Source organism: Chrysemys picta, chromosome 12 (assembly GCF_011386835.1).
Source record: "Chrysemys picta bellii isolate R12L10 chromosome 12, ASM1138683v2, whole genome shotgun sequence".
In the NCBI taxonomy this organism is placed as follows: Eukaryota; Metazoa; Chordata; order Testudines; family Emydidae; genus Chrysemys; species Chrysemys picta.
The window spans coordinates 13,889,773-13,958,901 of NC_088802.1; the positions used below are offsets into that span (position 1 = coordinate 13,889,773).

Below are 69,129 nucleotides of genomic sequence, written 5' to 3' on the forward strand. Positions count from 1 at the left end.
GTCTGTATGAGCATGGTCACTACAAACCAGGCAGCAAATCTGGGGGACACATGACCCCATCTGCCCCCCCTCCTCCCGCTGCTGTGAGATGGGGAAGGGCTGTTTCCCCAATTTTAGAAGAGGGGAAATTCAGGCCCAGACAGAATAAGTGACTTGCCTGACTTCACACAGAGCAGGGAAATGAACCTGGGTCTGCTCAGGGTAACTTAGCGCCTTCGCTGCTGGGCAAACCTTTCTCTCTGCAGCCGGAACCTGGGAGAAGAGGATGAGGAGATGGATGGACATGCCCAGACACAGAGTTTGTCTGATAATCATCTCACTGACCCTCCCCACAGGCACTAGGCCAGGCTGTGCAGAGTCAGGTGACAATGGTGATGTCAGCAGTCCTTGATGTGATCTTTCAGGGGGTCTCTACTTTCTTTGGTTAGCCCCTGATCAAGATAGGTCTTGGCCCCTGACACCTAGTTAGGCCTAGCAGTCTGTATCAGTGCCTTTCCACTGTGTTTCTAGAAAAAAGAACAAGAGTACTTGTGGCACCTTAGAGACTAACAAATTTATTTGAGCATAAGCTTTTGTGGGCTACAGCCCACTTCATTGGATGCATATAATAAGAGTATATATATATATATATATATACAGAGAAGATGCCATACCAGCTCTAAGAGGCTAATTAATTAAGATGACCTATTATCACCAGGAAAAAAAGTTTGTAGTGATAATCAAGATGGTCAATTACAGACAGTTTGACAAGAGGTGTAAGGATAGTTATCATAAGGAAATAGAAGAAGGGCAAGGGCTCCGCCCCAAAGGCGAAACCTCCCATGGCAGTGGTCCCTTCTCTTGCTGCAGCCCTGCCGATGGCTGCGGCCCCGCTTTTTCCAGGACCAGTTGTTCCCTTTACCATCCCTGGAGGTGCTGCTCCCTCGGCTCCCACGGTGTACGCCCAGGTAGCTGCTACCCCTCCATTCGCCGCCTTGCCGTCTGTTCCAGCTGCCTCCCTGACTACCATTCCCAGCAGCCGGGGCCCCTTTCCCACTCTCACCAGGGAGCACAGGGTGCATTGCCTCCTGGTGTCGGCCTCGCCCCATGTGGAAACCTACATGCGGGTGATGGCGTGGGTGGTGGGACCCATGGCCGTGGTGGTGGCCTCTAAGATGTTTGGGAAGGTGGTGTTCTTCCTGACATCAGAGGCCACTGCCCAGGAGGTGGTGAAGAGGGGATTGGTGGTGGGGGGTGTTCATGTCCCCCCTGGGCCTTTGGAAGACCTGGGCGTACAGGTGGTGTTTTCCTCTGTTCCTCCCTTCATCCCCAATGCCATCCTTTTGCCATTCCTCTCCACCATGGGGAAGCCCCTCTCCGTCCTCAGCTCCCTTCCATTGAGCTGCAAGGACCCTGCCCTCCGCCATGTTTTATCATTCCGCCAGCAGATGCAGGTTCAAGTACCGCCGGCGGCGCATGAGGGGGAGGCTCTGGAGAGGTCCTTCTGGAGACACCCAGTACCAGGTCTACTCTTCTTCAGGGCAGGCCCGGTGCTTTCTCTGCCGAGTGGTGGGGCATGTCTGGAGGTACTTGGAGGGGCATCTGGGACCCCTGATACCTGGAAGGGCGTCGGCCCTATCATTGCCGGCGGTGCAGGCCCCACTGCTGTGGTGGGCAGTAGACCAGGGCCCGCAGAAGAGAGGGTGGTAGGATCGGTGGCCGGAATCGAGTGGGACTTGCCTCAGGGGAAATCTGTCCCTTTCACTCCTGCCCTGCCCTCGTCTTCCCTTACCCTCCAATCAGTGCCCTCACTCCCTGGCTCTGACTGGGCTGGCCAGCCCCACTCCTTGGGGAGCTGGGTGCTTGTGTGAAGGAGGCACCGTAAGCAGGGAGCGTGAGCCCAGCAGCCCCCCTCGTTGGTGAGGGGGAAGGGACCCCCTGTAAGACTATGAAGGGGGTTGCTGGTGCCGGGTTTTCCGCCGCCTCCCCTGCTGATGTTCATCGGCAGGAGTCGGCCGAGGTCACTGCAGCCACGGTGGAGGGTAGTACCACCCCTGTCCTGGAGTCCCCCCTGCCCCTTTGCCTACTGTGCCCCCTGTAGGTGCTGAGGTATTCCTGCCCTGGCTTTCAGGCCCTGGTCGAGGGGGACCCTATAGAGGTAGGTGGGGACTTTGCCTCTATTTTTGCTGAGATCCAGGCCCTGGGCCTGACCTCTACCACCCAGGGGGTTGACATCCCCTATAAGAGGGCCTCGGTCAGGGAATTTGTACCATGTTGCTCCCCCTTCTCTCCTGTCTCAGGCTGTTGCCCTGTTATTGCTTCTGAGGCACCCCAGGACCTGACCATCTGCCTGGCCATGATTAGTGCTCCGGCTGAGGCCGCCATGCCCAGTGTGGCAACGGATGATGCCGAGTGGCTGGAGTCCGAGCCCAAGGGTGTCTTTCCCCCCCAGTCCTGTAATCTTGGGTGCTTCATTATCAAGGCACCTGGGCCTAGTGCTGTGGGGGTGCCCCAATCTCTTCCTGCCCTTTTAACCACCGTGCCCTGTCGAGAGGTGTTGTGTCCCGGTGGCTTTGCCACTCAGGGCCCTGATTTTGTCCCTCTCCTTGGCCTTGTCATTGGTCCATATCCTGCCCCTGTCCCTAACCCCTCTACGGCCCCTGATACTGTCCTTAACCGTTTTTCCTTCCCCCTTCCTGTTGTTGCCGCTCCCAGGGTTGCCTTCTTTTCTTTTTATGAGGGCTCCTGGGAGGTGGTTTTGGTTTTTCCCTCTCCTGACCCATCCGGAGCTGCAGTTCTCCCTTTGCCATTGTCCCTAGTGCTGCATGATGACTTAGGTGGTGCAGTGCCGGTGGGACGGGCACCGTGGCGGGGATCTGATCCCTGCTTGCCTGTCTTGATAGGCCATGGAGCTGGCAGGGGGTCGAATTAGGAGATGCTCCAGGGTCCGTCGTGCAGAGGGATGAGCTGCGCCGTTTATTGGAGGACACCTATGGCTCCTTGAACAGAATGGATCTTCCTCTTCAGTGCTGGGGTGATTTCCATCTTGTTCTCCAGACCGTGAGGGTCATTTTGGGGGAGGGCAAAGGGACCAGGAAGCAAGATGCTGATGCTTACTAGTGGACTCACTGCTTCTGTGATGCCCTGATGGCTTTGGTCACAGTTTGCTGCGGGGTCCAATGGGCACCGCTAGCATCCCTGACCATGAGGATTATCCCCCGCCCTCCTTATGTTGCCATCCATCTTTGCCACTTTGAACACTCAGGGCTGTAGGGTGGGTCTCCACAGGTGCCAGGTGCTCTCCTTCCTTCGGGGGGGGGGTACTCGGTTATTTTCTTGCAGGAGACCCACACGGATCCAGCCGCCGAAGCTAGCTGGCAACTGGAGTGTTGGGACAGGGTCTACTTTAGCCACCTTTCAGCTCATCAGGCGACCCTGTTCTCCCCGCATCTATAGCCCAAGGTTCTGGGGACTATCAAGGTCATGCTGGGTGGCCTACTGCACCTCCAGGCTCGGGTGGAAGGGCTGATGTTGCATCTTGTCAACGTCTATGCCCCGAGATCTGGCCCGGAATGAGTGCATTTCTTCCAGCAGGCGTCCGCCTTCTTTGGTTCTTTAGATCCTCACGAGTGTCTGATCCTGGGTGGAGATTTCAACTGCACCCTCAAGAAGTGAGACTGCACTAGGACCGAGCTGAGCCTGGCCTCCCTGCAGCAGGTTCAGTTCCGGAGTGTGTCCAGGGACCAACTGTACACGCTTATGCTCCACACACTGCATTTCCTCACCCTCATGTCCTGCCCCGACACCAAATAGCGGGACTACCTTCCACCTGTAGAGGATGAGGAGCCCCGGTGGGCCAACCTTTATTCCACCTTGGTCCCATGGCCCGCCCGGGACATTTGGTTGGCGGCTTCTTCATGGAGCCGTGAGCATGGGCATATATCTGGCGCGGTTCACCCTCATACCCGAGGCCTGCTCCTTCTGCGGCGTGAGGGAGAACCTGACACATGCCTATCTTGAATGTGCCAGGTTGCAGCTCCTATTCCGGCTCCTTCAGAACCTCGTGTTGAGGTTCTGGCTGCACTTTTCCCCACACCTGTTCCTTTTCGCACACCCTACCCATGGCCCCACGAAGTCGCGAGACCTCCTCATCAACTTCCTCCTGGCCTTGGCCAAAGTTTCCATCTATAATACCAGGATGAGGATGCTGGATGAGGGGGTGCTCTGTGACTTTGGGGGCCTATTTCTGTTCCTCCCAGGTTTCACGCATCTGGGCACAGTTCCACTGGGCAGCGTCCACTGACTCCTTTGACAGCTTTGAGGAGCAGTGGGCACTGTCTGTGGTTCTCTGCTCAGTGTCCCCATCCAGTTCCCTTCTTTTGACCCTGTGACCTTCACTCCCATCCCCGTTTTTCATTAGTTGTCCCCTGTATTCATTTGGATCCTGGGTCCAGTGGTCTCTCCCACTAGGCTGGGGGAGGGGCATTTAGAAGTGGATGAGCTTGTGCCCGCCCACCTCCAAGGTTTTTCCAATAGGTCCTTTATAGCAGAGGTTCTCAAACTGTGGTCCATGGACCCCAGTGGTCCACGAGCTCCATTCAGGTGGTCCACGGATAGTTCCCTCTAAAGTGTGCGCCCGGGCAGCCAGACACGAGAGAATGAAGGGCCACCCACCTACTTAGTGGATCCGTGTAGGCATGGCTTCACTAATTAGGTGCCTGAACCCTGGAGAAGAAACACATGTAAGGTGAGGTGGTGGCCTTGGGGGGGGGGGCAATGGGGTGAGAATAGAGGGTGGGGCAAATTTGGGATGTGCAGGGCAGCGGCAGCCAGAGAAAGAACCAACTTTCCCCAGCTCCAGAGCTGCGGCTGCTGGGGAGAGACAGCCCTCCTTCCCAGCCCCAGCTCTTTGGCTGCCATGGTGGGAGAGAGAGGGAGAGACCCCCTCTCCTTCCCAGCCCCAGCGCGGGGGCTGCCGCAGCAGGGGAAAGAGGACACATACATTGCATTAGAAAGGTAAGACCACTGATATTAAAATATGAGTTGTGTGCTTTTATTTGTAGAACAAAAAACATTTATTATTAAGGGTTTTTTTTATGTAGTGCTTTTATCCAAAGCGCTTTTACAATAGTTAGCTAACGGTACAAACAACATTTGGAAAGATCATTAAGTGGTCCATTGAGACCCTTAGCAATTTTCAAGTGGTCCGCAAAAAAAAAAAAAGTTTGAGAACCAGTGCTTTATAGTGCAGGTGGCTCGACGTGGGGCATATTGGCACACACCTTCCTCCGCCACCTGTGCAGGCTCCGATACGACCAGCAGCTCTTTTTGCTCCATCTGAGAGGTCTTCCGTGAGGCCTCTCTGAGCTGCCCAATGTACTCCAGGGTGGTTGTTGCTCATAGTTTTATGTTTATTAATCCAGCTTGCAGCATTTTCCCAAATGAATGCCGTGTGATTTCCCTCCTTTCATTAAAAGTTTCATTTTTACACTCAGACTCTGTGCTTGCGAGCGGGGAAGTATTGCCTCCCAGAGGTGCCCAGGGGGTTGTAATTTTCCCAGGTTACTGGGTGGGGGCTGGAGCAGCTTCTGTGTTGTACTGTTGAAGAGGAATCCCTAGATATTGAACCCAGCCCTGGTTGCTGCTGACTCCAACTGGCAGAAGGGTTATATTAATACACAATGAGGGTGTCCACAGCCACACACAGACTTGCACTGAAACAGCTATAGGGGGGAACTAAACAAGCGTGAGTGATTTCAGTGACAATGTGTGTGCAGAGGAGCCTTGGCTTGGCTGTGTCTTGCTGAACATCTAACCCCCCGCCTGGGACCCCCCGGGCTACAGGGGCTCCCTGGGTTAAGGTCAGAGGCAGCCGGTGTGTGCTAGTGACAACGCATGAAAATGGCAACAACTCATTAATCCAGAGCAACCCTTGAGCTGAAGGTTGATTTTATGGTAAATCTTCTAAGATTTATGTCATCACAGTCTAAAGGTTACAGCCCGGCCCATTCAAAACACGAGCTAAGAGCTGGAAAGAAGATTTTAGGTTTTAATTTTGTAAAACTCCAAATACAAAAGGGAAAGTAACAATCCCACCCGTTCCCCACCCCAATCCTCCACCCTGTTCCAGCTGCCCCAGTCTCTTCCTGTCATTTTTTCTCCTTGGGCCAATACCGAGTTCATTATCACTGCATTGACTGGTTCTGCTGGGGGGAATACGAGCCAGGGATCCATGTTTTGGTGTGTCTGACTCTGGGCAGAGGAGTGTCAGGCCGGAGACACGGGACAATGGGGACTGCTCGGCCCACAAAGCTGGACATGCTCAAGTCCACAGTTAGCAGCAATCTGCTCCTCTGCACAGGCTCTTTGCTGCTGGAGCTCCCGCAAATGTTTCCCACCAACGCATTTGCCTCCACAGGTCTAGATTCTGACTCGGGTTGTACCATTGCTCCTTTGACCTCAGCAGTTAGCCAGTGTTTGGGGCCTTGCTAGGTTCTTCCATTGGCAGGAGAAATTGATGATAGGAGTCAGGTATTTCTTTGGTGCAATCTTTATTATTTACGAACAACGTCCACACATTCCTGTGCCCTGAACACCATACAAACAAACAGCAGCCGGCAGTTTTCTTACTCAGAAATCTATGTTTGGGAACCCTGGGCCTGAAGGAAGTTCTGTCACTCAGTTTCCTGCCGAGATCACAGTCAGGTCTGATTCTCTTGGCTTTCTGCATCTCACACACACCAAGCTGCCAGCCAATCCCTCAGCCCCTGTGTTTTCAGCCAGCTGCAGGGAAACCCCTCTTAGGCCTGCTCTACACTTAACACTTAGGTCAATCTGGTGACATTATTCAGGGCTGGGAAACATAGATTCATAGACTCTAGGACTGGAAGGGACCTCGAGAGGTCATCGAGTCCAGTCCCCTGCCCGCATGGCAGGACCAAATACCATCTAGACCATCCCTGATAGACATTTATCTAACCTACTCTTAAATATCTCAAGAGATGGAGATTCCACAACATTGTGTGCTCTGAGTGCCACAGCTAGATTGACCTAACCCCCAGTGCAGACAATGGAATTCCTCTGATGACCTGGCTACAGCCTCTCAGAAAGAGGGATTAACTAGAGCGAGGGAAAAAACACTTCCGTCAATGCAGGGTGCATCTACACTATGGCACTTCAGTGACCCAGCTGTAGTGCGGTAGCTCTGCTGTAGTAGCGACTGTAGTGTAGATATACCATTATTCTTTCTGAGACCTGATCCACCCCTAAACCTTAGGTCAGCCTAGCTATATTGCTTAGAGCTGTGAAAACTTTCACACCCTGTGTGATGTAGTTAGTTCAATCAAACCCCTGATGTAGACACAGATAGATCAAGGGAATTCTTTGTTGCCCTAGCTCCTGCCTCTCCTAGAGGTGGATTTACTGCATTGATTGTAAATCCCCTTCTACCGATGTAGGAAGTGTCTATGCTAGTCACTCATTTCTACTGGATATTGGGATGAATGCACACTCCCCAGTCTCTGGGTCTCCCTCTCCCAGGCTCCCGGCTGGTGCAGAGCTTCCAGCTTCTTCCCAAAACACCAAATACCAATTAACTAATTCTGTGCCCTGCCACCCCACATATGCCTGTCCCCAGCTCCACATTAATTCTACCCCCAGCCCCTCAACCAGTTGTGACTCTGCAGCTCCCACATCTGCCCCTCAGGGCCCCTTTTCCCCTTGTGCACCCCAAAAGTTCTTCCCGCTCCCCCTCCCATGCCTAGTACTACAGGGAGGGGGGGGGGGAGCTTCCAGAGGCCATAGAGCTAAGAGGCTGGGTTGGGTAGACAGGAGTCCTCCAGGCCATAGGGGCTAGGATTACTTGGCTAGAGAAACCCATTTTTCCATTCCCAGTGGGCTGTTCCCCCCATGACTCAGTGGCACTGTCTGACCCAGGATCCCCAGAATCCTCCTGGCTCATAGAGGACAGTGACAAACAGGCTGCACAATGCCTGGGGCAGTGATGAGATCGGCTTTACTACCTCGCTCACTCAATGCTCTCTATGGTGGTCACAGAGACTAGGGTGTGTGAGGATAGAGAAGCTGATCTCAGGGTCCCCAGTGGAATATTGTGCCCCCCTCCCCCTCCCCGGTGTCTCAGGGACACAGTCTGAGCTGGGATCTCCACACCCAGAGCCAGGGTCGGATTCTTCCCCCAGGGATGGAGCCCGGTGGGAAAGTGAAAATCAGGGCCTCGTCACCAGCATCGATAAACGTTACCTGCCCCCGGTCACAGTCCAGACAGACCCGGATCCTGCTGGGAGCCTGGCTCAGGGGCAGGGGGGTCACAGGGGAGGTGAGAGCCTGGAACTGACACCACCACCGCTCCACAGCCCAGATTCCTCCCTCAGGGCTACGGCTGATCCGTCCCTTCCTCCCCACAGATTCTCTGGCCACCCCCAGAGCCCAGCCTCCCCTATTTCCCACCTCTACCTCCCAGCAATGTCTCCCCAAGGTGAATCCCTCACAGACCAGCACACAGCGGTCAGTGTCAAATCTCTCAGGATTGTCGGGCAGATCCTGCTGTGTGTCTCCCCATCTCACACTTTTCCCATCCTCAGACAGGACGAGTTGGGGATGAGCCGTGTCTGGATCCAGAGTCACATTCACTGGGGAGAGAGAGAATCAGAGCGTTAGGAGCAGAGCTGAGCTCTGTGGGAGGCTAGGGACATTTCTCACACTCCCCAGCAGCCCAGTTCTGGTTGGGTCAGTCCTGGATCCCAGGGACCTGCCTCTGTTCTGGGCACCTGAGACTGAGCAGAGATGTCACTGCAATTCCTCAGGGTACGTCTACACAAGACGCAATAAATCAATCCCCGAGAGCTCTCCCCATCAACTCCTGTACTCCACCGCCATGAGAGGTGGAAGCGGAGTCGATGGGGAAGCGGCAGCAGTGGACTCGCCGCCGTGAGGACGACGAGGTAAGTCGACCTAAGATACGTCGACTTCAGCTACGCTGTTCCCGAGACTGAAGTTGCGTATCTTAGGACGACGCCCCCACCCTCTTAGTGTATACCAGGGCCTAGTGTGTTTCTCATTTGCTTCCAGAAGCTTCAGCTCCCTGCTCCCTCTGCTGGGGCTGCTCCATTCCCAGTGGCAGAGACACAGCCAGGAAGGTGTCAGAAGCTTTTATTGAGGAGGGAGCAGAGGAGGCCGTTACCAGCTCTATACCCCAGAGGGAAGCTCCATCCCCTGTGCAGCCTCATTCCCACACTGGGGAATAAAGAGGATGATGTAGCATTGGGGAAGAGCTGCTGAAGACCAGAGAGTAGGAGGTGGCATTGGGTGGGGTAGCAACATCCCCAGCCCAGAGAGAAGGGAGGAGCTGCCAGCATGACAGGGAGAGCATCTCCCCAGTCCGTGAATCAGTGAGCAGCTCCAATGGGAGAGCCCAGTCCTGCCCAAAGGAAAGGCAGGATGTTGGAGAAGAGTGATGGGGAGACACCCTGCACCGGGGTAAAGCAGAGGGATGTTTCAGCCCTCAGGACAGAGAGCTCTGTTCAGGTGCTGCTTAGTGAGTGTTTCTGTTCATGAGCGTGGGCATGAACTCAGCACTAAGGTTGGTGTCAGGATTGTTTGTGTGACATCAGCTTTGGATCTTCCCAGGAGTTCCGGACCCTTGGTAAAAGTTGGGGGTGTTGCACAAGGTCCCACCACTGGTGGCCCTGCACACTTCGTGGCCCTGCCCCATTACTCCTCTTCCCGCCAAGCCCCTGACCCCTGGCCAGGCTGGGAGCCTTATCTGCTGGGGAGAGCCCTTGACCCTCCATCTGCCCTGGCTGGGTTTCTGTGGGGCCTGAGAGCAGTCCCCACCCCATGTCCCCACTCCCCGGAGTGCGCCACCGAGGGCAGGTGGAGGGTTCAGGGCTCCCCAGTGCCGCTCGGGCTCCCTGGGTGGGAGCCTGGCTCTGCTTCTGGCCTGGCCAGGGGGCAGTGCCTCGGGGGAGGTGGAGCAGGGGTGGGCCACTGAGAGGGGCCAACGCAGGTAAGAGGCTGCAATCTCACCCTGTCTGTGTGCTCGGAGTGGTTCACCTCTTTTTCTCTCCAGTGCAGATGGCAGAGTTTCTGGAGGGGGAAAGGATAAGACAGGTGAGATTTCAGACTTCATATTTATAACAGCATCACCACTCTGAACTCCTAGAACTGTGTTTTCATCATGACACAGAAACAAGGTTAAAATGTCCAGGTTTTTTTTCTCCTTCGCCTCCCTCCCTCCCTTCCATGCAGAGTGCAGCTGCTGATTGGGCGGCTGGGCCGATTGACCCATTCCCATTGGCCTCCAGCAGCCAGAGCCCTCCCCTGCTTCCCCCTCCCTCTGTCTGCAGCCCTGTGTAACACACAAACCGACCCACCGGACAGCATGTTTTACAAACACGTGGAGCCAGAATGGTAAGGGGAGTCCGGGGGGGGGGGGCAGTCAGGGAGCGGGAGAGTGTTGGATGGGTCCCTGGCCTCCACCTGCCACCCCGCCTCCTCGCGTCCCCCTGCTGTGAGGCCTCCCCGCCTGCCTCTCCCTTGTCTGCTGCCCCCGGGTCCTAGTGTCCCCCATCTACTAATGGGAAGACAGGCTGCCCTTACTCTGCCCTTCCACCCTAGCCCTGAGCCTCTCCAACTCTCCAAACCCCTCAGCCACAGCCCTCATCCCTCCACACTCTAATCCTCCGCTCCATCCCTGAGCCCCCTCCTGCATCATGAACCCCTCATCCTCAGACCCACAGCCCTCACCCCTGCATCCCCTTCTATCCCCAAACTCCCTCCCAAACCCCCTCCCCCTTCCCACACACCCTCTCCTGCCCTCAAACTCCCTCCCAAAGCCTGCACCTCCTCCCTTTGCACCGCCCCCCACTCCCAAACTCCATCCAAGAGCCTGCACCCCTCACCCCCTCCTGCACACCCACCCCCTGCCCCAGCCCGGAGCCTGCACCCAGCACTCAAACTCTATCCCAGAACCTGCACCCTGCACCCCTCCTGCACCCTAATCCCCAACCCAGGACCTGCACCCCAGACCTCCTCCCCCCACCCAACCCCCCTCCCACAGCCTTAGGCAGGTGGTGGGGAGTGGGTTCTGGGCACCACCAAAATTTCTACAACCCTGCCACCCATGCGAGTGAGAGCAGTCCCCACCCCATATCCCCACTCCCCGGAGCGTGCCACCCAGGGCAGGTGGAGGGTGCAGGGCTCCCCAGTTCCGCTTGGGCTCCCTGGGTGGGAGCCTGGCTCTGCTTCTGGCCTGGCCAGGGAGCAGGGTCTCAGAGGAAGTGGAGCACGGGGGGGGCCACAGAGAGGGGCCAGCGCTGGGAAGAGGCTGCAATCTCACCCTGTCTGTGTGCTGCGAGTGGTTCCCCTCTTTTTCTCTCCAGTGCAGACAGCAGAGTGTCTGGAGGGGGAAAGGATAAGAGAGGTGAGATTTCAGGCTTCATATTTATAACAGCATCACCACTCTGAACTCCTAGAATTGTGTTTTCATCATGACACAGAAACAGACAGACACATTCAGGTATTTAATGTAAAAAGGTCTGAAATCTCTTTCCGCTCTCATTCAGGCATCTCCCAGCAATGGAACCAATGTCCTTTTGAACTCCCAACTTGTCAAATGGCATGAAATTGTATAAAAGATCCTTGGGTCCTGATTCTGTCATCTCAGAGCTGCTTAGGCTTCATCAGGGGAAGTTTGAGTGTCAAGACTGAGGTCGCAGTTATGCTGGTACGCCCTGAAGGTGATATTGGACAGTGGACTATGAACTATTTCTGAAAGAACTCTTTACAACTAGAAAGCTCACCATCTCTGCTATGAATCTGGACCTCAATTAATCAAACTCATGTCTGTATGTATATTGATCTTTTAACCCATACTCTCTCTCTTTTGTTTTTTAATAAAGTTTAGTTTAGTTAATAAGAAATGGCTGTAGCATATATTTGGGTAAGATCTGAAACATTTGTTAACCTGGGAGGTAATGTGTCCGATCATTTGGGATTGGTAGAACCTTTTCTTTTATGCAATGAAATAAGATTTTCAGAAATCATCGTATTTGACATAAGGGAAATGTTGCCTTTAGTGACCGTGTTATTAAGTGATGTGTTCATAAGTTGCTATGTAGGACAAAGAGATGTTTTGACCTCAATGTGCTTAAAGACAGCAGACACGCAAAATGTACTGCCCAGGAGCAGTTAGCAAAGTCCAAAAAATCCCATGTGGAGAAAAGGGTCAAAGTGACCCATGAACATCAGTGTGTAATGACTGGTAATGAACGAATCAGAAACGAGAATAACTTGAAAATAGCTTGGACAGCAAAAGTCCTGCCAGTTAGAAGATACTTACAATGAATAACACACAAAGGTGATTGGAAAAGAACTAATAAATATATAATCTGGATGTGTATAATATGTCAGACATTGTAAGGGGTAGTCGGAGCATAATAGGAGGAATGCGTCATGACCTGCCTATGCCCCAGGAGAAGGTAAGTGGGCAGTATTTATTTCAGTATGTCTGTCATTTCTTACTTTAACAGTAATTGTAATGGCAAGGCATGCTTTTGGAATAAATAAGGGGTTGAATTAATCAGTCTGAGTGTCTTGAACCCTAAGTGTGTGGCATTCTCATCCAACAATTAAATAGCAGCATAATCTAATTATGAACCAATACACCAGCGCCATTCTCTACCCACAGTTAGATACTGATCCCAGTTTCCCCTCCCAGATCCCTCCAAGGTACCTTTGAACTTCCTCAGAGTCTCCAATAGCGCAATCATTTTCCAGGAGAAACCACTGACTTGCTTTTCCAGTTCAGGAGAAATCTCCTCTGGCTGCTGGAACTTCCCCTTTTCACACCTAGAGAGAAACAATTTCACGTGATTACATTTCTTTGTGTGACTCATTATAACTGGTTGCTAGGGCGTCGCTGCTTTAATGGGACTGGAGTTAGAATTCCTCTGCTTCTCCCAGCTGTAGAAATCAGTCCCCTAGGAACTAGACCAGGGGTCTCAAACTCAAATGACCACAAGGGCCGCATGAGGACTAGTGCATTGGCCCGAGGGCAGCATCACTGACACCCACCCCTTGCTGTCCCTGTCCCTGCCCCCTTGCCACCCCTTCCATGAGGCCCCTTCCCTGCCCCGCCTCTTCTGCCCCTTCCCTGCCCCCATTCCAACCCCTTCCCTGAAGTCCTCACCCCAACTTTGCTCCCTCCCTGCCCTGAGGGGGTGCAGGACGGGTGTGGGGTGTCATGGGGGCTCAGGGCAGGGAGTTGAGGTGCAGGAGGGTTTGGGATGTGGCAGGGGGCTCCGGACAGGGGGTTGGGGTGCAGGAGGAGTGCAGGCTGTGATGGGGGCTCAGGGCAGGGAGTTGAGGTGCAGGAAGTGTGCAGGGTACGGCAGGGGCTCAGGGCAGGGAGTTGGGGTGTGGGAGGATGTGGGATGTGGCAGGGGGTTCCTTACAGGGGGTTGGGGTGCGAGGTGTGGGCTCCGGCCCAGAACCACTTTACTAGAGTGGCTGCGGGGTGGCAGCACCGCGTACCGTGGCCAGGGAAGGCTCCCTGCCTGCCTGCCCTGGACCCGCTCCACTCTGTTCCACTCCGCTCCAGGAAGCAGCCGGAGTCCCGGGAGGGATGGGGGAACGGCGCCATGTGCTGCTCTTGCTCCTCCAGGTACCTTCCCCAAAGCTCCCATTGGCCGCAGTTCCCCGTTCCCGGCCAATGGGAGCTGCGGGGGGCAGTGCCTGGAAGCGAGAGCATGGAGCCCTCTACTCCCCAGCCTCCACCCCCTGCCCGGGGCTGCAGGGACATAGTTCCAGCTGCTTCAGAGAGTGGTGCGGGGCTTGTGGCGCCGCAGGGCTCGCAGCGCCACGGGGTAGGCAGAGGGGAAGGGGGGGCGGGTGTGGGAGCTTGGCGGGCCACATGAAAGAACCCCCGGGCCGCGTGTTTGAGACCCCTGAACTAGACTGAGGCAACAACTCCCCACTCCCCAGTTCATTCCACACAGGTTTCCAAACAGTCCTCAGGTGGGAAAGACTCTTGACCACTGCTGCCCTGGGCTGAATGGTAACCAGGGCCCCAGCAGTGACAGGCCCATATTCCATCTCCACTATCCTGAGGCAGCCAGTCCCCCAGGGAGGTGACATCTCTAGGAAATACTTTAGGTCAGTCGTTCCCACTGAATGGATAATTCCAGAGTCTTCTGTGCAAGGTTGAGAAACTCAGGATGAAGTTGATCAGAGAGATTCGTATCCAACATGTAATATTCCCCACACATTCTACTGTAGAGCCCTGGGGAGATGCAGTGCTAACATCACCATCAAGCTCTTTCCCAGTATTGTGAAGTGTGAGGGGGAGTGAGAGAGAGCCATGTACCTGCTCAAGGTGCTTCTGACATCCTAGAGGGGAGGGAGAGGGAGAGAGAGAGAGAGAGAGGAAAGAATCTCAGTTCCATTTGATGCACACAGGGGATCCCAGGGAAGGGATTTTTCAAATATGGGGAAAAGAGGCCCTGCCCCTGCCCCAGGGCCATGGATTCCCTGAGCTAATGTGGCTTTTCCATCTCTAATATCTCTGTGTTTGTGACTCTCCAAAGAACAATAATCATTCACATGTCAGCAATGCACACGCCGAGTTACACTGAGATCGCTGACTGCTGGCCCCAGTGCTTATGACTGAGGAACCCTCTCTTCCCTGTGTGGGGATCTGGGATGTTTCTAACCACAGGCACTGGCTTCTAATTGTCCCTGGAGGTGCTCAACCCCAAACCCTGCCCCCACTCCACCCCTTCCCCAATGCCCCACCCCCGCCCTCCCTCTTCATGCCCCCCCTCCCCCCCTACCCAGCCTCTTTCTGACACCTCCCTTGTGCGCACCCCATCCCCGCTCCTCCCTCTCCCTCCCAGTGCCTTCTGCACACTGTGGAACAGCTGATAGAGGGAGGTGGAAAGCGCTGGGAGGGAGGGGGAGGAGTTGATCAGCGGGCAGGAGGTGCTGGGGGCAGTGGGGGGAGCTGGCTGCCGATGGGTGCTAAGCACCCACTAATTTTTTTCCATGGGTGCTCTAGCCCTTAAGCACCCATGGAGTTGGTGCCTCTCTTTTTTCCTGTCTCACCTGCATGAATTCACTCGCTGGCTTCTGACACTTCCCCTCCATCTCACTGATCAGCTCACTGAGACGGGAAATCTGCTCGGAGAGTTTACTGACATTTTCATTCTGGATCCTCACAATCTCCTCGTCCAGCTTCTCCAGCTGGGCCAGCAGGAGTCGCTCTTGTTCCACCAGGAACTGCCGCAGTTTCCGAAATTCAGACACGATTTTCTGCCTCTCGGTTTGTGTTTGTTTCTGTATGAAAATAGGAAAAGGGCTGGTCAGGGACATGGATGGAGCCCGGGGTCCTTTCATGGAGAGCTGAGTGTGCAGGAGGGAGAACTTCATTGAAAATCCTGATTTCTGACATTTGACTTTACCCTGGGGAGAGGATTTTCTCACAGCTTCCCCTTCAGCCCATATATCTCTGAAAGGGAGGTTTCCATGACTGTCATGTTAGCATATTCTGTTATTTATGATCTCCGTAAATTCAGACCCAGAGCAGCAAGAGGCAGGACTCAGCACTACACTGACAGAGACACCAGGGGAGAAAAAAGAAACAAACATGTTAATGCACAAAATGACCAGACACAGTGGACAGTACTTCACGGGGACCCAGCAATCCATGATCATGGAGAAACACACACAAGTCCACATTCACGAAGGCCACACTGGAGTCTGCCTCCGAACAGACCTCCCATTGCCAGTCTCTGCTGGTTCATAACAACAGGCACCTACCAGATACTCCTGGCTTTTCCCCTCTTCCGTCACTTTCAATCCCAGCAGCTTTTCTCTCTCATCCCTCAGACTCTTCAATTGGGTCTGGATTTTTTCCTGAAGAAACAAATTATTTGGGAACTTTAATTTGAATGGTTGTGAGGGGTGTGGAGCTTTTTGTTTCTTCATCCAAGATGACTGTTGGTCCTAATCGCTTTGTGACATCAGGGCCACCAAGGAGATTAAACCTTATCAATGCAGACTGGGAGTGTGTCATATTCATCAGACTCGTTACCAATTCAGATTCAGTCTTTTTAGTAATTAGACAGAGATCTCAATCATAACAAAGCTTTATCGGTATTTGTGAATTGATTAGTGGTATAGCGCATAACAGGACATTGGAGTCACATGGGGGTGAATCAATAAATCTGTTTTTGAGGTTTAATGAACAAAGTGATACAAATCTCAGAAGCCACCAGGGTTTCAACAGGAGCCGGGATTTCAGCCCTGAAGCCCTGGGGACTGCACTGGTTGGGCGGAGCTGGTTTAAGCACCAGGGCAAACCCCATGAGACGTCCGGAGGCCATTCATCTGGTTTGAAGCTGCACAGTCCCAGTTTTGTGGAGCACTATCCCTGTCCGGTAGGGACTCAGAACTGGATGAGGCTTTGTCCAGTGAAAAAGAGGGAAGAGGAGACCGAGGATGCAGGAGGACACCAGTGAGGGTGGGGGCAGGGGTGTGGCACTTCCATGCAGAATGATGCAGGTGGGGGCACGCTGACAAAGGTGGTGGGGGCCCATGCAGGCTGACCGATTCAGGTGCGGGAGGGCCCATGCAGGCAGGCTTGGGATGTCCTATATTCTGGGGATGCCTCAGTGGCCCCCCTAATTAGGCAGATTTGTATAAGGAACTGTTGGGGTTTGCCCCAGTGCTGCCCTAAACCCTTTCAGTGACAAGGCGCTCTGGGTAGATCCCCACTGTCCCATTCCTTGGTAAAGATCCCAGAAGCAGTGGATTCTGGAAGAGTTCAAAAGGCTGCGTGGTGGGACTAATAGAACCACTTTGGCTGCTCCTTGCCCACGTACACACTAGAACAGGTCAGGCTGGCACCGGTCAGCTCCTGCCTGTGGCTAGTTTTGCTACAATCCAGTCTAATCCCAGTGGTACTTGGCATGGACCTGAGCTGTCTGGAGCCCTTTTGTGTGTGGCCTCTAGGTGCTTGGGGTCCACACAGCGTTTAGCCCAGTGATCTCCTCTAGTGCAGGCCGGCAGCAGCTGATTTTAACCCTTCATGGAGCAACACAGGAGTTCAGAATCCCAGTGGGAAACCTCGTCTCCCTGCTGAGCCTGGGGCTTTTATCAAGAAGTCTTTTCCTCCTCCTGGCGCACTTCATCACTGCTCAGTGCTGCTGAGGAGGACAGTGTAGTCTAGTGGTTGGGGCACTGGACTTGGCCTTGGAAAAATGGAGGTTTATACCCAGCTCTGACACTGACCTACTGAGTGATCTTGGACAAGTCACTTCCTCTCTTTGTGCCTCAGTTTTCCCTCCCACCTTTTGTCTCTCTTGTCCAGTTAGACTGGGGTGGGACAACATGGGAGGGGGGAGGGGGCTAGCCTCCCCAGCTAGGAGCTCAGGGGCCGGGCAGGATGGTCCCGTGGGCCAGTTGTGGCCCGCAGGCCATAGTTTGCCTACCCCTGAGTTAGACTGTAAATGGCTCAGGGTAGGGATTGTCCCTCACTGGGTTTTGTGCAGGGCCCTCTGCAATCGAGGTCAGATCTCATCTGGGGTCTGTAGGGGCTGCTGGGATGCCAATAACCATAATAAACACTGTGATACAATCAATAATAATAGCCACAGCTTGTAACGCCCCCTTCTCCAGTCTGAAGGCAGCACTCTCACATAGACTGGCCTGCAGCTCTTGTGAATCAAACCTCACTGGTCATTTAATAACTTCCGGTCTGCAGACAGTTCCCTTATTTCACTGGTGGGAGTTGGGTTTGAAGAGGATTCTGCTGCTCAGAGAAAACTTTCCCACATCAGACAATTTTTAAATCTTTCTGTTGCCTTTCTTGCCAGGCTGGAATATCATTAATTTGTGCAGCATCTTTCATGCAATGAAGGATACACACAGCTGAATGACACAGTTACATCTATCTCAGGAAACTTGTGATGCCATTAACCTGTAATTCAAATAGAAAGTTATTACCCATTAGATTGGACAGAAAATCGGTACCTTGTACTCCTGGGCGGCTTCCTGTATGGGAATCACAGTGTGAGCGCGGTGAGCCCGGGACTCTCTGCAGATCACACAGATGGGGGTTTGATCCTCTTCACAGAACAGTTTCAGATCCTCCTGGTGTTCCCCACACACCCCGTCCCCTCCTGTTCCCTTTGCTGCCTGTAAACTCAGCCGCTTGGCGATTTCTACCATGTTTGCCAGCTGCCTGTTGGGCCTGAGGTTTCTCTGTTGCACAGTTTCTCTGCACTGAGGGCAGGAAGCGGCTGTATCGGATCCCTCCCAGCACTGGCTGATGCAGGCTTGGCAGAAATTGTGCCCGCACTCCAGAATGACAGGTTCTGTGAAATACTCCAGACAGACTGGACATGTCGCTTCCTCCTGAAGACTTTCCATGGGGTTCTCTGCAGCCATGGCTCCCTCTGGGCAGTGTAAGTTTCAATTTCCTGACTTCACACTATGCCCCGCCTGCAGCAGCAAGGGGGTGTTTCCCTTCCTGGAACTGACTCAGGCTGTTTGTTCAGTTGGAAGGGCCCCACCTGTAACATTACAGCCCTGGAGGTTTTGGTGAAAAATGTACCTCTAGGGCTCTGGCCCTGCAATCAGCCCCTGTGCTGGTGGGGAGGGTCACTGGGGTTTCAAATGGATGTCACATCCCCCTGTGAGGATGAGCCTGCAGGAGCAGGGTCTGTGTGTCTAAGGCTGGGTCTACACTACCCGCCTGAATCGGCGGGTAGAAATCAACTTCTCGGGGATCGATTGGGACGCGACAATCGATCCCCAAATCGACGCTCTTACTCTACCAGCGGAGGTGAGAGTAAGCGCCGTCGACAGGAAGCCGCAGAGGTCGATTTTGCTGCCGTCCCTACAGCGGGGTAAGTCGGCTGCGATACGTCGAATTCAGCTACGCTATTCACGTAGCTGAATTTGCGTATCTTAAATCTTAAATCGACCCCCCCCCCGTAGTGAAGATGTAGCCTAAGGAGAGATAGTCAGACTTGGTGGAATTCTGTTTTTTTATACTATATAATTTTGACAGATAATGTTTATTTTAAGCAATTTTTATATTTATTGATTTAAACTTTCACAGTTGCACAACAATCTGGGTTTCAGCATTTCATTCCAATTGTTACCAATTTAAATGTTCACAGCTGTGGGAAATTAGGGGGGGATCAGACAAATAATTTGGTCAGACAATAACTAATTCATGACACTGGACACTGAGATTCAAAAAGTTAAAGCTTTAGAACTGTTAAAATTGTCTGTGGGCAGGTAAATCTCCCCCAGGGCAATAACCCAATTCCTACCCCTCCACCACATGGACAGAGGCTGAAAGTCCATCTGATGGCAGCTCAGGGGCTTGTGGAATGTGCTGGGATCTCAGCCTGGGCCTTAGTGGGGCAAGTAATCCTGTAACACAACCACACCCAGCAAGGCATGCACCCATTTTCTCCCTTTTTGTCAGTCCCAGCAGAGACCAGAGACTCAGTGGTGTACGGAGACCAAGCTCCTCCCCACCCGGTGACGTCTGGGACCCAACGGCCAAGGGCAGCCTGTGTGATCTCTCACTAGGGGTCCTGCACTGCACAGGGTGTGGGATAAACAGAGAGCTCTAGGGGTCCCTGGTTCAGTGCTGGCCAAGTGAGCAGCTGTAACACCTGTTCTTAGCTTGGTGGCTACTGCTTCTGTTTCCCTGCACAGTTTCCCCAGCTCTCCGGGATTCCTGGCTCTCTGCAGATGGCAGCGGGTGTGAGGGGAACTGGCGCTGGGGCTCCTGCGCTATACAGGGGATGGGCTAACCAGAGATCTCCGGTCTCCAAGGCTCTCAGGTGACTTGTCCAGTCTGGCTGCAGGAGGAGATCTAGTGACAAATACAGGGGGCCTGGGAGAGTCTGGGGGAGCAGACACCTGGGACCAGAAATGGAAATCCAGCTGTGGTGAGAAAGGCAAATGGACAGGTGCTCAGGGCTGTGTCCCTTAGATATTTACAGCTCATGTCAGTGAAGATGCTGATTGGGTGGTGACTGCGGCTGAACAATCAAAATTATAATTAAAAGTACAATGGATCTTAGTAATTTGTGTAAGACAATGACTGAGAATATGTCTACACTACGAAATTAGGTTGAATTTATAGAAGCCGGTTTTATAGATATCGGTTTTATACAGTTGATTGTGTGTGTCCCCACATAAAATGCTCTAAGTGCATTAAGTCGGCGGACCGCATCCACAGTACCAAGGCTAGCGTCGACTTCCGGAGCATTGCACTGTGGGTAGCTATCCCACAGTTCCCGCAGCCTCCGCCGCCCATTGGAATTCTGGGTTGAGATCCCAATGCCTGATGATGTAAAAAACAGTGCCGCGGGGGGTTCTGGGTACATGTCGTTAGGCACCTCCCCTGCCATCAGAGCAACGGCAGACAATCGATTTGCGCCTTTTTACCTGGGTTACCTGTGCAGACGACATACCATGCCAAGCATGGAACCCGCTCAGCTTACCGTCACCATATGTCCTCTGGGTGCCAGCAGACGTTGTACTGCCTTGCTACACAGCAGCAGCTAACTTTTGGTAGCAGACGATGCAGTATGACTGATAGCCATCATCAGCGATCTGGGTGCTGGCTGACGTGGGGCTGGCAGACGTGGGGCTGCATTGCTACGCAGCAGCTAATTGCCTTTTGGCAGTGGATGGTGTATTACGATTGGTATCCGTCATCGTCGTACTCCTCAGTGAGTTCAATCAGAGGCACTTGGGAAAGTTCTTCAGCAGATTCCTCTAAGAAATACTGCACCAAACTTTCCACTCTGGGCATCTGATTCTTGACGATGATAGCTAGCAGTCATAGTACATCATTTTCTGCCAAGCACCCAGAAGATTCCGATGGCTATCAGTCATGCTGCACTGTCTGCTGCCAGCTTAAGATGTAAAAAATAGATGGACCAGATTTGTTCTGTATTCATTTGCTTCTCCCTCCCTCCGTGAAATCAACAGCCTGCTAAACCCAGGGTTTTGAGTTCAATCTTTGGGGGGGGGGCATTCTGTGTGACAGTTGTTTGTGTTTCTCCTTGATGCACAGCCACCTTTGTTGATTTTAATTCCCTGTACCTGTATGCCATGTCGTCACTCGCCCCTCCCTCCCTCCATCAGTTTAATGCTTTTTTTCAGACCAGACGCCATAGCACTGGGATCATGGAGCCCGCTCAGATCACCGCGGCAGTTATGAGCACTATGAACACCACGCGCATTGTCCTGGAGTATATGCAGAGCCAGGACATGCCAAAGCAAAACCAGGAACAGCCGAGGAGGCGATTGCAGCGCGGCAACGAGAGTGATGAGGAAATTGACATGGACTTAGACCTCTCACAAAGTACGGGCCATAGCAATGTGCAAATATGGTGTTACTGGGGCAGGTTCATGGTGTGGAACGCCGATTCTGGGCCCAGGAAACAAGCACAGACTGGTGGGACCGCATCGTGTTGCATGTGTGGGACAATTCCCAGTGGCTGCGAAACTTTCGCATGCGTAAGGGCACTTTCATGGAACTTTGTGACTTGCTTTCCCCTGCCCTGAAGCACCAGAACACCAGGATGAGAGCAGCCCTCACAGTTGAGAAGTAAGTGGCGATAGCCCTGTGGAAGCTTGCAATGCCAGACAGCTACCGGTCAGTCGGGAATCAATTTGGAGTGGGCAAATCTATTGTGGGGGCTGCTGTGATCCAAGTTGCCAGGGCAATGAAAGACCTGGTGATATCAAGGGTAATGACTTTGGGAAACATGCAGGTCATAGCAGATGGCTTTGCTGCAATGGGATTCCCAAACTGTGGTGGGGCGATAGACGGAACCCATATCCCTATCTTGTCACTGGAGCACCAAGCCACCGAGTACATAAACCGCAAGGGGTATTTTTCAATGCTGCTGCAAGCCCTGGTGAATCACAAGAGATGTTTCACCAACATCAATGTGGGATGGCCGGGAAAGGTACATGATGCTCGCATCTTCAGGCACTCTGGTCTGTTTCGAAAGCTGGAGGAAGGGACTTTCTTCCCGGACCAGAAAATAACCATTGGGGATGTTGAAATGCCTATCGTTATCCTTGGGGACCCAGCCTAACCCTTAATGCCATGGCTCATGAAGCCGTTCACCGGCAGCCTGGACAGTAGTCAGGACCTGTCCAACTATAGGCTGAGCAAGTGCCGAATGGTGGTGGAATGTGCATTTGGACGTTTAAAAGCACGCTGGTGCAGCTTACTGACTCAGATAGACCACAGCAAAACCAATATCCCCATTGTTATTGCCGCTTGCTGTGCACTCCAAAATATCTGTGAGAGTAAGGGGGAGACATTTGGCAGGATGGGTGGTTGAGGCAAATCGCCTGGCCGCTGATTACACGCAGCCAGACACCAGGGCGGTTAGAAGAGTACAGCAGGGTGCGGTGCGCATCAGGAAGCTTTGAAAACCATTTTTGTGACTGGCCAGGCTACGGTGTGAAACTTCTGTTTGTTTCTCCTTGATGAACCCTCCGCCCCGCCCCTGGTTCACTCTACTTCCTGTAAACCAACCACCCCACCCTCCCCTCACCCCTTCAAGCACCGCTTGCAGAGGCAATAAAGTCATTGTTACTTCTCATTCGTGCATTCTTTATTAATTCCTCACACAACTAGGGGATAATTGCCAAGGTAGCCCGGGATGGGTGGGGGAGGAGGGAAGGAAAAGGACACACTGCAGTTCAAACTTTAAAACTTTAACACTTATTGAAGGCCAGCCTTCTGATGCTCGGGAAATCATCTGGGGTGGAGTGACTGGGTGGCCGAAGGCCTCCCCACCGTGTTCTTGGGCGTCTGGGTGAGGAGGCAATGGGACTTGGGGAGGAGGGCTGTTGGTTACAGAGGGGCTGTAGCAGGTCTCTGCTCCTGCTACCTTTCCAGCAGCTCAACCATACGCTGGAGCATATCAGTTTGATGCTCCAGCAGCCGGAGCATTGACTCTTGCCTTCTGTCTGCAAGCTGACACCACCTATCATCTTCAGCCCACCACTTACTCTGTTCAGCCCACAATTCAGCCCGCCACCTCTCCTCTCGTTCATACTGTGCTTTTTTGCACTCTGACATTGACTGCCTCCACGCATTCTGCTGTGCTCTTTCAGCGTGGGAGGACATCTGGAGCTCCGTGAACATATCATCCTGAGTCCGCTGTTTTCTCCTTCTAATCTTCACTAGCCTCTGTGAAGGAGAAACATTTGCAGCTGGTGGAGGAGAAGAGAGGTTAAAAAAGACATTTTAGAGAACAATGGGTACACTCTTTCACGTTAAATTTTGCTGTTCACATTACAGAGCACATGTGCTTTCGTTACAAGGTTGCATTTTTCCTCTTATATTGAGGGCCTGCCGGTTTCATGTGAGAGATCACTCACGCAGTGCCAGGCAACAGAATTCGGCTTGCAGGCAGCCATGGTAAGCCACAGTCTTTTGGCTTTTTTAACCTTCTTAACATGTGGGAATGGTTTCAAACAGCAGCGCCCTCATTTCCCATACCAAGGACCCATCGGGTTGTCCATTTAAAATGAGTTTGCAGTGTAAAAGGAGGGGCTGGGGTTTCCGGGTTAACATGCAGCACAAACCCAACTCCCCCCCCCCACACACACACACCCAATTCTCTGGGCTGATCACTTCACCCCTTCCCCAAACCGTGTGGCTAACAGGGGGGAACATTTCTATTCAGCCGAGCAGGAATGGGCACCTCTGAATGTCCCTTAATAAAATCACCCCATTTCAAACAGGTGACCGTGAATGACATCACTCTCCTGAGGATAACAAAGTGAAATAAGGAATGGATGTTGTCTGCATGCTAGCAAACACCGGGACCATACGCTGCCATGCTTTGTTATGCAATGATTCCAGACTACGTGCTACTGGCCTGGCGTGGTAAAGTGTCCTACCATGGCGGACGGCATAAGGCAACCCTCCCCAGAAACCTTTTGCAAAGGCTTTGGGAGTACATGAAGGAGAGCTTTCTGGAGATGTCCCTGGAGGATTTCCACTCCATCCCCATACACGTTAACAGACTTTTCCAGTAGCTGTACTGGCCGTGATTGCCAGGGCAAATTAATCATTAATCATTAAACACGCTTGCTTTTAAACCCTGTGTAATATTTACAAAGGTACACTCACCAGAGGTCCCTTGTGTGCCCTCAGAGTCTGGGTGAGTTCGGGGGTTACTGGTTCCAGGTCCAGGATGATAAACATATCCTGGCTGTTGGGGAAACCGGTTTCTCTGCTTACTTGCTGTGAGCTCTCTTCATTGCCTTCATCATCATTTTCCTCGTACCTCGAACCCGCTTCCCTGTTGCTTGTTTCTCCATTGACGGAGTCAAAGCACACGGTTGGGGTAGTGGTGGCTGCACCCCCTAGCATCGCATGCAACTCCGTGTACCCTTCTGCCCATCTAAGTTGGCAGCAACAAGGGCCGGGTTCTGTATCTAGGGGTTCCGTTTCAATAACACAATGCAAAACCGGCTTGAGCCCCCACCCAGTGACCTGGGACAATTACATACCACCCCCTGGGTGCCTCTAAGAGGCAATACTTCCCCTCTCGCAAGCACGGAGTCTGAGTGTGACAGAAAATGTTTAATAACATGAGGTAAACGACATCAGCATTAAATTGGAAAAACACCACAAACAGGATTCATAACACAAACCATGAGCAAAAAACCCACCCCAGCAAATTGGGCTGTGTCCTTTCCCTTTGGGTTCTTGAATCCAGCAACCCAAAAATCACCCAGAGTCCCCAAAGTCCAATACCCCCAAAGTCGCTTGGGTCCAGCAACCACCTCCTGGTCAGTGTAGCCCCAGAGCAAAAGGGGGGGGCATGCAGGGTGTTAAGGGGCACCTTACGTGATCCGAGGCCGGCCGTCTGTCTGTCCGTGGGGTTCCACCACAGCCTTCACCACGAGCCAGTCCACTTCCTGCCGTCCCACAAACTGCTCCGCTCTAGAAGCTGCTCCGCTCACCGACCTGTGAGCCACTCTTGCCGTCCCTGCAAACAGCTCCACTCGCCGTTCCTTGGGCCGCTCCAACCAGCCCTGCGCCGCCCACTGCTCCTCCAGTCATCCCCACAAACTGCTCAGCAATATAGCTTCAGGCTCCCCAACTAGTTAACACAGCACTCAGTCATCTCAGTTCTTAATAAATTGGGGAGCCCCAGTGCTAGTGCACCATTGACCCAAAGTGAATTCAGCTCAGCAGTCTGTAACTAGACTCCTAATGGAATCAAAGTTAGCTCTGACATTCAACAGTGGAGAGAGGAGGAAGTGCAATTGGTGTGTCAAGCCCTCAGAGGGCACCCATACCACCAGGTACAAATGCCTATCCCCATCCTCTCTCCATTCACTGGGGGGGGGGGGGGGTTGTAACCCATGCCCCTTGTCAAGCAAGTGCTACTTAGGTAATGGTGAAGGACTCACTCAGTCCCTCTGTCATACAACAGTTCCACTGGCCTTGATTCACAGAATCAGGGTAACAAAACTTTATTCTTCCTGCCCCAATAACAGAGAAAACTGGGGATCCCACACCAGCCAAAGTAACCACTTTGAGCTGCTGTTGTTTCATGCCAGGCAAGTGGGTGTGCCTATGCAAACAAGATCAGCCCCTGAAGTTCTTTTCCACACTTGCCATAATTCACCACCAGATGTCAGGGTAGAGCTCATCCTGACTCTGCTTACACCTTAGCAGTACCCGTAGTGGGGGAGCACCGCTGTGACCCCTGGAGTGGCGCCTCTATAGCACACTATAAGGGGAGCTGCGCACTTCCCCCACCCTCAGTTCCTTCTTGCCACCAGTGAAGGTAGTCGGAACTTTGTGCTCCAGCCTGGCTGTAGCCCTTCCAGTACTCAGCTTCCCTTTAATTGGATAACTTCTTTAGTTTGTTGCCTGGTGCGAGGCATACCCCATGCCCCAGGCTTCAAGTCGTGTGACTCCTGTCGCAGTTCTATGCCAAGAAGCGACCCGCACACTCAGTGTCTTCGCTGCTTGGGCGAGACTCACGTAACCAATCTCTCTAAGATCTGTCGGTCGTTCAAGCCTCAAACGAAATCTGAGAGAGATATCCGGTTCCGGGCCCTGCTGATGGAATCTGTGTTGGCCCCGGCACTGGCATGCCGATCGGACTCAGCACCAGGTGCCTCATCCTCGGTGCGGAGCGAGGCGCCTTGTTCCAGTGGGCACCGCTCACCTGCTACGAAGCAAGGGAAGACTCAGCAGCGCCGACAAAAGGACAGGGTTGAGGCCGGACTTGAGTTGGGCAGCCCATGATCCCCCCCGGGACCCAGACATCTGATCCCACCGAGTGGAGTAGTCTGGTCACGTCCACGCATGCCTCTCCCACGGTGAGAATGCCGTCGATGCCGGAGGCTCCACAGGCCGCACATGACATCCTTTCCCTCCCGGTACCGGATGCGCCACCCGAGATGGGCCCCCGGACCTGAGGGAAGTGGCCATTGAGAGCACACCAGCCCTCCCCAGCAAGAGACAGCCCGCACTCCAAGGACTGTGCGCCCTGTTCGCCGAGGTCCTCATATAGCTCGCATCAGTCCTCCACTCCGATCAGACTGGCTGATTCACCTGCGCGGGAGCCTCGAAGGTTCTCCACTCCCCATCGGGAGCACAGGCACCGAGACAAGCGGCGTCGATGCTCCTCTTTGGATAGGAGCTACAGGAGTAGATTCTAATGCTATCATTATGGACGCTCGGGCTCGAGTGCCCGCTCCGCTAGACACCATAGATGGAGCTCTCCTCGGACGTTACCGGCACCGAAGCGTCGAAGCTACGATCGTTGGGACGACTATGAGAGCAGCACTTCGGTCGAGTACCGCTCCCCATCGTCATCGAGGTCCAGATCTCGAGGTCGGCACCAGCACGACCGTAGATGCTCCTGTCGCTCCTATGACACCGTGCGGTCAACGGCGACCTCGCATGGCACCCAGCCACCCGTCCCCGAGCAGCTCCAGGCCCCAAGAGCAGCCTGCACCGCTCGGCACACAAGCCAGTCAGTGGCAAGGGGCACCGTGGCAGGGCTAATGGTGTCAATGAGCACCGTGGCCGCAATTGCCTGCCCAGGCGAGACCCCGCTCGGTAACCGGGGCGTCCCAGACCCATTCGGTGTCCCCCCCCGACAGAGTCAGAAGTCGACAGGCACTGAACCGGCAGCACCGGGCCCAGACTCGGTCTTGGGAGTCAAACCAGCGGCACCTCCTGACGCCCTGGTAGCCGGACAGCCCCCTCGCCGGCACCGGAGGAGACCATAGCAGCACCTCCGTCCATTGTACAAGAGGTCTTTAAAGTTCACCAGGAGCTCCTCAAAAGGGTAGCCTCGAATCTCCAACTCCAGGCTGAGGAGATGGAGGAGCCATTGGACACCCTTTTCAATGTTCTGTCCTCCTTGACACCAGGCCGTGTGGCCTTACCCCTTCACCAGGGTGTGGCCAACATATCGACTGCCCTGTGGCAGACCCCAGCTTCCTTGGTGCCCATCTCCAAGAAAGCAGAAAAAAAGTACTTTGTTCCGGCTAAGGGACATGACTACCTGTACTCCAACCCGGCACCTAACTCCCTGGTGGTGGAGTCAGTTAACCATCGGGAATGGCATGGCCAGCCTGCACCCACCCCCAAGGACAAAGACACCAAGAGACTTGATTCTTTTGGCAGGAAAGTTTATTCTTCTGCGAGCTTTCAACTTTGGGTGTGTCACGGAGTATTGGGGGACTCAGGGCCCTGCACCCCCGGCTTCCTGCGATTCACCATGACTCTCAGCCAGCCAGTAAAGCGGAAGGTTTATTTGGATGACAGGAATACAGTCCAAGACAGGTCTTGCAGGCACAGACAACAGGGCCCCCCTCAGTTAGGTCCAGCTTGGGGTCCCAGGGCATGCCAGCCCACCCCCCTTGGGGGGTCAGAGCCATCTCTGCCTCCCAGCCATCTCTCCAGCCTCCTTCCAGCCTGCTTCCAGCACTCTGGCTTCGGCGACCCCTCCCACAGCCTTTGTTCAGTTTCCCGGGCCCCGGAGTCATCTGACCTCCAACCCCCTCCTGGGTTCTCATGTTACAAGCTCAGGTATGTTCCCTTGGGCCGGCTCCCATCCCCCGATGCAGACCATCCTAGTCACACTCCCCTGTCAGCATTCACACACCACAGTAAGAACAGTCCCAGTTCGTCACATCTCTCCCCCCTTCGAGACCGAACTGAGCGGGGTCACTTTAGCCAGTGACCTGGGGAAGTTCGAACCTACCCCCGTTCCCATGGATGCCCCCGCATCCCTCCAGTTCCTTGGTGGGAGTTACACCAGGCCCCTTCCGTTCCACGCGCCCCCTTAGGTCGGGGGTGCTTGATGGCACTCGCAGTTCGCAGGTGGGAAGGTTTATGCGGCCTGTGCCCTTTTCCCACCTCCATACCTCTGGGGTTCCAACTGGGCTGTGGTCTTCTCCCAGCGCTCCAGTCTGGAGGTCTGTGCTTTGGGCTCTCTTGGTTTAGAGCCGCCCTTTTAACCTTGGCCACCCTCTGGAAAGGATCCTCTATGCTGGGCAAGGGTCCTAAAGCTGTTTTCCCCTTGTCCCAGGCCTTCCTCCCCCTCTGACAGGGGTCACAGGATCGGCAGTACTGTCGGACAGTAACAAAGACCCCAGGCCAGTAAAAGCTCCGTAGCAGCCTCTGCTGGGTACGCCAGGTTCCCTGGTGCCCTGAGAGGGGAATGTCATGGGCCCGGCACAGCAGCTGGCGGCGATACTTCTGGGGTACCACCAGCTGCCTCCTGATCCCCCCTGACTCCATTTTCCCTGGGGGAGCCCATTCTCGGTACAGGAACCCCTTCTCCCACAGGAACCTTTTCCGGCCACCTCGTTCCATGGTCTGTACCGCATTGAGGTCGGCCAGGTCCCTTATCTTCCGCAAGGAGGGGTCTCTCTGTAACTCGGCCTGGAACTCAGCAGCTGGGACAGGGATGGCCACCTGCTCTTTCTCGCCCGCTGGGTCCGAAGCTGCAGCCTCCCTGAGCCGCGTCCCTGGGCGTTCCCTCCCCACCAGGTTAGGGTCCTGCGCCTCAGGCCAGGCACCCCCCCCAAGGCCAGGGCGCAGGGCCCCTCGCCGGCTCTGACTGCGGGTCACAATCAGTGCCTTTTGGGGGTTGCTTGGCCAGTTCTCCAGGTCCCCCCCCATTAATACCTCAGTGGGCAAATACGGGTGTACCCCCACATCCTTGGGGCCCTCCTTGGCCCCCCACTTCAGGTGTACCCTTGCCACGGGCACTTTGACTGGTGTTCCGCCCACCCCCGTCAGGGTCAGGTAGGAGTTGGGTACCACCTGATCTGGGGCCACCACCTCGGGCCGGGCCAGCGTCACCTCTGCGCCCGTATCCCAGTATCCATTGACCTTCCTCCCATCCACCTCCAGGGGAACAAGGTACTCTCTCCGGAGGGACAGCCCCGCGCCCACCGTATAAACCAAAAACCCTGAGTCTGGGGCATCCAGCCCCCTAGAGGAGCTGGCCTGGGGCCCTTCTCTCTCTTGAGCAGTTGATAAGCTGCCAGCCCCTCTTGCGTGAGAAGCCTGCCCCTCGTCCGTCTGGGCCTCTACCAAGTTAACCCTATGCGGGTTCGGTCTGCTCAGTCTGTCCTTGAGCTTGGGGCACTGGGCCCGAACGTGGCCTCTTCGGCCGCAGTAATAGCAGCTCATGTCCTGTGGGTCCCCTCGAGCCGGTCGGTTGTCCCTGACGCTGGGCATTCCCCGTGGGAGGGGATTCCCCATATTCCCTCTTTGGGAGGTCCCAGGGTGACTCTCTCTCTGCATCACAGCGGGCCTGTTCCTTTGGGGCTCCTCCCTGCCACCCCCTGACCGGCTCTTTACAAACTCATCAGCCAGCTGCCCGGCGTGTCGCGGGTTCTCTGGCTTTCTGTCCACCAACCACAGCCTCAGGTCGGATGGGCACCGCTCATACAGTTGCTCCAGTACCAGCAGTTTAATCAGGTCCTCCTTCGTCTGGGCCCCACCAGCCCACTTGCTGGCGTATCTTTCCATGCGGACGGCTAGTTGCAGATATGAGATCTCAGGGGTTTTATCTTGACTCCGGAACCTTCCCCGGTACATCTCAGGAGTCAGCCCAAACTCACGTAGCAGGGCCTTTTTGAATAGTTCGTAGTCCCCTTTCTCTGCCTCTCCCAGTTGGCGGTACAATGCCACGGATTTGGGGTCCAGTAAGGGGGTAAGGACCCGGAGTCTGTCCGCGGGATCAACCCGGTGCAGCTCGCAGGCCGTCTCAAAGGCCTCCAGGAAGTCATCCATGTCCTCCCCCTCCTTGTATGGGGCCATGATGCACTTATCAAAGCTCCGTGCAGTCCTGGGTCCCCCAATACTCCGTGCAGCCGGGGGTTCACTGCCCTTCAATCTCACCAGTTCCAGTTCACGCTGATGCTGTCTCTCATTCTCCTGTCTCTGTCTCTCTTTCTCCTCCCGTTCATGCTGACGCTGTCTCTCTTCATGCTGTCTCTGTTGTTCACGATCCTCCAGCTCTCTCAGTTTTAGCTCTTTCTCCCATTCCAGCCAATTCCGCTCCCCGGATGCCGAACGTCGCCGGGAGGATCCTCTGCTGGCCGGCGAGCTTCGCCGGGAGGGTCCCCTGCTGGCCGGGGGGGCCACGGCGCCTTCGGTATTTGCTGGGCTCCTCCCCACCCTTCCCCTAGGCATAGGAAGGAGGGGTCTCGGGAAGCCCTCAGCAGCCGGCTGACCACTCCCAGCTGGGACAGACACTGGTGCCTGCGCTGCATTTGCCAGGCTGCTTCCCTGAGACACAGGGATCGGTTCATTCGCGCGATCTTCCGCCTCTAGCTGGGCAATGAGCTGTTCTTTGGTGAGCCTCCCAATGCGCAGCCGCCTCTGCTTGCACAGCTCCACCAGGTCGCTCTTAAGCCGCTTGGCATACATCTTCCTGCTGGCCACTCACCGGCCTGTGTGCTCACAGCTCCCCACAGTTCCCAGGGGGACCCCTAGTGTGCCAGCCCTTCTTGAGGTCACCACCTCTCTGCCAGGGTCGAGCTGCAGACTCCTCCGCCCCTGGGACCACTCGCTGCGATCCCCCCGGGGGACCCTGTTACTGCAAAAGTCCTTCTCGCTGGTCACACACTCCCAGGGGTAATAACCGTCTCTCTCCCACTCTTCAGCAGGCCTGGTCCCCGTCAATCCCCCTTCGTTTTACTGCTCCCCAGTCACTTACTGCAGGAAGCGCCGTCCACGGGGTGCAGTAGATCCCACCGCTGCCACCAGTTGTCACGGAGTATTGGGGGACTCAGGGCCCTGCACCCCCGGCTTCCTGCGATTCACCATGACTCTCAGCCAGCCAGTAAAGCGGAAGGTTTATTTGGATGACAGGAATACAGTCCAAGACAGGTCTTGCAGGCACAGACAACAGGGCCCCCCTCAGTTAGGTCCAGCTTGGGGTCCCAGGGCATGCCAGCCCACCCCCCTTGGGGGGTCAGAGCCATCTCTGCCTCCCAGCCATCTCTCCAGCCTCCTTCCAGCCTGCTTCCAGCACTCTGGCTTCGGCGACCCCTCCCACAGCCTTTGTTCAGTTTCCCGGGCCCCGGAGTCATCTGACCTCCAACCCCCTCCTGGGTTCTCATGTTACAAGCTCAGGTATGTTCCCTTGGGCCGGCTCCCATCCCCCGATGCAGACCATCCTAGTCACACTCCCCTGTCAGCATTCACACACCACAGTAAGAACAGTCCCAGTTCGTCACAGGGTGGTGCTAAAATTTGCCATATTATCATGGTCTCTTCATATAGTGGTAGAAAGACATACAATATTTGTGGTGTGTTAGGGCACTGGCTCTCAACCAGGAGTGCACATATCACTGGGGGTATGCAGAGGTCTTCCAGGGGGTACATTAAATCATCTAGATATTTGCCTAGTTCTAAAACAGGCTACAGAAAGCAGTAGCAAAGTAAGTACAAACTAAAATTTCATACAGATAGTGAGTTGCTTATACTTATTTATATGCTATACACTGAAAAATAAGTACAATATTTATATTCCAATTGATTTACTTTAGAATTATATGGTAAAATGAGAAAGTAAGCAATTTCTCAATAATAGTGTGCTGTGACATTTTTGTAATTTTATGTCTAATTTTGTAAGCAAGTAGTCTTTAAGTGAGGTAAAACTTGGGGGTATGCAAGACAAATCAGACTCCTGAAAGGGATACAGTAGTCTGGAAAGGTTGAGTGCCACTATTCTGGGTGATAGAGTTTGGCATGTCTGGTCGTGGCAAGGCATAGTTCAGTTAAATCATATTGCACGTATATTTTGATGTGTAGTTGAGGGACACTTCCTTTATTTCTGACACAATCTATAAAAAGTATAATGACTAAAGTTAAAAAGGAACTTCAGTTTCTTCTTCGGGTATGTGTCTGTATGAATCCCACTGTAGGTGCATATGTGCCTTATGAGTGAGGTTTGTTTTTTTTGAACAGCATTGTCTGGGGGTGCACATGCACCATATATCTCCTTAGGCTCCCGCATGAGGGCATAACGGGTAGAGGGGGTGAAATTTATTTCTCCCCTTGCAGTTCCCTCTTATCAACCATGATAGTGAGACAAAACCTGGAGAATGTCTGACACACTGCTTTCTCTGATCTTCAAAGGCCTATTCTCAACTAGTTTGCTGGGGAAAAAAATCTCTTTTCACCCTCTTTATCCCTTTAATTTCTTTAATTTGGATGTTCAAAAAACAATACAACCCCCCCACCCTACCCCCCCGATAGAGGCGGGACAAGATGCTTCACGACAAACAGACTTTAAACCTTCAGGGTTTGAAACCTGCCTGACCTGCGAGAGACTCATCCCCCCTGGTCATTGGGCAGAGCTGATGTCTGTTCTCTCTGGGGGAGGGTTAGATCCTTAATAAATGTTCAATTTCTAAATCCTCTTCAGGGATTCACAAATTGAGGGCTATGCAGCTGAAACTGTACCTGCTTAAGCAATGTATGTGCATCATCTCAGACCTGGCCTGCCCCAGGCCCCCTGAATCCTCTGGGCGGCCCTGGAATGTCTCACTATAAAACACTGGAAAGCTGTACAAAAGTTGGAGGCTATTATATACTGGCATTGATCTATGTGCAGACCTCTCATGGACATCACTGGTTTTGTGCAAAAATTTAGGATAGAATGTTAGAGACTTTTTTTTTTTAAGAGAGAAATACTTTAGTGCACTCTTTTATACACAAAGTGTACTCATTTCCATGAGACCCAGAAGTGTGACAGATACTGTGGATCAGATACAGCAGGGGCCGGCAACCTTTCAGAAGTGGTGTGCCGAGTCTTCATTTATTCACTCTAATTTAAGGTTTCACGTGCCAGCAATATATTTTAACATTTTTAGAAGGTCTCTTTCTATAAGTCTATAATATATAACTAAACTATTACTGTATGTAAAGTAAATAAGGTTTTTAAAATGTTTAAGAAGCTTCATTTAAAATTAAATTAAAATGCAGAGTCCCCCCGAGACCGGTGGCCAGGACCAAGGCAGTGTTAGTGCCTCTGAAAATCAGCTTGCATGCCGCCTTCGGCACGGGTGCCATAGGTTGCCTACCCTACCCCTGAGATACAGTATCTAAACTAGGGTTACCATTCGTCCGGATTTACCCGGACATGTCCTCCTTTTTGTGCTCAAAATAGAGTCCGGGGGGAATTTGTAAATAACTCAAAATGTCCGGGATTTCCCCCCTCCCCCGGCAGAGCAGAGCGAGCGGCTGGGAGGGCTGCAGGAAAGTCCCGGGCTGGACTCCAGAGCAGCTGTAGAGGAGCTCCTCCCTGCATTCTGAGCCGGCAGCTCTCCCCTGCAGCCCGGCTCCGGCAGCACTGTGGAGGGCCAGGGACCGGGTTGTGTGTTGTGCTGGGGAGCGCAGCCACGTGTCCGGCTTGCACAGAGCCCAACACCCTGTTCTGAGCAGCAGGGTAAGGGGGCCAGGGGGCAGGAGAAAGGGCAGGGAGGTTCTGGAGGGGGCAGTCAAGAAACGGGGGGGGGGTCGGGAGTTCAGGGGGGCTTTTTGGGGGGAGTGGAGAAACTTTTGGGCAGTCAGGGTACAGGTAAGGGGTAGGGTCCTGGGGGGCAGTTGGGGGGGTCTTAGGAAGGGGCAGTTAGGGGACAAGGAACAGGGAGTCTTAGGTGGGGGTGGGGTTCTGGAGGGCAGTTAGGAGCAGGGGTCTCAGGAGGGGGCAGTCAGGGGACAAGGAGTGGGGGGTGGGGGGCTGGGAGTTCTGGGGGGAGCTGTCAGGGGGCAGGAGTGGGGAGAGGGATCGGAGCAGTCAGGGGACAGGGAGCAGAGGGGTTTAGATGGGTTGGGAGTTCTGGGGGGGGCTGTCAGGGGGTGGGGAGTGGTTGGATGGGGCGTGGGAGTCCCAGGGGTCTGTCTGGGGGTGGGGTGTGGATAAGGGTTGGGGCAGTCAGGGGACAAGAGGCAGGGAGGCTTAGATAGGGGGTGGAGTCCTGGGGGGCAGTTAGGGGCAGGGGTCCCAGGAGAGGGCAGTCAGGGGACAAGGAACGGGGGGAGGGTTGGGGGTTCTGGGGGGGCGGGAAGTGGGAGGGGCAGGGGCGGGGCTAGGCCGGGGCTCCTCCTGTCCTCTTTTTTGCTTGCTGAAATATGGTAACCCTATCTAAACTGTGCTTAGTGCAGTTTGTGAAGGAAAGAGGGGTAAAGGTGCTTTAAGGTTTGAGTTATGTCTCCTGTGTCTCACTGCTGACTAGCTGCAGACCTAGTGATCAGAATTAAGGAATGTTCTCAGGGCTAGCTACATAACTCTATACTAGTTTTCAATGGTCTGCTAAATGCTTCAGACATGCCACCTTTTCACTTAGCTATATCCTGAATAGCAGGGCCGCCCAGAGGATTCAGGAGGCTTGGGGCAAAGCAATTTAGGGGGCCCCTTCCATAAATAAAAGTTGCAATACTACAGTAACATGTATTTGGAAATGTAAAAAATAACCAGTGAAATACATTCAAAAATTAATTTGTAATAATTTGAAAAAATACTAAATACATTATTTAAAAACATTACATGCTTTAATGGTATGTATACATTTGCAATTACATAATGGGCTGTTGCTGGATGATGGTGATGGTTGGGATGGGGTCGGGGAGGTGCCCGGCCCCTCCCTTACCATGTTTCTTACCCCCTCTCCCAGACCCTCAGCGCGCCGCATCCAGGACGCCGGGGGATGGGATGGGGGAAGACGGAGGCGGGGGGAGCCTCCGACATACATGAGGCCTGTGGGGCCCCCAGGGCCTGGGGCAAATTCCCCCACCCCCCCGGCAGCCCTGCTGAATAGTGGTGACTGGGAGTGGCGGCGGGAAGTGTAGCAGATACCAATTTGAGGTGAATATTCTCTTGGCCAGATCCTACTGGGTTTATGGTGCTTTGTGCTATGGACTGGAGCAAAGTGGCTGGTGAATAACCAAGAATCTGATTAATAATTATTCTCTAAATTCAGCTTTTTTCTTTCTCTCTCTCTGAATTATCACTAATTCAAAACAGTAGTGTGCAAGTTGACTGGATAATGGTAATAGCATAATCTCTTATTATAACATTTAAACCCTACTACCTGATTTTTATATTAAACACTTACTATACATAATACAATAAATCCCTGATGTTAGAACCTGGCTATGCTGCTGCTGTAGAGGGCTCATCACCCAGCAGCTGGGGGCCACCATGTGGGCTCGGCAGGGCTGCTGGCCAAGGCGGCCAACGGGTGTGGGTGGGATCTCGGGAGTCATGTCCCGGGGATCTGCCCCACTCCCCAGCACTGCTCCAGCTCTGAGCTGTCTCCACTGCCTGGGACCTGTGGGGCCCCACCTACCTCCCAAGGGAAAGAGCCCCCTGGACTGGTGCAGAGGCTGGGCCAGTCTCAGCCAGTCACAGCGGACGGTGGGGGGTGGCGGGGAGGCTCAGCTGGGTCCTGCCTGGCATGTGGGTCCTGAGGGAGCCTGGCCCGGGTAGGCTCTGCTCCTGCTCCAGCCTGGCTGATTGCACCCCCAAGGGGCCAGAGTTATCCTGCCCCAGGACCAGCTCTGGCTGAGCTGCCGGATCAGCCTGGCAGACACAGTCACCTCCCATCAGGGCCGGCTATTGTGGTTGGGGGTTAGGGTATGAGAGAGTAGGTCTCTAGTGGGTCTGGGGGGGGGTGCTGTGCAGTGGGGGTTGGGGACATCTGTGTGTGTCCGGATGCTGGGAAGTGTGGGGGGTCTGTGCGGGGCACTGTGCAGTTGTGGCAGTGGGGGGAACTGGGCAGTGTGGGAATCTGGGGGTGGGCTCCTGGCGGGGAGGTACAGGGCACTGTGCAGTTGTGGGAGGGCTGTGGGGGGTCTCCAGCTACGGGGTTTTGGGCAGTGAGAGGATCTGTGGCTGGGTTCTGAATGGGTGGGGGAGTGGTCTCTGGGAGGGCACTGGGCATGGGGGTTTGTGGGAGTCTCTGGGTGGTGTGGCACTGGGCTTAGGAAGTCAGAGGGGTGCTGGGTGGGGCGGGGAGCATGGTGCAGCATGGAAGAAGCACAATGGGAGCGCAGGGCTGGTCTGGCTAGTGTGTGTCTGGCAGCTCCCGGTTTATAAACAGTGCCATTGTACTGCACTGGGTGGAATGGGGCTGTCCCTGCCATGCCATGACCCATCTCATCTCCCATTGCCCCCGGCCAGCCCGTCGCTCTGAGGATTCTGCCCACCTGCCCCATGTCCCCATTTCCCCCATTTCCCCCATGGGGACTCACAAATATGTTTAGCACCAGGCCCACAAAAGGTTATTCCAGCCCTTTTTGGGGTGCAGGCTCTGGGATGGAGTTAGGGTGCAGAAGGGTTGCAGGCTATGGGGAGTTTGAGTGAGAGGTGCAGGCTCTGACCTGGTGCAGGGGATTGGGGTACAGGAGGGGGTGTGGATATGTGGGCTCTGGGAGGGAGTTAGCAACTCAGCACGTTATATAAGAGAAATGAGCTGCAGTGAGTGATTTCATATAGACGTAGAAACTGATAGAAGACACTTTTACATATTCAAAATGTGAGAGGCAGAGTTTGAGGGGGGGAGGGGGTGTCTGTACAATATTTCACCGCATTCAGTCTCCTGGCTGGAGCAGTAATGTAGCCCTGCGCAGGACTGCCCAGAGGATTCAGCGTCCAGGAGTGGCCTCGGACAGCGTTGGAGCCACGGCTGTGTAGCGCACCAGGACCGCTCCCGGACGTGGCGTGCTGAGACACAGGGGCTTGGTTGAAGAGGGGAGGCGGGGGCAGCCTCCGACATACTCATGGGGGCCCCTGTGGAAAATTGCCCCACTTGTCCCCCCCCCGGGCAGCCTTGGCCCTGGCCCTGGCCCTGGCCCTGCAACACTTGTATAGGATAGAGAGGAGCTGCGGTGATTAAGCTTTGATAGGCTAGGAATTGGAGGCCTGTGCCTTTAACACCCCAGTCCCAGGAACCCGCCCTCTGCTCCGGGGCTGACATGCAGCGTCCTGTGAGCAGAACGAAAACAGACTCTGCACTCCCCACACCCCTAGATTAGCGAGCACAGTGGGTGGCTCATCCCACGGGGTCACTGTTTCCCCCTCTACCACTCCCTAAGTGGGGGTTTTGTCCCTGCACGGGGTCTGGCAGCGTCTCCCCCCTAGGGTGACCAGACGTCCCGATTTTATCGGGGCTGTCCCGATATTTGCTTGTTTGTCCCGCGTCCCGCCCGATTTGCGGTGGGGACACTGGACAGACAAGCAATTTTGCCCTCCCTGGAGGGCTCTCGCCCCTGCCCACCCCGACTCCGCCCTCTCCTTCCACCATTGGCTCCCTCCCCAAATCCCCGCCCTGGCCCCACCTCTTACCCAAGCACGTGGCATTCCTCCTCCCTCCCAGGCTTGTTGCTGTGATGCCGGTACAAGCCTGGAGGGAGGGGGTGGTGGCTGGCTTCCAGTTCCTGGAGCCGGTGAGTAGGGGCACCAGGCGGGCAGGGGGGCTCTGGACCCCGGCAGGGGAGAGCGGCTCGGGGTCTGCACGAGTGGCGATGTAAAGTTTATCGGCTCGGGATGGAGCCCGGCCGGCTCCTCGCCCCTGAAGGGGGGGTAACGTCCACCCGTCCCCCCTCGTCCTGGTGCCTCAATTGAGCCCCCCATTGCCCTCGTGGGGGAGCAGCCCCCTTGCCAGCCCCCCTTGCCCACCCGGTGCCCCTACGCACCAGCTCCAGGAACTGGAAGCAGGCCACCACCCCCCTCCCTCCAGGCTTGTGCGGGCATTCCAGCTGCAAGCCTGGAGGGAGGAGGAATGCTGCTCAGCTGAGGAGCCAGGGGGAATGGGGAGGGAGGGACTCGGCTCCTTACCTGGCCTGCAGCGGCCAGCGAGACATGCTGGTGAGGGTCGCGGATGCTACCCCCTTACAGGGCAGGGCGAGGAGCCGGCCGGGGTACCCCCCCCCCGGGCCGATAAACTTGACGTGGCCACTCGCGTGGCCCTGAGCCGCTCTCCCCCACCGCTGCCGGGATACGGAGCCCCGCGTAGGGTGACCAGACCACAGGGATGAAATATCGGGACGCAGGGGGGGGGGGGGGGGTTGGGGAGGGGGCGGAGCAAAAAAAAATGGCGGCGGAGCCAAAAAAAAAAAAAAAAAAGCAGTTTTGCAGGGGCGGGGGGGGGGGCATTAGCAGGCCCCAGCCGCGCCGGGCGCACGTGCTGCCCACCCCAGGGCAAAAGCTGGCCCCGATGCAGAAGGGGCTAGGGATAAAGAGGGCGGGGGGGGGACAAGAAACAAAGTCCGGGGCTGGCCACGGCGCGGGCGTGCAAGGGGCCAGGGCTGGCACAGCCGAGCCACAGCAGTGGCCGGTCACCTGTGGGGCTCCAGGCTGGGCAACGGGCAGGAGCCAGGGCTTTTCCCAGCCCTGCAGAGCCTCCTGCCCCCCAGCCTGCCGTGGGCACATGCAGCGCGTCCCGCCGCCGGCAGGGAGCCCCACGCCTCTCCCGCTCGGCTGCGCTCCAGCGGCTCCTTCCAGGCGGGGCGAGCCGCTGGAGCGCAGCCAAGCAAGAGAGGCGCGGGGCTCCCTGTCAGCAGCGGGGAAGTTTATGGGGACCCCGGCTGGCCCCTCGCCCCTGTCCGCCGGCCTCCCTGCCTGGGACAAGTCTCGCCCCCGCAGCCTCTCTTCGCCGCGTGTCTCCGGCGGCCCACGCTGCCCACCCGGGCCAGAGCCAGCCCCGGCTGCTGCCTCCACAGCAGCGGCCGGTCTCCTGAGGGGCTCCAGGCTGGGCAACGGGCAGGAGCCAGGGCTTTTCCCAGCCCTGCAGAGCCTCCCGCTCCCCAGCCCGCTGTGGGCACATGCGGCGCGTCCCGCCGCCGGCATGGGAGCCCCGCGCCTCTCCCACTCGGCTGCGCTCCAGCGGCTCCTTCCCGGCGGGGCCGCGGCAACTTTCCCTTCCCCTCCCAGGCTCCTGGTAGTTGCCCGACCCTCCTCCTAACCTCCTCCCTCCATTGAGAGATCCAATGGGGGAAGGAGGGGGCGGAGTCGGGGTTGGGGGGGCGTGAGCGCCGGAGCAGAGGGCAAATTTCCTTCTTTGTCCCGCGTCCCGACCGAACATCGGTCGGGACGCGGGACAAAGAAGGAAATATCGGGACTGTCCCGATAAAATCGGGACGTCTGGTCACCCTAGCCCCGCGCCTCTAGCTCCAGCGGCTCCTGCCCCGCGGGGCGGTGGGACGTGCCGCATGTGCCCGGGGCCCTGAGGGGGGGCGGGGCCGCGGCACAGCCGGGGCCTGCTAATTCCCCCGGCACCTGCAAAATGGCTTTTTTTTTTTAACCTTTTTTTTTCTTGTTGTTTTTTGCCCCCCCAATATTTCCTGTCAGTGATCTGGTCACCCTACTCCCCCGCTGCTTAACCCTGGCTCCCACCCCCGAGTTTTCCCCTTCAGCCCCTCTTCTGCTGCTAGCTACAGTAGCTTGAGCCTCCCCGCCAGTAAATTACTGTCTCCTGCTCAGACCCTGACAGCCCCGCGCTGTGCTTTGCCCCCTTAATCCTTTTAAACTCCTCCAAAGAGGAGGCAGCAAATCCTAGGCAGAAGTGAGGGCAGAGAGAGGGCAGTGGCTACAGCGAAGGGTACTGGGCATGCTCAGTTCGGGTGCGCATGCTCAGTACACCCAAGTAGGGAATTGGGAGCGAGAGCTGTTTGTGTAGGTTCACCCCGCTCGCAGGGAAGGTAGGAGAGACCCCCCCCCCGTCACCCCCGGGCTGCTCCCAGCGGAGCTGGCTGCGATTCCCTCTCTGGGGCCCGGGAAAACTGCCGCCAGCTCCCGGTGTGTGCGGGGCGGGGGGAGCCAGCCGGGCCGTGCTGGGGCTGGGACAGAGGCATGTGGGGGGACTGAGGGGGGTGGGAGCCGGGGTGCGGGGGGTAAAACACCCCCAGATGGGGTGAGCCAGCTGCAGTGGTTGCAAAAATAAGGGTGGGGTGGGGCAGAGGGGCTTTTCCTGCCCCCCTTCCCAGGATCTCAGCTCCCATTTCCCAGAGCCGTGTCCTTAAAGGCCCAGTGCATCACAGAGCCTGGACAGGGCCCCTCTCCTGTATAAGATGCTACTGAGCTGCTAAAGGAAACTTGATCCAGGGAAATATTTACAGTCCCCCCACGAAAAAATATCATTGTCACAGGTACTTACTTTTAGTGTTTAAAAGAATCCAGTTCACAGTTTCTATGTCTGTGCCCAGCGCTTCATAAATGTGTCTTAGCCAGGGTGCCTGGTCCCCTGCGTTTGACTCCTCTTGGAATCCAGTCTGTGCAGTTTCACGCCTTTAAATTAGTTCCTTTAAAAATATTATTTATATTACTCAGAGCTCTTCATCCTAAACTTTATTAACATTGTGCAGAGGGACGTCATTGTGCCATGGAATTCATATTTTTAATAGCAAATAATCATGGGAAATATTAACACTTGCTAGTAGCTTGACAATCACATCTCAGGGTAACAACAGTTCCTGTTTCTATTGCACTATTGTAATTTGAGTTCAGTGCTGACTGATTTAAATACATAAATAAATTTTGTTTTTCTTTTATTACCTTGTTGTGTCTGGACCTTTGGGGCGTACTAACTTCGTGCTTTTACAGCTACCCCTTCCAAAGGATCCATATATCTACAATGGCTGTACAATCCTGTAACATTCAATGCCATTTTGCACTTCCGGGAACATGTGATATCCCCACCACCACTTGTAACTGAAAATTGATTTTAAAACCTTATTTGTGTGAGTAACCCCCCATCCTGCACACATAGAAGTGCACATCTTACTCTTCTGGGACTTCATTTATTGCATACATCAATGTTGATTTTTCTACTGCATTGTTTATACTTCTAATGGTCTATTTAAAGTTCACAGCCTTTTATGGGTGCTACGTTTTTTGTTGTGATACATTTCAGGGATGTTCTTCATTATGACAAATGTACTGATTTGTGCGGCCAAAGTCATTTTTTAAAATGAACTGTTCTGTTTCTCCTTTGCATTGGTCAGGCAGGAGGATGCAGTGCTGACCACACCTAGTTTACCTTTTGGTGAAACTAAAGTGCTTTGCCTTTTTTATGTTTTCACACTGGGATAGCTAATGCACATTAGTTACCCCCTGGTATAAACACCCATTGTCTTAGACACAGACTATACTGCTGACTCGGATGTTAAATGACCCATTACTGTTCATGGGCTGAAAACTCTGATACTGATTGTGTGCCTGTTACTACTGCTCCTTTGCCAGGTGTTGCATTTGAATGTCTGCACTTGAATGTTGCATTTGAATGTCTGTGGGCCTCATGGAAAACAAGTTGAAGCATTTGAAACTAAAGGAACTAGTGGGGGATTCCACTGCCCCCCCCCCAAACACACACACCAATTTCTCCTATTTACTTCCCTTTACTCATTGAGGGCTTGTCTGCATGGTCTGACCCTAAAGGTGTGAAGTTAATGCACCTAATAGATGGTCTACACTACGGGGGATCGATCTAAGTTACGCAACTTCTGCAACGTGAATAACGTAGCTGTAGTCGATGTACTTAGATCTACTTACTGTGGTGTCTTCACTGTGGTGTGTTGACGGGAGATGCTCTGCCGTCGATTCCCCTTGCGCATCTCATTGAGATGGAGTACTGGAATTGATTTATTGCGTCTATACTAGACACGATAAATCGATCCTCACTGGATCGATCGCTGGCTGTCGATCCAGCCGGTAGTGTAGACAAGCCCTTAGTTCAAGCGCTTTAAACCCCTGTGTGGACGCTCTCATTCAGAAGTTAGGTGGCCTTAATTTTGACAGTGGCAGTCAGGGCAACCACAGACAAGTTCAGGAGACCTTCCCCCAAATACTATTAATTATCAAGCCTTTGATCTCTTCCTGAAGAGTTTTAAAGTTTTGTGTAGTCCAGGTGTAACCCACAGTAGCTTTCCTAAGTCCAAAGAGAAGGAGTGAAGTAGTGAGTTCCAAACCAGGAGACTGACCTGCTTCCAGCCGCCCAGCCTCAGTCACACCCAGTTGCCGTCCTCTGTTTTTTGTCTCTTTCCTGGGCAAACAGGTCATCTAGCTTCCCCCTCTCTCTTTGTTCTCCAACACCTTTGCCTGGCTCCTTGCAGAGGATGGCTCTGGCCACCACTAACCAGGATACAGAGTGTTCAGCCATTCTCTGTGCTCAGGCAGCCAATCTGCAGTCACCCCTGCCTTCTAGGGGTCTCCGCAATGATCACACACTTGTATCCCACCACCTCCATGCTTGAGTAACACATTGGGGAAACTGAGGCACACATACAGTATTCCGAGAAAACATTAAGAACATCCCCCTTCGTCACATCCTGGGATATCTGTGGGCAGCTCGGCACAAGAGCATGCTCGTGGCGGCTGTGTGGGAAGGGTTTGCTGATAATGCTGAGAAGTGTTTTGAAAGGAAGGAGACCCTGACGTTCTTCACATCCAATGAACCCAGGTGCTTCTGCTACATGTGGCCACATTAGAGACAGGGCTAGATTCACAATGGCACATAGGCACCCAAACCCCAGGCTAAACACATAAATCTGGGATTAGGAGCCTAAATCCCAGTTTAGGGTCCGCTGATACATACAAATCTCCTGACGAACCCCTTGGATTCCAAAGCTCACTCAGCAGCAGCTATATTTCCAGAGTAAAAGTACCTTAGTTTCTGCCTCTGAGCATGCGCCCTGCTGCCTTCTAAAGGGCATCTGGACCTAGATCTCGGTAACGGCTACCACTAGGAAATTGTGCTGGCTGCCATTTGTGCTGTAACGCTAGCAAGGAGCCCTGGGAGTTGGGTGGATGTGGGAGGTTTTGCCTGCAGCCCAGGGATATGTTAACAGGGCTTGACAAATAACCCCAGTGGCCTCGCAGGGACAACCCCATGAGCAGAGCCCTGGCTGGAGCAGACATAAAGGGGTTTTGTCTAGAGACCAGTGACAGGTTAATTTGGCTCCACAAATCACCAGAGGGAACTTGGTAGCAAAGCACTGACAAGTGACCCTATGGGATCCGAGTTAGGGGAGCAGACCTTGTAGACCAGGCTCAGGGCTAGTAGCCAAAAAGCCTGGTGTGTAGACAAGAGACCATCTCTGCCAAACTGGTGCCTGATGCAACCCTTTACCAGAGCGAATCACACACAGAGTCACTGTCACTGTGAAATGTATCTCGTGATGTTCTGGGCAGCCTCTCTAGGAGCAGGACCCCCTCACCCCAAAATCCCTGTTGATACTGGGGACTTTGGACAATTGTGGGTCTCCATAGGAACGCCCCTCCCTCGGATCTGGATGTCTCCTTTCATTGTCCCATCGACTCGATGACATTTGAGTCCTGCTTAGCTGTACCTTAACCAATCATTTTACTAAAATTTTACTCACCAATCCTAACATTGTAACAAAATTCTCCATTGAATCATACCCCACCCCCTTAATTAATTTACACCTTCCAAAATCAATTATGTAACAGACAGAAACAATCAAAGAACCAGACAGAGATCATACAGAGAAACAAGAGGGAAGTGGGGACCATAGAGACAAAACAATAAAGAAATGAGGATTTCCCAACCACAACTATACATAAGTGGTTTGGAATGCTACCAAACTAAGATTTCTTTAACCATTTTAAGATCTGTTTCTTTATCTGGTGATAGTGGGGGCTATTAGGACAGGGTCTCCTTTTTAACAGCCTGATACTACATTGTTTTAATGTAATTTAGATGGAATGTGAGGATATGACTTCCTGCTTCTTAGCTCATGGCTCCTGCTCTCCTAATATGGCTGCAGACAAAGGCCGTAGGCCTCACAATATGGCTACAGGAAAAGGCCTTATCCTTACAGGAGCAATCAGTGGAATCCCTCATTCACGGCATCAGGAAGGGAATTGCACTCGATGCAGTAACTGGTCACAGGGATGGTAAGAGATACAAGCAATGGTAGCCCCTCTGCCCCATGGGGTAGGAGAGCATGAGGTGCTGAACATGTTTCCTGGAACTGGTGAAATGAGCATTGGGGATGAGCAGGGGACTAACTCCTCAGGGATCAGAAGCTACAAGGCAAATATCCACAGGCACTCGGGCTGCCCAGGGCCCTGGTCTGATTTACGTGCAGGATTCAGATCTCAGCCACACTGGTGACAGACCAGAGTCACTGCTGGGTATGGCAGGGGGTGAGTGTGGATGGGCAATGAGATCAGCCTCTGCCTGCGGTTACCAGCTTTGCCCGTTACTTTGGTCTACACTCATTTATTAGGGTTACTTTTCTGAGGGTGCGAGGGCAATTCTGTAATTCTATCAATGTACTGTTTGTGTCACTTTTGTTCTGATACAGCGCTCTACTTCTCCCTGCTGCAATTCCCCTCCCAATGGAACTATCCTGCAGGACCTAGGTTCCCTAGGGCTGGGTTCCTCCAGCTCCAGAATCAGATGCGAGCATGCGCACACGCACACACACACACACACACAGGACCGGGTTAATCAGCACTCCCAAGCTGACCCCTTATATATCCCTGGACTCAGCAGGCTGGGTCGAGCAGCACCTCCAAGCTCGCGCCCTCATGTGCCCCAGATTCAGCACATTCCTGTCTCCACTTTCACGTTACAGTCGTTCTGGTAGTAACCCACTTGAAGAGCAAACCCCACAGGATTTTTGGGCGCTGCAGGGATCTTTAGTTTAGGTACGAGGAGGAGCGTTGCTGCAGTGCAACTGGGGTAGCCACAAACACCCACGGGCAGTGGGGGGGGGGGAGGGAGAGGGGGAGAGAAGCAACCAGCTTAACCATGAAAGTTATTTATTTCCAGGTAATAACCATAGGGGAGCCAAACAAAACAGTTATAATAATAAATCTAACTTACATTTGTTTATAAAAGTCAGATTTACAAAATTATAACTGATCACACAAGTCAGGGTCAGAACGCTATACCGAGAGAGAGAGAGAGAGAGAGAGAGAGAGAGAGATGGGTTCTCACCACTCCATGATGCTTGCATCGATCGGGGCTCCCAGGTGATGGTGGTAGCTGAGGGTCTGGAGTGCTGGAGACAGGCAGAGCCCCCAGCATGATCAGTCAGGAGAGGATGAAGTCGCAATGGAACTGATGCAGATTTTGGATCCAGGTATCAGAACACTTACTTGAGCGTGGGTAGGGGGTTTTGTAGGGAAACAACAATGGTCCAAGGGAGAACACTAGATTTGTTTATGTGTAAACTGATGGCTCAAGGGCGTATGCCAAAGTTGTTTTGTTCAAGCTAGACAATAGGAACTGACCATTCCTGGTTATGGGTGGTGTTCCTTCCAGGGAGCTCACAATGCAATTAGGCAGCGTCAGTATTTGGGATACCAATAAAGGATCTTTTAAAGCTAATGTTAAAAAAAATTACATAACACACAGGTTAAGAAAAGAGTGTGTGTATATCTGGGTATAGTGCTTAGATTATCCACAAATACAAAGTTCATTTTAAAAGTAAAAGATAATGAAATACATAATTAGCAATAATTCAAATTTAGGGGAATAAATTTAACAATACAGTTTAGATATTAGAGTCCGAATACTTGGGTACATCATTCATGAAAAGTTATACAGAGAGTTGTTTGTCAAAAGCAAATATATCAATGAGTGTAAATTGTCTCTCAGTAATTGAGAATTTGCAGGCTTGGATTCATTAACATCTGGAGCAGAGATTCCCCCGTGATGCATTGCTTCCCTGTTTTTCTGGTCCCAGAGTTCAGTGCAGTTCTTAACTTGGAATCTCTGTTCTCCAGTCTGTATGCTAGGAGAGGTGCCACCCTGTCCCATCTTATTTGCAAATGAGGCTAGGGGAGTTGCTTTGATCCTGTCACCCTTGTCTGGAGGGGTTTAGGTGTGTCTCCCATGTCCTTGTCATTGCTTTCTTGCAAGTCTTTCTTCTGACTTGGTTCAAGCAGAGGCTGGGGGGGTGGGGTCCTTGATGAGTCAGACAGGCTAGATACTGTGCCCTGGTTAGATAACACTGCCTGTCCCTGGGGGCAGAGTCCAGGCAGCTCATTAATCGGGTGTTGCCACCAGAGAGCGCTGGTTACAGTGGTCTACAATTTTTGAGAAGTCGTCTGCTTCAGAGATAAAATGTGCTATTTATTATGTATTTTGATGTGCTGAATTCAAATATGACAATTAAAACAACTTATTGGCTACTGTTTCTAAGATATTTCAGTTTTTACATTTTATGTCTATGTATATTGTGTAGATAGTAGAGTTTTAATCATAAATTGTAAACCTAGGTCTTTTCATGTGTTTATGGTTGCTTTACATGATAATATTTCACCTGTCCTGTTTATGTAACACTTTAAAAATCAGCAAAAGGGTTATATAAATACAATTTATTATGAAACAAAAGGCAAAAAACTATTCTGTACATAGTTTAGTCCTATTCAGTGTCTACTCAGCGCTTCTTGGTTTGTCTCTTGTATTCATTAAATGGAGCATCTCTCGTCACTGTCCAGCAATAGTCCGCAAGCATTGATGGGCTCCATTTGCCCTCATAGCGTTTCTCCATTGTTGCAATGTCCTGGTGAAATCACTCGCCGTCCTTGTCGCTCACTGCTCCGCAGTTCGGTGGAAAAAAATCTAGATGAGAGTGCAAAAAGTGTATCTTTAGTGACCTGTTGCAACCAAGGCTTTTGTATGCCTTGAGGAGGTTTTCCCACCAACAACCTGTAGTTGTCTGCCTTGTTGTTTCCGAGAAAATGTATTGCCACTAACTGGAAGGCTTTCCATGCTGTCTTTTCCTTGCCACGCAGTGCATGGTCAAATGCATCATCTGGAAGAAGTTCACGAATCTGAGGACCAACAAAGACGCCTTCCTTTATCTTAGCTTCACTTAACCTTGGAAATTTTCCACAGAGGTATTTGAAAGCTGCTTGTGTTTTGTCAATGGCCTTGACAACATTCTTCATCAGACCCAGCTTGATGTGTAAGGGTGGTAACAAAATCTTCCTTGATTCAACAAGTGGTGGATGCTGAACACTTTTCCTCCCAGGCTCCAATGACTGTGGGTGTGGCCAATCTTTCTTGATGTAGTGGGAATCTCTTGCACGACTATCCCATTCGCAGAGAAAACAGCAGTACTTTGTGTATCCAGTCTGCAGACCAAGCAAGAGAGCAACAACCTTCAAAAATCGCCACAAAGCTGCCACTGATGTTGGTCATAGTTTATGCACCTCAAAAGTTGTTTCATGTTGTTATAAGTTTCCTTCATATGGACTGCATGACCAACTGGAATTGATGGCAAAACATTGCCATTATGCAGTAAAACAGCTTTAAGACTCGTCTTCGATGAATCAATGAACAGTCTCCATTCATCTGGATCGTGAACAATGTTGAGGGCTGCCATCACACCATCGATGTTGTTGGAGGCTACAAGATCACCTTCCATGAAGAAGAATGGGACAAGATCCTTTTGACTGTCACGGAAGATGGAAACCCTAACATCACCTGCCAGGAGATTCCACTGCTGTAGTCTGGAGCCCAACAGCTCTGCCTTACTCTTGGGTAGTTCCAAATCCTTGACAAGGTCATTCAGTTCACCTTGTGTTATGAGGTGTGGTTCAGAGGAGGAGGATGGGAGAAAATGTAGGTCCTGTGACATTGATGGTTCAGGACCAGAAGTTTCATCTTCTTCCTCTTCCTCGTCTGACTCAAGTGAGAATGATTCTGGTGCATCAGGAACCGGCAGTCCTTCTCCGTGGGGTACTGGGCGTATAGCTGATGGAATGTTTGGATAATGCACAGTCCACTTTTTCTTCTTTGACACACCTTTCCCAACTGGAGGCACCATGCAGTAGTAACAATTTCTGGTATGATCTGTTGGCTCTCTCCAAATCATTGGCACTGCAAAAGGCATAGATTTCCTTTTCCTGTTCAACCACTGGCGAAGATTTGTTCCACAAGTGTTGCAGCATATGTGTGGGGCCCACCTCTTGTCCTGATCTCCAATTTTGCAGCCAAAATAAAGGTGATAGGCTTTCTTAACCACAGTGGTTATACTGCGCTTTTGTGATGCAAAAGTCACTTCACCACAAACATAGCAGAAGTTATCTGCACTGTTCACACAAGTACGAGGCATCTCTGCTCACTTTGGCTAAACAGAACTGTGTCCCTTTGCAAAATCAAACACTGACAAATAAGAGAGCACAACACTGTATGATTTCTAGAGCTGATATAGGGCAATTTGTTCAGCAGAGTGATGTAAGCTTCGTTATGATTGCATCATCCATGACTTCTGGGAATAACATGATGCAATTCATATCATGTATGACGCAATACCAGCTTCAGATTGCATCATTCATTGTTTTGCCTAAAAAGCAAGTACTGTCCAAACCCAGTCATAGATTTATTCATTGATCCAGTCAAAGATGTATTTTAGTCATTTCTGGTTTAAATTGAGATCCCTTCCCTTTATAACTCACTTATCCTCCGCCATTCCCAAGTCAAGGGTCATATATATCCAATAGCATATCTTGAAAACTAGAGCCAATCAACAATTTTAAGCATCATTTTCATACTCAGTGACCCAGAAGTAGTAAAGTTTGACTTCATTTATTTGAGAAGCATTTTGGCTGTAGAGCAGTGATTGCTAAGGGAGAGGAGGTGGCGGGTGTGTGTCTCTCTCTGCTCAGGATATTAGAGCTCTGGAGTTGCCTGGGTCTGAAGCTGCTGCCTCCTGTATTTTGACCAGGGAGCCCAAACCTAGATGCTGCTTCTTACCCAGCAGAGGAGAGACCTTTGTTAAATCCCCTCTGTGCCCAGCCCAGGTGGGGACTTGCTGCGGTGGCTGGAACCAGCCCCTGGGGCAGCCCCGGGTTCTGCTCACAGCATCCCCTGAGCCGCAGCCTGCAGGTGATTGAGAGACCTGGGCGTAAAGGGCTGGGACTGGACAGGAAAATGACTCTGCACAAAGGACCCCTTTCAGGGACTGGCTGGTGAGTTTGGCCTACATGGGGAGGGGGCTCCCTGTGTCTGCGAGTCCCAGAGCTGCTGCCCCGATGGACACAGCCAGGTTCAAACCCCTGTTAGCAGTGGCAGTGACTGAGCTGCCTAATGAAAGGAAAGGCCCAGGACAATGGTGCAGTCACTGGTTCTCCTAAGGGAAAAAGATGAAAAGGGAGAGAGGAGAGACTGGAAGGGGAAACCAGGAACAACAAATGGGGAGGGAGGTTCCCAGATCCCAGACCTGCTCGGATCCATTCCCTGCATCCCCCTGGGAACAAGGGGAGGAGCTGAGAGAGGAAAAGCCAGTTCCTGACTCGACTGAACACCGCACTACTTGGGGGGGAAGGGGAGAGTTAGAGGGGTGACACGATAATGTCAGGGGGAATCCCCCAAGGTGCCTTCTTTGGTTCTGCTCTTTTTCCGGCGTTGGGCTCAGAGACTCTTTTACGGGAGAGTTTAAAAGTGCCCCGTGGGGTTTAGTTACGCTGGGAGGGCCCTGGCCTGGGTGGTAATGAACTAACTGGGTTTCTTTCCAGCGTGGCAGAGTCCAGAGCGTCTGTCTGCAAGGAAAGAGCCTGCGGGGAATCGGGCCGTGACATGCACTCAAGCCTCTTCTGAAACCTTCCCAATCGCCCCAACAGGCTGAGGAATCATATCCAGATTTCACTCGAGATTGTCCCGTCTTCCAGGGGACAGGGAAGGGAAATGGCTGTGATGGAGTCAGCTCAGGTAGGGGATTTTCAGGGAGCTGCTGGACGGCAGGAGGGAGAGGCAGGGAGGAGACAGGGTGTGATAAACCTGCTGATTTTCTGAGTAGGAGAGGGCATACCACCATTTGTCAAAGAGGTCATAACCCTCCTGGATAGTGCTGGGAACATTTTCCAGACTCCCAGTGCTGGAGCCTCAACCCACTGGCCAGAGGCTGCTCTGAAATATGAAGGGAAGCTGTTGGGATTCCTTTTCCTGGCTCACAGCTTTGCTTCCCATATCAGCCTGTGGCTGGCAAGTGTGTGGCAATTCGGAAGTGAGAAGGCCTAACCCCCCTCCATCTGCTGGGGAGGACAAGGAGCTCTCACCTTCTCCCCACCTCATGAAGCCTCCTGGCTGCTCTGAGCAGGGTGGGGGTGGGGGTAGGATTCTGCTACTCTGGTCCTCCAAGAGCTTCCAAGAAGTTTATTTTTTTTCTTCTCCTAGTGTGACTAGCGGGATTGTGGCTGGGGCAGCAGGGGCTGAGTGGGGGTCTCTTCTTGTTTCAGGTGCTGGTGACCTTCGAGGAGGTGGCTGTCTATTTCACCCAGGGTCAGGGGGCTCTGCTGGACCCCAGTCAGAGAGCCCTCTACAGGGACGTCATGCAGGAGAACTATGAGATGGTGACCTCGCTGGGTAAGGGATTCCCATCCCCTTGGTTATTAGAAGCCATGAGGTCTTCATTTCTGACTCTGGTCAGGTTCTTCCCTGGTCAATTATATTGGAGGGGAATGGGTTCCATAATGTGCAGCTGCCACATGAGAGAGACTTTCATTGGGACACACGTGTCAAAACCTAATGGACATGCGAAACCATGCCCACCCCTCCAGCATTCAGGGGGGCAGAAGTCGTTCGTTGTCCTGTCTGTATTGTCTTACTGACGCACAAAATCCCTCTTCATTTCCCTTCTTGGGAATAGCTCCAGCCTTGGGGAAGACTCTGGATTCTGCAGATTTAGAAATAGGAAATGGTCTAACTCCAGAGCTGTGTGCGCGTCAGCAAGGCCCAACAGCACATAGATCCTGGGAACTCCTTGTGAAGGCGTAACAATTCCCCCACCTCCCCAGACATCTGCTTCTCCAAAGAGGGCTCAGTGATCATGTTCCCGTCCTGTTAGATTCCATGTTCCCCCAGCAGACCATGGTGAGAGGTACCACTCACAGAATGCCCTTTATGACAGACAATCTTCCAATCCTCTATGTGCCCTGACCATGCCTCTTTTCACCCCCTGCACAGGATTTCCCATTCCCAAACCTGAACTGATCTCCCACCTGGAACGAGGGGAAGAACTGTGGGTGCCGGATCTCCAGGCCTGTGAGGAAAGACAGATCCCGAGAGGCAGTCACACAGGTGAGGACTGAAACAGAAACCATCTGGTGAATGAAGGATAAAGTTGAGAATCCCAAAAATATGCTGTGAGTAAGACCCCTTAGTTCTTCCTCACCTCTGCCAGGGCTGTAGTCAACAGATACCATTCACGGCTTTCCACCTGTACTGTTAGCTGCAGGAGTTTCCTTCCCAACTTTCCATCCCTGGGAGTGTTTGGGTGGGATCTGCAGGCAAAATCCAGTTGCTCAGTCTTCACAGTGTTAGCGTGTTGGGTTTTCCCTTGGTGCTATTCCTCTTTCTCCCTAGCACAATGACTCCTGTCTGGATTGTCTCTATCTCCCAGCAGGTGATGAGAAAGTGGATGAGAAGAAGGATGGGAATCATCATGAGGAAGTTCCTGGGCAAGTGGAACCACAGGGGACCTTTGTGGGAAGAGCTGAAGGGAGTATATCCCAGTGCTTGGAAGAGGGAGAAGCCTGGGGAAATTGGCACAAGTCAGAGAGGCAACTGAAAAACCACCCAGGGAAGAAAGTGGATGAATCTATTATATTTGGGGGAGGAGACAAGGATCCCACAGCCCAGCAGACAAATCCCAAGGAAGAGAAACCCTATCAGTGCCTCGAATGTGGAAAAGGATTTATTCTCAGATCACAGCTTGTGACATATCAGACAATCCATACTGCAGGGGAACACCTTCAATGCTTGGTCGATGGGGAAAGCTTCAGTAACTGCTCAGATCTTAATAACCATGAGAAAAGGCACATGGGAGAGAAATCCTTTCAATGCCTCAAGTGTGGAAACTGTTTGAATTGGAAGTCAGCATTAATTACACATCAGAGAATCCAGACAGGAGAGAGATCCCAAAAGTGCTTGGACTGTGGGAAAAGTTTCAGGAACAGATCAGCCCTTTCTAAACATCAGGCAATCCACACAGGGAAGAGACCCCACAAGTGCTTGGACTGTGGGAAAAGTTTTATACAGAGGTCAGACCTTATTAGACATCAGGCAATCCACACAGGAGAGAGACCCTACAAGTGCTTGGACTGTGGGAAAAGTTTCATACAGAGGTCACACCTTATTAAACATAAAGCAATCCACACAGGAGAGAGACCCCACAAGTGCTTGGACTGTGGGAAAAGTTTCATACGGAGGTCAGACTGTGTTAAGCATCAGGCAATCCACATAGGAGAGAGACCCCACAAGTGCTTTGTCTGTGGAAAAAATTTCATATCGAGGTCAGGCCTTCTTCAACATCAGACATTCCACACAGGAGACAGACCCCACAAGTGCTTGGATTGTGGGAAAAGTTTCATACAGAGTTCAAAGCTTGTTAAACATCAAGCAATCCACACAGGAGAGCGATCACATAAGTGTTCGAACTGTGGAAAAAAATTCATACGGAGGTCAAACCTGGTTAAACATCAGGCAATCCACACAGGAGAGAGACCCCACAAGTGCTTGGACTGTGGGAAAAGTTTCATTCAGAGGTCAGACCTTATTAGACATCAGGCAATCCACACAGGAGAAAGACCCCACAAGTGCTTGGACTGTGGGAAAAGTTTCATACAGAGGTCTCACCTTATTAAACATAAAGCAATCCACACAGAAGAGAGACCCCACATGTGCTTGGACTGTGGGAAAAGTTTCATACATAGTTCAAACCTTGTTAAACATCAAGCAATCCACACAGGAGAGAGACCGCACAAGTGCTTGGACTGTGGGAAGAGTTTCACACGGAGGTCAGACTGTGTTAAACATCAGGCAATCCACACAGGAGAGAGACCCCACAAGTGCTTTGTCTGTGGAAAAAAATTCATATCGAGGTCAGGCCTTCTTCAACATCAGGCAATCCATACAGGAGAGAGACCCCATACGTGCTTAGAGTGTGGGAAAAGTTTCATACAGAGGTCACACCTTATTAAACATAAAGCAATCCACACAGGAGAGAGACCCCACAAGTGTTTGGACTGTGGGAAAAGTTTCATACAGAGTTCAAAGCTTGTTAAACATCAAGCAATCCACACAGGAGAGCGATCACATAAGTGTTCGAACTGTGGAAAAAAATTCATACGGAGATCAAACCTGGTTAAACATCAGGCAATCCACACAGGAGAGAGACCCCACAAGTGCTTGGACTGTGGGAAAAGTTTCATTCAGAGGTCAGACCTTATTAGACATCAGGCAATCCACACAGGAGAAAGACCCCACAAGTGCTTGGACTGTGGGAAAAGTTTCATACAGAGGTCTCACCTTATTAAACATAAAGCAATCCACACAGGAGAGAGACCCCACATGTGCTTGGACTGTGGGAAAAGTTTCATACATAGTTCAAACCTTGTTAAACATCAAGCAATCCACACAGGAGAGAGACCACATAAGTGTTTGAACTGTGGAAAAAAATTCATACGGAGGTCAGACCTTGTTAAACATCAGGCAATCCACACAGGAGAGAGACCGCACAAGTGCTTGGACTGTGGGAAGAGTTTCACACGGAAGTCAGACTGTGTTAAACATCAGGCAATCCACACAGGAGAGAGACCCCACAAGTGCTTTGTCTGTGGAAAAAATTTCATATCGAGGTCAGGCCTTCTTCAACATCAGACATTCCACACAGGAGAGAGACCCCACAAGTGCTTGGACTGTGGGAAAAGTTTCATACAGAGGTCAGACCTTATTAGACATCAGGCAATCCATACAGGAGAGAGACCCCATAAGTGCTTAGAGTGTGGGAAAAGTTTCATACAGAGGTCACACCTTATTCATCATAAAGCAATCCACACAGGAGAGAGACCCCACAAGTGTTTGGACTGTGGGAAAAGTTTCATACAGAGTTCAAAGCTTGTTAAACATCAAGCAATCCACACAGGAGAGCGATCACATAAGTGTTCGAACTGTGGAAAAAAATTCATACGGAGGTCAAACCTGGTTAAACATCAGGCAATCCACACAGGAGAGAGACCCCACAAGTGCTTGGACTGTGGGAAAAGTTTCATACAGAGGTCAGACCTTATTAGACATCAGGCAATCCACACAGGAGAGAGACCCCACAAGTGCTTGGACTGTGGGAAAAGTTTCATACAGAGGTCTCACCTTATTAAACATAAAGCAATCCACACAGGAGAGAAACCCCACAAGTGCTTGGACTGTGGGAAAAGTTTCATACGGAGGTCAGACTTTCTTCAACATGGGAGAATCCACACAGGAGCTAAACTTCTGTGACACTGTGAGAGAAAGGGTAAGCAACTTGCATGTAAGAGACCCAGTTCAACCTTTAGAGATATTTTTAAAAAGTGTGTCCATGTTAGATAAGCTTGAGCTTTGAAATGTAAACTTATGTTAAAAACCTGGAAGAAGTTGGTAACTGTAGTAGTCTATAAAAAGCAACAAAGAGTCCTGTGGCATCTTATAGACTAATAGAAGTATTGGAGCATAAGCTTTTGTGGGTGAATACCCACTTTGTCAGATGCATGTGGTGGAAATTTCCAGAGGCAGGTATAAATATGCAGGCAAGAATCAGCCTAGAGATAACAAGGTTAGTTTAATCAGGGAGGCCATCTTCTAGCAGTTGAGGTGTGAACACCAAGGGAGGAGAAACTGCTTTTGTAGTTGCCTAGCCATTCACCGTCTTTGTTTAATCCTGAGCTCATTATGTCAAATTTGCAAATGAACTGAAATTCAGCAGTTTCTCTTTGGAGTCTGGTCCTGAATTTTTTTTGCTGCAGGATTTCCTTTAAATCTGCTATTGTGTGTCCAGGGAGGTTGAAGTGTTCTCCTGCAGGTTTTTGTATATTGCCATTCCTAATATCTGACTTGTGTCCATTTATACTTTTACGTAGGATTGTCCAGCTTGGCCGATGTACATAGCAGAGGGGCATTGCTGGCACATGATGGTGTATGTTACATTGGTGGACATAAAAGTGAATTAACCGGTGATGTTGTGGCTGATCTTGTTAGGTCCTGTCATGGTGTCGCTGGTGTAAATATGTGGGGAGAGTTGGCATCGAGGTTTGTTGCATGGATTGGTTCCTGAGTTAGAGTTACTATGGTGCGGTGTGTGGTTGCTGGTGAGAATATGCTTAAGGTTGGCGGTTTGTTTGTGGGCGAGGACTGACGTGCCTCCCAAGGCCTGTGAAAGCGAGGGATCGTTGTCCAGGACGGGTTGTAGATCACCGATGATGCGTTGGAGAGGTTTTAGCTGAGGACTCTAGGTGATGGCCAGTGGAGTTCTGTTGGTTTCTTTCTTGGGCTTGTCTTGCAGCAGGAGGCTTCTGGGTACACGTCTGGCTCTGTTGATTTGTTTCTTTATTTCCTCATGCTGGTATCGTAGTTTTGAGAATGCTTGGTGAAGATCTTGTAGGTGTTGGTCTGTGTCTGATGGGTTGGAGCAAATGCGGTTATAGCTCAGCGCTTGGCTGTAGACGATGGATCATGTGGTGTGTCCGGGATGAAAGCTGAACGCATGAAGGGTAGGCATAGTGGTCGGTGGGGTGGGGTGGTGTTAACATGACTGTCACTTATTTGTATCGTGGTGTTTAGGAAGTGGACATCCCTTGTAGATTAGTCCAGGCTGAGGTTGATGGTGGGGTGGAAACTGTTGAAATTATGCTCCAATACTTCTGTTAGTTTTTAAGGTGCCACAGGATTCTTTGTCGCTTTACAGATCCAGACTAACACGTTACCCCTCTGATACTTGTACTAGTCTATGTTTGCCTTTATCTTGTTAGAGGTTAACAATGGAACCAAACAGTTCCTGTCTAGGGCTGTATTCTGTTAATTCAGAGATCAAAAGGGAATAATAACATGTAGATGAAACTTGGGTGTAATAATGTCATTGCATGTCTCTTTAAAGTTTGTGGTAAACTGTCTATGAACTTCTTTATGGATAATTACCTTATGTTAATCCATGTAGTTAATTACTGGTGATGTTTAGGAAATAGAAGGTTACTTCAAAAGCCTAGTGAGCAATAGTTCTCCCAAGGACTGCCTGCTGATGAGAGGCTGCAAAAATCTGTATAAAAACTCTTGGGACCTGATCCTTTTCTCTCAGATCTTGTTGAGCTTTATTCAGAGGAAGTTTGAGTCATAAGACGGAGATCTCCAGTCCCATCTGGACTGCCCTGATATCGAACATTTTTACATGGGACTATAACCTCATGAAAGGATTCTGAAAAGGACTATACAATTCTAAAGCACCATCTCTACAGTGAAACTGACCTAAGGACTCTATTCATGTCTGTATGTATAATGATCTTTTAACCAATACTCTCACTCTCCTTTCTTCTTTTAATAAATCTTAGTTTAGTTAATAAGAAATGGCTGTAAACATGTATTTGGGTAAGAACTGAAGTATTCATTAACTTGGTGAATAATGCGGCAAACAGCAGAGGCTGACAGCGGGATCTGTCAGAGAGGAGGTTCGCTAAGTGCTGCATTGGGGGGCTGTGTGAGTGAGTATCTGAGTGTCTGTTGCAGGGGACAGTTTGTCAGTTTGACCATGTGCTTGAGTGTTTGATTGTTTGTTTGAACGGTGTGAATTGGGAGTGCTTTGTTCCATGTGGGCCTGACTGTTATAAAAAGGCAGTCAGCAGCGAACCAGCTGTGTGGCGAACAGCGGAGGCTAGCAGGGGGAGTTTGCATGGGAGTTCACCTCAGGAGAGCCCACTGAGGCTTGCATCTTGCGGGCTTCTGTGAATTGCTGCAAGAGCTGAGGAAGCTCTTAGAAGGAAACAATTATGGAAGGTGAGCGTTCAGTTGTTGTAACCTGCACAAGTTGTGCCATATTTGTCTTTCTTCCATCGGACAGAAGCGACAAAGTGCAAGCTGGTCTCCATATTGGAAGAGAAGGTTCTAGGTCTGGAGAAACAAGTATCAACCCTGCGTTGCATATGAGAAAATGAAGATTTCCTGGACAGATGTCAGGATATGCTTCTACGGGCACAAAGTTCTGAAGATTCGGAGCAGGCTGCCCAGAGGGGACAGAGGGACGGTGAAGAAATTTGGCAGCATGTGACCTCCAGAAGAAGAAAGAGGAGCATCCATGTACCAGCAGTGGAGATACAGGTGAGCAACTGTTTTCATGTTCTCTCCACAGGTACTAATGCGGAGAGTGGACTGGATGATACATCTGAGGGAAGGGAGCAGAAGGAGGCTCCACCGATTGGAAGACATGAGATGCACTATCCTAGGGATGGGGGTTCCAAAACCACCGCTCCCAAGAGAAGGAAGAGGGTGGTGGTGGTCGGGGACTCCCTCTTCAGGGGGACTGAGTCATCTATCTGCCACCCCGACCGAGAAAACCGAGAGGTCTGCTGCTTGGCAGGAGCTAGGATTCACGATGTGATGGAGAGACTGCGGAGACTCATCAAGCCCTCGGATCGCTACCCCTTCCTGTTTCTCCACATGGGCAGCAATGATACTGCCAAGAATGACTTTGAGCGGATCACTGAAGACTACGTGGCTCTGGGAAGAAGGATAAAGGAGTTTGAGGCGCAAGTGGTGTATCGTCCATCCTCCCTGTGCAGGGAAAAGGCCTGGGTCGAATTGTGGAATTATGGAAGTCAACGAATGGCTACGCAGGTGGTGTCGGAGAGAAGGCTTTGAATTCTTCGACCATGGGATGGTGCTCGAAGAAGGAGGAGTGCTAGGCAGAGATGGGCTCCACCTAACAAAGAGAGGGAAGAGCATCTTCGCAAGCAGGCTGGCTAACCTAGTGAGGAGGGTTTTAAACTAGATTCACTGGGGGAAGGAGACCAAAGCCCTGAGGTAAATTGGGAAATAGGATACGGGGAGGAAGCACGAGCAGGAGAGTGCAAGAGGGGAGGACTCCTGTCTCAGATTGAGAAAGCGGGACAATCAATGAGTTATCTTAAGTGCCTATACACAAATGCAAGAAGCCTGGGAAACAAGCAGGGAGAACTGAAAGTCCTGGCACAGTCAAGGAACTATGATGTAATTGGAATAACAGAGACTTGGTGAGATAACTCACATGACTGGAGTACTGTCATGGATGGATATAAACTGTTCAGGAAGGACAGGCAGGGCAGAAAAGGTGGGGGAGTTGCATTGTATGTAAGAGATGAATATGACTGCTCAAAGCTCCTGTATGAAACTGCAGAAAAACCTGAGAGTCTCTGGATTAAGTTTAGAAGTGTGAGCAACAAGGGTGATGTCGTGGTCGGAGTCTGCTATAGACCACCAGACCAGGGGGATGAGGTGGACGAGGCTTTCTTCCGGCAAGTAGCAGAAGTTACTAGATCGCAGGCCCTGGTTTTCATGGGAGACTTTAATCACCCTGATATCTGCTGGGAGAGCAATACGGCAGTGTACAGGCAATCCAGGAAGTTTTTGGAAAGTGTAGGAGACAATTTCCTGGTGCAAGTGCTGGAGGAACCAAATAGGGGCAAAGCTCTTCTAGACCTGCTGCTCACAAACTGGAAATAATTAGTAGGGGAAACAAAAGTGGATGGGAATTTGGGAGGCAGTGACCATGAGATGGTTGAGTTCAGGATCCTGACACAAGGAAGAAAGGAGAGCGGCAGAATACAGGCCAAGGGTCAGCAACCTTTCAGAAGTGGTGTGACAATTCTTCATTTATTCACTCTGATTTAAGGTTTTGCATGCCAGTAATACATTTTAACGTTTTTAGAAGGTCTCTTTCTATAAGTCTATAATATATAACTAAACTATTGTTGTATGTAAAGTAAATAAGGTTTTAAAAATGTTTAATAAGCTTCATTTAAAATGAAATTAAAATGCAGAGCCTCCCGGACCGGTGGCCAGGACCCGGGCAGTGTGAGTGACACTGAAAATCAGCTCGCGTGCTGCCTTCGGCACGTGTGCCATAGGTTGCCTACCCCTGATACAGACCCTGGACTTCAGAAAAGCAGACTTTGACTCCCTCAGGGAACTGATGGGAGGATCCCCTGGGAGAATGGAAAGTAACAGAGGGGTATCCGTGTTAGTCTGAATCTGTAAAAAGCAACAGAGGGTCCTGTGGCACCTTTAAGACTAACAGAAGTATTGGAGCATAAGCTTTTGTGGGTGAATGCCCACTTTATCAGACGCAAGATGAAGTGGGCATTCACCCACGAAAGGTTATGCTCCAATACTTCTGTTAGTCTGAGGGTATGTCTACACTACGAAATTAGTTCGAATTTATAGAAGCCGGTTTTATTGAAATCGGTTGTATACAGCCGATTGTGTATGTCCACACAATAAAATGCTCTAGGTGCTCTAGTCGGCAGACCGCGTCCACAGTACGAGGCTAGCGTCGACTTCCGGAGCATTGCACTATGGGTAGCTATCCCACAGCTATCCCACAGTTCCCGCAGTCTCCGCCGCCCCTTGGAATTCTGGGTTGAGATCCCAATGCCCGGATGATGCAAAACAGTGTCGCGGGCGGTTCTGGGTACATGTCGTCAGGCCCCTCCCTCCCCCGTCACAGCAACGGCAGACAATAGATTCGCGCCTTTTTATCTGGGTTACCTGGGTTACCTGTGCAGACAACATGGAGCCCGCTCAGCACAGCTGAGCTCACCGTCACCATATGTCCTCTTGGTGCCGGCAGACGTGGGACTGCATTGCTACACAGCAGCAGCTGCTAACTGCCTTTTGGCGGTAGACGATGCAGTAGACTGGTAGCCTTCATCGGCGATCTGGGTGCTGGCAGCCGTGGGGCTTGCCTTTTGGCAGTAAATGGTGTATTATGACTGTTAGCCGGCCTATTACAAGTCGGGTCATCGCACGTTAGCAGAGTCTTCCCTGAGCAGCAGCTTGTGCAATAGGCCTGAAGACCATCGTCATACACCGCCCCGTATTTGCTGCCAAGCACCCAGAAAGATGCCGAGGGCTATCAGTCACGCTGCACCGTCGTCTTAATATGTAAAAAAATAGATTTTCTCTGTATTCATTTGCTTCCCCCTCCCTCCGTCAAATCAACGGCCTGCTAAACCCAGGGTTTTCAGTTTAATCTTTGGGGGGGACCAGTCTGTGACAGTTGTTTGTGTCTCTCCCTGATGCACAGCCACCGTTCTTTATTTTAATTCCCTGTGCCTGTACGCCATGTCGTCACTCGGCCCCCCTCCCTCCTTCCCCTAGGCCGTCAGATACTACGTTTGCGCCACAGCTCGAGCCGAGAAGCGGTTCGCGCCTTTTCTTTGAATTCTGGGTTGAGATCCCAATGCCCGGATGATGCAAAACAGTGTCGCGGGCGGTTCTGGGTACATGTCGTCAGGCCCCTCCCCCCTCGTCACAGCAACGGCAGACAATAGATTCGCGCCTTTTTACCTGGGTTACCTGTGCAGACAACATACCACGGCAAGCATGGAGCCCGCTCAGCTCAGCTGAGCTCACCGTCACCATATGTCCTCTGGGTGCCGGCAGACGTGGGACTGCATTGCAACACAGCAGCAGCTGCTAACTGCCTTTTGGCGGTAGACAGTGTAGCATGAGTGATAGCCGTGGGGCTGGCAGCCGTAGTGCTGCATTGCACCAGCCCCTTCCAGGCGATGGTATATTGTGACTGGTACCCATCATCGTCGTACTGGTGTGGCTGTCAATCATGGCCACCTGGGCAGACATGCTACTGTTTTGATGATGACGGTTACCAGTCATAATATACTATTTTCTGCCAATTGCCCAGTATTGTCTGCTAAGCACCCAGAAGAGGCCGAGGGCGATGCTGGGTGCTGGCGGACGTGGGGCTGGCAGACGTGGGGCTGCATTGCTACACAGCAGCAGCCCCTTGCCTTTTGGCAGATGATGGTATTTTATGATTGGTACCCATCGTCGTCGTATTGGTATGGCTGTCACTCATGCTGCAGCGTCGGCTGCCACCTTAAGATGTAAAAAATAGATTTGTTCTGTGTTCATTTGCTTCCCCTTCCTCCGTGAAATCAACGGCCTGCTAAGCCCAGGGTTTCCAGTTTAATCTTTGGGGGCACCATTCTGTGTGACAGTTGTTTGTGTTTCTCCCTGTTCCTGTACCTGTACGCCATGTCATCACTCGGCCCTCCCTCCCTCCCTCCTTCTCCTGGTCCATCAGATACTACTTTCGCGCCTTTTTTCTGACCAGGCGCCATAGCTAGCACTGGGATCATGGAGCCCGCTCAGATCACCGCAGCAATTATGAGCACTATGAACACCACGCGCATTGTCCTGGAGTATATGCAGAGCCAGAACATGCCAAGGCGAAACCCGGACCAGGCGAGGAGGCGATTGCAGCACGGCGACGAGAGTGATGAGGAAATTGACATGGCCATAGACCTCTCACAAGGCACAGGCCCCAGCAATGTGGAAATCATGGTGTTACTGGGGCAGGTTGATACCGTGGAACGGCGATTCTGGGCCCGGGAAACAAGCACAGACTGGTGGGACCGCATCGTGCTGCAGGTATGGGACGATTCCCAGTGGCTGCGAAACTTTCGCATGCGTAAGGGCACTTTCATGGAACTTTGTGACTTGCTTTCCCCTGCCCTGAAACGCCAGGATACCAAGATGAGAGCAGCCCTCACAGTTGAGAAGCGAGTGGCGATAGCCCTGTGGAAGCTTGCAACGCCAGACAGCTACCGGTCAGTCGGGAATCAATTTGGAGTGGGCAAATCTACTGTGGGGGCTGCTGTGATCCAATTTGCCAGGGCAATGAAAGACCTGGTGATAGCAAGGGTAGTGACTCTGGACAACGTGCAGTCAATAGTGGATGGTTTTGCTGAAACGGGATTCCCAAACTGTGGCGGGGCTATAGACGGAACCCATATCCCTATCTTGTCACCGGAGCACCAAGCCACCGACTACGTAAACCGCAAGGGGTACTTTTCAATGCTGCTGCAAGCCCTGGTGGATCACAAGGGACGTTTCACCAACATCAACGTGGGATGGCCGGGAAAGATACATGATGCTCGCGTCTTCAGGAACTCTGCTCTGTTTCGAAAGCTGGAGGAAGGGACTTTCTTCCCGGACCAGAAAGTGACCATTGGGGATGTTGAAATGCCTATCGTGATCCTTGGGGACCCAGCCTACCCCTTAATGCCATGGCTCATGAAGCCGTACACAGGCAGCCTGGACAGGAGTCAGGACTTGTTCAACTACAGGCTGAGCAAGTGCCGAATGGTGGTGGAATGTGCATTTGGACGTTTAAAAGCGCGCTGGCGCAGCTTACTGACTCGCTCAGACCTCAGCGAAAAGAATATCCCCATTGTTATTGCTGCTTGCTGTGCGCTCCACAATATCTGTGAGAGTAAGGGGGAGACCTTTATGGCGGGGTGGGAGGTTGAGGCAACTCGCCTGGCCGCTGATTACGCGCAGCCAGACACCAGGGCGGTTAGAGGAGCACAGCAGGGCGCGGTGCGCATCAGAGAAGCTTTGAAAACGAGTTTTGTGACTGGCCAGGCTACTGTGTGAAACTTCTGTTTGTTTCTCCTTGATGAACCCTCCAACCCCCCCCCCCCCGACCCGGTTCACTCTACTTCCCTGTAAACCAACCACCCCACCCCACCCTCCCCTCCCCTCCCGCTTGCAGAGGCAATAAAGTCATTGTTTTTTCACATTCATGCATTCTTTATTAGTTCCTTACAGAGGTAGGGGGATAATTGCCAAGGTAGCTGGGATGGGTGGGGGAGGAGGGATGGAAAAGGACATACTGCATTTTAAAACTTTAACTCTTATTGAAGCCCAGCCTTCTGATGCTTGGGCGATCATCTGGGGTGGAGTGACTGGGTGGACGGAGGCCCCCCCACCGTGTTCTTGGGCGTCTGGGTGAGGAGGCTATGGAACTTGGGGAGGAGGGCTGTTGGTTACACAGGGGCTGTAGCGGCGGTCTCTGCTCCTGCTGCCTTTCCTGCAACTCAACCATACGCTCGAGCATATCACTTTGATGCTCCAGCAGACGGAGCATTGCCTCTTGCCGTCTGTCTGCAAGCTGATGCCACCTATCGTCTTCAGCCCGCCACCTCTCCTCTCGTTCATGTTGGGCTTTTCTCATCTCCGACATTGACTGCCTCCACGCATTCTGCTGTGCTCTATCAGCGTGGGAGGACATCTGCAGCTCCGTGAACATCTCGTCCCTCGTCTTACGTTTTCTCTTTCTAATGTTCACGAGCCTCTGCGAAGGAGAAACATTTGCAGCTGGTGGAGGAGAAGGGAGAGGTGGTTAAAAAAGACACATTTTAGGGAACAATGGGTACACTCTTTCATTACAAGGTCGCATATTTCGGCTTGCAGGCAGCCATCGTAGGCCACAGTGTTTTGGCTTTTTTAACCTTCTTAACATGCGGGAAAGGTTGCAAACAGCAGCGCATTTCCCATATCAAGGATGAATTGGGTTGTCCATTTAAAATGGGGTTTCAATGTAAAAGGAGGGGGCTGCGGTTTCCCGGTTAACATGCGGCACAAACACAAGTAAACCACACCCCCCCCACACACACACACACGATTCTCTGGGATGATCACTTCACCCCTCCCCCCCACCGCGTGGTTAACAGCGGGGAACATTTCTGGTCAGAATAGCAGGAACGGGCGCCTCTGAATGTCCCCCTTAATAAAATCACCCCATTTCAACCAGGAGAGCTTTCTGGAGATGTCCCTGGAGGATTTCCGCTCCATCCCCATACACGTTAACAGACTTGCTTGCTTTTTTTTTGTAATGTTTACAAATATTTACAAAGTTACACTCACCAGAGGTCTCCTGTGTGCCCTGAGGGTCTTGGGTGAGTTCGGGGGTTACTGGTTCCAGGTCCAGGGTCACAAACATATCCTGGCTGTTGGGGAAACCGGTTTCTCCGCTTCCTTGCTGCTGTGAGCTACCTACAGTACCTCCATCGTCATCTTCCTCGTTCCCCGAACCGTCTTCCCTGTGTGTTTCTCCAGTGAGAGAGTCATAGCACACGGTTGGGGTAGTGGTGGCTGCACCCCCTAGGATCGCATGCAGCTCCGCGTAGTAGCGGCAAGTTTGCGGCTCTGCCCCGGACCTTCCGTTTGCTTCTCTGGCTTTGTGATAGGCTTGCCGTAGCTCCTTAATTTTCACGCGGCACTGCTGTGTGTCCCTGTTATGGCCTCGGTCCTTCATGGCCTTGGAGATCTTTTCTAATACTTTTCCATTTCTTTTACTGCTACGGAGTTCAGCTATCACTGCTTCATCTCCCCATATGGCGAGCAGATCTCGTACCTCCCGTTCGGTCCATGCTGGAGCTCTTTTGCGATCCTGGGAGGACTCCATGACGGTTACCTGTGCTGATGAGATCTGCGTGGTCACCTGTGCTCTCCACGCTGGGCAAACAGGAAATGAAATTAAAACCTTCGCGGGTCTTTTCCTGTCTACCTGGTCAGTGCATCTGAGTTGAGGACGCTGTCCAGAGCGGTCACAATGAAGCACTGTGGGATAGCTCCCGGAGGCCAATAACATCGAATTCCGTCCACACTACCCCAATTCCGACCCGCAAAGGCCGGTTTTATCGCTAATCCCCTCGTCGGAGGTGGTGTAAAGAAACCGGTTTAAAGGGCCCTTTAAGTCGAAAGAAAGGGCCTCGTTGTGTGGACGTGTCCAGGCTTAATTCGGTTTAACGCTGCTAAAGTCGACCTAAACCCGTAGTGTAGACCAGGCCTTAAAGGTGCCACAGGACCCTCTGTTGCTTTTCATGAGGGGGAAAGGAGTCCAGGAGAACTGGTTGTATTTTAAAGAATCCTTATTGAGGTTGCAGGAAAAAACCATCCCGATGTGTAGAAAGAATAGTAAATATGGCAGGCAGCTTGGCTTAATAGTGAAATCTTTGCTGATCTTAAATGCAAAAAAGAAGCTTACAAGAAGTGGAAGATTGGACAAATGACCAGGGAGGAGTATAAAAATATTGCTCAGGCATGCAGGAGTGAAATCAGGAAGGCCAAATCACACTTGGAGTTGCAGCTAGCAAGAGATGTTAAGAGTAACTCAAGGAAAGTGTGGGCCCCTTACTGAATGAGGGAGGGAACCTAGTGACAGAGGATGTGGAAAAAGCTAATGTACTCAATGATTTTTTTGCCTCTGTCTTCACAAAAAAGGACAGCTCCCAGACTGCTGCACTGGGCAGCACAGTATGGGGAGAAGGTGAACAGCCCTTTGTGTAGAAAGAAGTGGTTCGGGACTATTTAGAAAAACTGGACGAGCACAAGTCCATGGGGCCGGATGCGCTGTATCCAAGGGTGCTAAAGGAGTTGGCGGATGTGATTGCACAGCCCTTGGCCATTATCTTTGAAAACTCATGGCGATCGGAGGGGGTCCCGGATCACTGGAAAAAGACTAATATAGTGCCCACCTTTTAAAAAGGGAAGGAGGAGGATCTGGGAAACTACAGGCCAGTCAGCCTCACCTCAGTCCCTGGAAAAATCATGGAACAGGTCCTCAAGGAATCAATTCTGAAGCACTTAGAGGAGAGGAAAGTGATCAGGAACAGTCAGCATGGATTCACCAAGGGCAAGTCATGCCTGATTAATCTAATTGCCTTCTATGAGGAGATAACTGGGTCTGTGGATGAGGGGAAAGCAGTGGATGTGTTATTTTTTGACTTTAGCAAAGCTTTTGATATGGTCTCCCACAGTATTCTTGGCAGCTAGTTAAAGAAGTATGGGCTGGATGAATGGACTATAAGGTGGATAGAAAACTGGCTAGATCGTCGGGCTCAATGGGTAGTGATCAATGGCTCCATGTCTAGTTGGCAGCCGGTTTAAAGCAGAGTGCCCCAAGGGTTGGTCCTGGGGCCGGTTTTGTTCAATATCTTCATTAATGATCTAGAGGATGGCGTGGACTGCACTCTCAGCAAGTTTTCAGATGACAGCAAACTGGGAGGAGTGGTAAATACGCTGGAGGGTAGGGATAGGATACAGAGGAACTTAGATAAATTAGAGGATTGGACCAAAAGAAACCTGATGGGATTCAACAAGGACAAGTGCAGAGTCCTGCACTTAGGACGGAAGAATCCCATTCAGTCTTACAGACTAGGGACCGAATGGCTAGGCAGCAGTTCTGCAGAAAAGGACCTAGGGGTTACAGTGGATGAGAAGCTGCATATGAGTCAACAGTGTGCCCTTGTTGCCAAGAAGGCTAACGGCATTTTGGGCTGTATAAGTAGGGGCATTGCCAGCAGATCGAGTGACGTGATCATTCCCCTCTATTTGACATTGGTGAGACCTCATCTGGAGTACTGTGTCCAGTTTTGGGCCCCACACTACAACAGGGATGTGGAAAAATTGGAAAGAGTCCAGCGGAGGGCAACAAAAATGATTAGCGGGCTGGAGCACATGACTTATGAGGAGAGGCTGAGGGAACTGGGATTGTTCAGTCTGCAGAAGAGAAGAATGAGAGGGGATTTGATAGCTGCTTTCAATTACCTGAAAGGGGGTTCCAAAGAGGATGGATCTAGACTGTTCTCAGTGGTACCTGATGAGAGAACAAGGTCTCAAGTTGCAGTGGGGGAGGTTTAGGTTGGATATTAGGAAAAGCTTTTTCACTAATAGGATGGTGAAGCACTGGAATGGGTTACCTAGGGAGGTGGTGGAATCTCCTTCCTTAGAGGTTTTTAAGGTCAGGCTTGTCAAAACCCTGGCTGGAATGATTTAGTTGGATTTAGTCCTGCTTTGAGCGGAGTGTTGGGCTAGATGACCTCTTGAGATCCCTTCCAACCCTGATATTCTATGATTCTATGATTCTTTCGGATTGGTAGAATTTTTTATAAAATGAACAAGATTTTCAATAATCCCCATCATGTTTAACTGGGCTGTCTGGGAGGGAGTGCCAGGTTGGGTTGCTTCAAGGGAGCTGTGCTTTGGCCTGTGTTAGCCCAGTAAGGTATTGTAAAAGCTGTCTTATTGCTGGCTTGGTGAATTGAAGTATTGGAATATCCACCAATTTTGAGGATTGACTGCCCCATTCTTTGCAGTTTGCCTTAATTGAGCAATCTCAGTATGCCCCCCCCCCCCAAGATCATGGTCCCAATTTCATCTATGCCTTGCCTGTGAGAAAAGTTTCATTCAGCGATCGCACCTCATTAAACATCAGAGAATCCACCCAGGTGTGAGAGACCCTAGGAATAGCTTAACCGCAGGAAAAGATTCAATCCGAACTCACACATCAGTGATCTGCACAACAGAGAGACCTTGAATGCCGGGGAAGCTTCATTTGGTGTTCCCAGAGTATCAGGCATCTGCAAATCAATGCAGGGAAGTGACGGCTGAGATGTTCTCAGTGTGGGAAATGTTCCAAGTGGAGCAAACGCCCTGTTGGACATTACAGACTCCTCCTCACAGCAGGAAAATTCTCTCAGGGCCCTGACTAGGGCTGGCCCTGGTGACAAACCCGTTTCCTCATTCCCACACACATCAGGGGCATTTGGCTCCCCAGGATCCAGCTGCCCATGGCTGGGTTGAGGATCCAGGAGCAGCCGAACATCAGATGGTCAGTGACCCTCTGGCTCTGCCTGGTCTAAGCAAACCCCAGGCAGATGTGGCAAAGTCCCCATGAGCCCCTCCTCCCTGCTGCAGCCCTGGCTGCTGAGCTGATGGGTCATAGGTGCGGGAAGGGGGAGAGAGGAACTCCTCCAGTCGCTCCCTATGCCGGGCTGAAGTTCCCCCTCTCCCTTCCCCTCCTAGCCAGGATCCCTCTGCTATGGCGATGAGGAGAAGAACACTTGGGCCAGGCCCCACCTTCACTCTAGACTCCTGTCCCCATCCCCCATCTTCCACCAGCCCCTGGGCTGGGCTCCCCCACTGATCTGGAACTGTCCCCTGCAGGGGGAGTGTCCCTGGGGCTGGTAACTCCTCCGCTTCCCGAATCCACCAGGACATTGGTCTCTGGGGGATCAAATGTTAAGGGTGCAGGGTTCTGGGTTCTGGGGAGGACACTGGGGATTGAATGGCTGGGGCTGGTGAGGCTGGGAAGCAGGGGGAGCTGGGTGCTGGGCTATCGATTGTTTGGGGATCATGGGATAAGAGGCGAGCGAGAGCCAAGGGGTAGCGACGTGCTGCTTCTCATCTAGGGTTACCATACGTCCGGATTTCCCCGGACATGTCCGGCTTTTTGGTCCCCAAATCCCCGTCCGGGGGGAATTGCCAAAAAGCCGGACATGTCTGGGGAAATAGGGAGGCTAGGATCTCCGAATCTGTGTGTGTGGGTCGCCCGCTGTGACATCATCTCGGTGCGACACTCGGCTCCTGCCCAGGGCATGCTGGGGGCTGTAGTCCGGCCGGGCCTCACGCTCCAGGGAGAGCCGGGAGAGGGGAGCGGCCGAGAACTACAACTCCCAGCAGCCCCTGTGAGGCAGTAAGCCGTCGGGAGGGGGGGGCGGGGGCCCCTGTCCTTTGGGTGGGGGGGTGTCTGTGGGCGCCGCTCGGCAGCCATCGCAGGGCTTGGGGGCGCCCCAGGGAGGGTTGTGGATGCCAGCGCGTTGTGGGGAGCCGGCACTGTCCGGATTTGCGTCCCCCTGGGGCAGGACCTGCGCCCCCGGCCCCGGGCACCAGTCACGTAGGGTTACCATACGTCCGGTTTTTCAGCAATCAAACCCG

At 52.2% G+C, this 69,129-nt stretch overlaps 3 protein-coding genes and 1 long non-coding RNA gene across 13 annotated transcripts; 2 read left to right on the plus strand and 2 right to left on the minus strand.

Moving 5' to 3' along the window:
* Window positions 1–6,513: 6,513 nt before the first annotated feature.
* On the minus strand, window positions 6,514–18,495 carry LOC101931847 (zinc finger protein RFP-like). Its single transcript, XM_024113642.3, has 8 exons — window positions 18,028–18,495; window positions 15,814–15,909; window positions 15,100–15,330; window positions 14,363–14,385; window positions 12,731–12,846; window positions 11,336–11,395; window positions 10,024–10,083; window positions 6,514–8,627 (listed from the first exon to the last, which is right to left on the minus strand). Exons 1-8 carry the CDS (start codon window positions 18,442–18,444, stop codon window positions 8,116–8,118), a joined length of 1,515 nt encoding a protein of 504 aa, XP_023969410.2. The 5' UTR covers window positions 18,445–18,495; the 3' UTR covers window positions 6,514–8,115.
* Window positions 9,999–11,918, plus strand: LOC135975050 (uncharacterized). The gene is made up of 2 exons (XR_010592107.1): window positions 9,999–10,407; window positions 11,562–11,918. It is a non-coding gene; the product is annotated as an uncharacterized LOC135975050 (long non-coding RNA).
* A 54-nt stretch (window positions 18,496–18,549) lies between the features above and the next one.
* Window positions 18,550–59,326, plus strand: LOC101953026 (zinc finger protein 850-like). 10 transcript variants are annotated; one of them, XM_065564775.1, is made up of 6 exons: window positions 40,184–40,270; window positions 49,277–49,520; window positions 50,067–50,259; window positions 50,787–50,913; window positions 51,514–51,627; window positions 51,950–56,919. In XM_065564775.1, exons 3-6 carry the CDS (start codon window positions 50,236–50,238, stop codon window positions 54,823–54,825), a joined length of 3,141 nt encoding a protein of 1,046 aa, XP_065420847.1. In that variant the 5' UTR covers window positions 40,184–40,270; window positions 49,277–49,520; window positions 50,067–50,235; the 3' UTR covers window positions 54,826–56,919. The 10 variants fall into 10 exon arrangements, 9 of the variants coding, with proteins under 9 accessions (XP_065420849.1, XP_065420845.1, XP_065420852.1 ...); XR_010592066.1 differs by lacking the exon at window positions 40,184–40,270 and adding an exon at window positions 57,410–59,326 and having other exon boundaries at window positions 40,764–50,259; window positions 51,950–54,841; window positions 56,654–56,841; XM_065564777.1 differs by lacking the exons at window positions 40,184–40,270; window positions 49,277–49,520 and adding an exon at window positions 18,550–18,905.
* Window positions 59,327–63,113: 3,787 nt separating this feature from the next.
* On the minus strand, window positions 63,114–65,202 carry LOC135975015 (uncharacterized). The gene is made up of 2 exons (XM_065565049.1): window positions 64,276–65,202; window positions 63,114–63,726 (listed from the first exon to the last, which is right to left on the minus strand). The coding sequence occupies exons 1-2, from the start codon at window positions 65,000–65,002 to the stop codon at window positions 63,257–63,259; spliced, it is 1,197 nt and encodes a 398-aa protein (XP_065421121.1). The 5' UTR covers window positions 65,003–65,202; the 3' UTR covers window positions 63,114–63,256.
* Between the last annotated feature and the right edge of the window lie 3,927 nt (window positions 65,203–69,129).

What these genes read in the sequence shown, in the direction of transcription:
- LOC101953026 (XM_065564777.1), top strand. Translation starts at nt 50,236, where the DNA reads ATGGCTGTGATGGAGTCAGCTCAG. An exon ending in CTGTGATGGAGTCAGCTCAG is followed by an intron (nt 50,260 to 50,786) that starts GTAGGGGATTTT and finishes TTCTTGTTTCAG; the next exon opens with GTGCTGGTGACCTTCGAGGA. An exon ending in CCCGAGAGGCAGTCACACAG is followed by an intron (nt 51,628 to 51,949) that starts GTGAGGACTGAA and finishes TCTATCTCCCAG; the next exon opens with CAGGTGATGAGAAAGTGGAT.
- LOC101931847 (XM_024113642.3), bottom strand. Translation starts at nt 18,444, where the DNA reads ATGGCTGCAGAGAACCCCATGGAAAGTCTTCAGGAGGAAGCGACATGT. An exon ending in CAGCGAGTGAATTCATGCAG is followed by an intron (nt 14,386 to 15,099) that starts GTGAGACAGGAA and finishes CCTCCCCTCTAG; the next exon opens with GATGTCAGAAGCACCTTGAG. An exon ending in GACTCTGAGGAAGTTCAAAG is followed by an intron (nt 11,396 to 12,730) that starts GTACCTTGGAGG and finishes TTCCCCCTCCAG; the next exon opens with ACACTCTGCTGTCTGCACTG.
- LOC135975015 (XM_065565049.1), bottom strand. Translation starts at nt 65,002, where the DNA reads ATGTTATTGGCCTCCGGGAGCTATCCCACAGTGCTTCATTGTGACCGC. An exon ending in GGGCACACAGGAGACCTCTG is followed by an intron (nt 63,727 to 64,275) that starts GTGAGTGTAACT and finishes CTCCTCCACCAG; the next exon opens with CTGCAAATGTTTCTCCTTCG.